Source organism: Nicotiana tabacum, chromosome 14 (genome assembly GCF_000715075.1).
Source record: "Nicotiana tabacum cultivar K326 chromosome 14, ASM71507v2, whole genome shotgun sequence".
NCBI classification, from domain to species: Eukaryota; Viridiplantae; Streptophyta; class Magnoliopsida; order Solanales; family Solanaceae; genus Nicotiana; species Nicotiana tabacum.
In genome coordinates this window covers 35,834,608-35,906,696 of record NC_134093.1, presented here as the reverse complement: position 1 = coordinate 35,906,696, position 72,089 = coordinate 35,834,608, and the positions used below count along the sequence as shown (strand labels likewise).

Below are 72,089 nucleotides of genomic sequence, written 5' to 3'. Positions count from 1 at the left end.
TTAACAAAATAATTACCTGTCTAGCATGTTAGAGAGGCTGCCCAGGTGGCCAACATTGTTTGCAATATTGTTACTGATATTACAGACCGATATTTTTCTACTAAATGTAGTTCCTAGGATGTCTGTCCATAGTGCATCATTGACAAATACCGGAGGAACTACCAAAAACCTAGTTCTATCAAAAATCTTTTTCTTTGCTCTTTCTTTCGCTAGGAGGTCTGCCACCTGGTTCTGCTCCCTGATGTTATTGGTGATAGCTGGGCTCCCCACCTTTGTCATCAAGGACCTGCATTCACGAATAATGTTATCATAAGGCAATTGACCATATTTTAGTATTCTAATGATCTCCTATGAATCACTGTTTATGACAAATGGGGTGAGGTTTTGCTGGGCTGCTAGCTTTAGCCCTTCAAACAGGGCATTGAGCTCAGCTAGTTTGTTTGTTGTGTTTGGGCAACCTTTCATGTAATCAATTATCTAGTCACCCGAGTGGTTTCTGAAGACCCCCAATATGTCCCCTACTCCTGGGTTGCCAAGGAAGGAGCCATCAATATTTAGGTTAAAAAAGCCTATGTCAGGTGGTTCCCATTTGACACTTATGGTAGTCCATTGCTTCTGAGGTTTATTCCTGGCTAGCAGGTAATATTCCATAGCCGGAGCAATAACAATATTGGTTTGGACATGCTATCTCCTTTTATTAAACATATTATTATTTCTGGTTAGTCAAATATTCCAAAAACAGAATGGTAAAAGGAAGTGCCATTTGATGCAATCATTGAACTTCTTGTCCCTTAGCATAGTCCATGTTTTATTCCAAGAGTTGGGAATGAAGTGGGGGCATTGATTGGTTTGTAGCACATTGGCAGAGGTTTTTCCAAAAGGATTTGGCATTGGTGCAGAGGAAGAAGATGTGGTTTATGGATTCCTCTAGGCTGTTGCACACTGAACATGAATGGTTTACTTGGAGGCCAATGTTGTGAAGACACTTATTGGTGGGCAGCTTGTTATGGGCTAGAAACCAAGTAAAGAATCTAATCTTATTTGGGGTTTCTAGTTTCCAGATCCAGTTGAAAGTGGGTCCCTGGTCAGAGTGTGTGTTCCACTAAGGGTTTAGGACAAAGTAAGTTGACTTAGAGGATAATATGCCATTACTAGTGAGCCCCCAGATAAGTTTGTCTTCTTTCCATGAGTTATGAATTATGATTGAGGAGGGTGTTGTTGATGGTGAGAGACAGAGATTCAAGAATGGAGAAGGAGAGAGTGATGTAGGTTCCACGTTCCATTATTATATATGAAGGATATCTTTAAGTTATCCTCTCCAATTAACTTTGGGCCACTGATGATGGTGTCAATGGGCCCCATGTTAGGGATCTAGCTATTAGTGAGGATGTTCACCCTATTAGCTTTGTTGACTACTATCACGACCCAAAAATCAACCGTCGTGATGGTGCCTATCGTGAAACTAGCCAAACCACTACTCAACTATCTCAACACAGTAAAAGCTTTAAAACTATAGGCGGAAGCAACTAATATTTAAGAAAAACTCTTTTTAGAACTGAAATAAACCCACAACACAATACAATCTATCCCAAAACCGGGGTGTCATCGAGTACATGAGTATCTATGCTAGAATACAGTCTACTACAATGTCTAAGAAGTAAAAACTGAAGTACAGATAAAGATAATGAAGGAAAGTCAAGGACTAAGAATGCCATGCAGCTACCTCGATAGTCTCCGAGATCCTGCCTCCTCAATCAGCAATCGCCGTAACCAGAAGTATCTGGATCTGCACACGAGGTGCAGGGTGTAACATGAGTACAACCAACTTAGTAAGTAACAAGCCAAAAACTGTGGGCTGAAAGTAGTGACAAACTCAACCGACACAATTCAATATATAAAATTACAGTACAGAAATATAGACATGCTTTCAAGTTCGATAGATATCTTAAGACAGTAAAATGGATCAATCTGAATGATATGAAAAATATAACTCCTCTACTTCCACCATCCCAATGCACATGATGTATGTGATGCACCATGCTGACAACCTCATATGCTCACACTCTCAAATGCTTAATCACTCAGTACTGTATATGGCCCAAATGGCCCAGGGAAGATCCATCCCGGAATATATACATCACTGACCATCAGTCACCCAGTACCGAGTAGGGAAAATCCAGCCCGTGGAGAAGATCCATCTCCAAGTATAAAATGCTTCGGACAAGATCCATGTACAGGGAAGATCCATCCCTCAATAATATCAACCGCGCTTAATGGGGGTGTGTGTAGACTCCAGAGGGACTCCTTCAGCCCAAGCGCTAATATAAATCAGTATAACCGCTGCGGTGTGTAGCCCGATCCCATAAATGTCACTCATAATCAGACCTTCAGCCTCACTCAGTCATTAATCTTCCAGTCTCTCACTCAGGGTTCACAATGTCATGATACTAGCCCGAAAACAATGATATGATGTATCAATAATTAACAACCGAGACTGAGATATGATATGAAATGAATGAATATGATTGAGTACAAAATATCAATGAAATCAGTAAGATAACAGCACGAAACGATCACTATGGGTCCCAACAGTATCGACAAAAAACCTAAACATGATATCTAGCATGAGTGGCAGCTCAATTACTTTATCACATGATGAGAACACAGATATCAACAAGATAGAACTGCTAGACAGTGTCGTGGAATCGACCAGGTCACAATTCTCAAGGTGCACGCCTGCACGCTCGTCACTCGACATGTGTGTCACCTCAATACCAATCACATAACACATAATTCAGGGTTTCGAACCCTCAGAACCAAGTTTGAAAGTGTTACTTACCTCAATCCGGGCTAAACTCTACTCTGAAATGCCCTTTCCCCTCAAATCGGTCTCCAAACGTCCCGAATCTAGCCACAAGCAGTACAATATAATCAATATAGGCTAAAGGAATCAATTCCACAAGAAAATATGAAATTATAGCCAAAATTCGAAATCGGTCCAAACTCGGCCCCCGGGCCCACGTCTCGAAATCCGACAAAAGTCACAAAATCTGAAAGCCCATTCACTCACGAGTCTAACCATACCAAATTCATCAAAATTAACACCAATTGGTCATTCCAATCCTCAAAACCAACTCTCCAAATCCCTAGCCTTAAACCCCCAATTTACACCTCTAAAACACACCATCTAGGTGGGAAATCAGTGGGGAAACATAATTATTGAAGAAAAATGAACACAAGGAACTTACCTCAAGAATTCCACTTGGAAAGCCCTCTCAAAATCTTCCAAATCCGAGCTCAAAATGATGAAATGAAGCCAAAATTGCGAAGTCTCGCATTTAAAGACTCTGCCCAGGCCTTCCGCACCTGCGGCAACTTGGCCGCTTCTGCGGTCTCGCAGGTGCGCCCCTTGCCCGCTTCTGCGCCAACCGCATGTGCAGAAAAACCCACGCATCTGTGCCATTCTCCGTATTTGCGCGCAATGCCCGCTCCTGTGCAAACCGCTTCTGCACGTGCATGACCGCATCTGCGGTAACTGACCAAAGCATCCTTGGCCGCTATTATGGCTCCTTTTCTCGCCTATGCAGAAACGCCGCACCTCGAATGAGACTTCCGCAGGTGCGATTACACCAGTTGAGTCCAAACTTCAGCAGCCTTACAACTTCGAATCTTGATCCGTTAACCACCCGAAATCAACCAGAGGCCCCCAGGACCTCAACCAAATATACCAACAAGTCTTATAACATCATACGAACTTAATCAAAACTTCAAATTGCCTCCAACAACATCGAAAACACGAATTTCACACGAATTCAAGCCTAAGGAACTTCGAAATTTTCAAATTCTACAAACGACGCTGAAACCTATCAAATTACATTCGATTGATCCCAAATTTTGCACACAAGTCATAAATAACCCCACGAACCTACTGCAACTTCCGGAATTAGAATTCGACCCTAATATAAAAAAGTCAACCCCCCGATCAAACTTTTCAAAAATTTGACTTTCACCATTTCAAGCCTAATTCTACTCCCGACCTCCAAATCACAATCCGGATACGCTCCTAAGTCTAGAATCACCCAACGGAGCTAACATGACCATCAAAATTCCAATCCAAGGTCATTTACACATAGATCAACATCCGGTTGACTTTTCCACTTAAGCTTTCCATTTAAGAGACTAAGTGTCTCATTTCACTCTGAATTCACTCCAGACCCGAACCAACTAACTTGATAAGTCATACAACAACTATAAAGCACAAATGGAGCAGTAAATGGGGGAACGGGGCCACAACTATCGAAACAACAGGCTGGGTCATTACTTTCTCCCCCTCTTAAACAAACGTTCATCCTCGAACAGGTCTAGAAACATACCCGGAGTCTCAAATAGGAGTTGATATCTGCTCTGCATCTCCCGCTCGGTCTCCCAAGTAGCCTCCTCCGTGGGCTAACCTCTCCACTGTACCTTCACTGAAGCTATATCCTTTGACCTCAACTTCCAAACCTACCGATCCAAAATAGCCACCGGCTCCACATCATAAGTCAAATCACCATCCAACTGAACCGTGCTGAAATCCAAAATATGAGACGGATCGCCGATATACTTCCGAAGCATAGAAATATGAAATACTGGATGCACACTCGACAAGTTAGGTGGCAAGGCAAGCTTGTAAGCCACCTCCCCAATCCTCTGAAGTACCTCAAAAGGCCCAATGAACTGAGGGCTAAACTTGCCCTTCTACCCGAACCTCATAACACCCTTCATGGGTGAAGCCTTCAGCAGAACCTTCTCTCCAACCATGTAAGACACATCACGGACCTTCCTGTCAGCATAACTCTTTTATCTGGACTGCGCCTTGCGAAGCCGCTCCTGAATCAATTTCACCTTGTCCAATACATCCTGAACCAAGTCTGTACCCAAAAGCCTAGCCTCACCAGCCTTAAACCAACACACAGGAGATCTACATCGCCTCCCATATAAAGCCTCATACAAGGCCATCTGGATGCTCGACTGATAACTGTTGTTGTAAGCAAACTCCGCGAGTGGCAGAAATTGATTGCAAGAACCCCCAAAATCAATGACACAAATGCGTAGCATGTCCTCCAATATCTGAATAGTGCACTCAGACTGTCCGTCTGTCTGAGGGTGAAATGCAGTGCTCAACTCAACCTGGGTGCCCAACTCTCGCTGCACAGCTCTCCAAAACTGCGATGTAAATTGCGTGCCCCTATCTGAAGTGATGAAAATCGGTACACCGTGAAGGCGAATAATCTCCCGGATGTAAATCTCAGCTAACCGTTCCAAAGAATAGGTAGTACCAACTGGAATGAAGTGCGTGGACTTGGTCAGCCGATCCACAATCACCCAAATAGCATCGAACTTCCTCGAAGTCCGTGGGAGTTCAACTACAAAATCCAAGGTGATCCGCTCCCACTTTCACTCTATAATCTCTAACCTCTGAAGGAATCTGCCCGGTCTCTAATGCTCATACTTCACCTGCTGACAGTTAAGGCACCGAGCTACAAACCCCACTACATCCTTCTTCATTTTCCTCCACCAATAGTGTTGCCTCAAGTCCTGATACATCTTTGCGGCACCCAGATGAATGAAATACTGCAAACTGTGGGCCTCTTCAAGAATCAACTCACATAGTTCATCCACATTGGGCACACAAATCCGACCATGCATTCTCAATACCCAATCATCCTTAATAGTCACATCTCTAGCATCATCGTGCTAAACCGTGTTCTTAAGGACAAGCAAATGGGGATCATCATACTGGCACTCTCTAATGTGATCATATAAGGAAGATCAAGAAACCACACAAGCTAGAACCAGACTGGGCTCCGAAATATCCAATCTCATGAGCTGGTTGTCCAAAGCCTGAACATCAACTACAAGAAGTCTCTCCCCAACAGGATTGAATGCAAGACTACCCATACTCACCACCTTTCTACTCAAGGCATCGGCCACCATATTGGCCTTCCCGATATGTTACAGAATGGTAATATCGTTGTCTTTTAGAACCTCTAACTATCTCCGTTGCCTAAAATTTAGATCCTTTTGTTTGGATAAGTGTTGGAGACTCCGATGATCCGCAAACACCTTACATGACACACTGTAGAGATAATGCTTCCAAGTCTTTAATGCATGAACGATGGTAGCTAACTCAAAATCATTAACATGGTAGTTCTTCTCATGAGGCTACAACTGGCACCAAACATAAGCAATCACTCTACCCTCTTGCATCAACACACACCCAATGCCGATTTGAGAAGCATCACAATACATTGTATAAGAGCCTGAAGCTGATGGCAAAACTAGAACTGGAGTTGTGGTAAAGCCAGTCTTGAGCTTCTGAAAGCTCTCCTCACACTCATCCGACCACCTGAAAGGAGCACCCTTCTAGAAGGTCTGTGCCAACTCTGAACCGCCTCTATCTTCTTCGGGTCCACCTAAATACCCTCATTGGACACCACGTGCCCCAAAAATGCCACTGAAAGCCAAAACTCCCACTTGGAGAACTTGGCATAAAACTTCTCTTTCCTTAATCGTTGCAACACAATCCTCAAACGTTGGGCATGCTCCTCCTGGCTACGAGAGTACACCAAGATGTCATCAATGAACACTATGACAAATGAGTCGAGATAAGGCTGAAACACACTGTTCATCAGATGCATGAATGTTGTTGGGGTGTTGGTCAACCCAAAAGACATCACAAGGAACTCATAATGACCATAACGGGTCCTGAATGTTGTCTTCAGAATATCCAAGTCCCGAATCTTCAACTAGTGATACCCAGACCTCAAATCAATCTTAGAGAACACCCTCGCTCTCTGAAGCTAGTCAAACAGATCATCAATACGCGACAAAGGATACTTGTTTTTGATTGTAACTTTGATCAACTGCCTATAATCAAAGCACATTCTAATAGTACCATCCTTTTTCACAAACAACACCGGTGCACCCCAAGGTGACACACTAAGCCTAATAAACCCCTTATCAAGGAGTTCCTGAAGCTGCTCCTTCAATTCCTTCAACTCAGCTGGTGCCATGTGATATAGTGGAATAGAAATGGGCTGAGTGCCCAGCACCAAGTCAATACTGAAGTCAATATCCCTGTCGGGCGACATGCCTGACAAGTTTGCAGGAAACACATCCAGAAATTCCTGCACCACTGGAACAAAATCAATAGTCGGAGCATCGACATTAATATCCCTCACAAAGGCCAAATAAGATAGACAACCCTTCCCAACCATCCGTTGGGCCTTCAAATAAGAAATTACTCTACTGGGAACATAGTCTGGAGAACCTGTCCACTCAATCCTCGGCAACCCCGACATCGCCAACGTCACAATCTTAGCGTGACAATCTAGAACCACGTGACATAGAGACAGCCAATACATACCCAAGATCACATCAAAATCAATCATGCTAAGCAACAAGAGATCAACTCTAGTATCTAGACTCCCAATGGTCACTACACACGACCAATATACACGGTCCATAATGATAGTATCGCCCACTGGCGTAGAGACATGAATAGATGAAACTAAGGACTCACGGGGCATATCCAAATGATGAGCAAAATACGATGATACATATGAATAAGTGGAACTAGAGTTAAATAGTACAGAGGCCTCCCTATGGCAAACTGAGACAATACTTGTGATCATTGCGTCTTAAGAAACAACATCTAGTCTGGCAGGAATAGCATAGAATCAGGCCTGCCCGCCACCTGATCGGCCTCCCCCTCTAAGGCAACCCCTAGCTGACTGAGCTCCACCCCAAGCTGGCTGAGCGGGTGGTGAAGTAATGGGAGCTGAAGTCGTAGGTTGACTTCTCTGCTGAGCTGGACCTCCCATAAGGCGGGGAGAATACCTCTTGATGTGACCCATATCTCCACACTCGAAACAACCCCTCCTGCGAATGGCAGTTTGGACTAGAGGGAGCCCCGTGCACCAGAATACCTGCTAGAAGAAACCTATGGCGATGAGCCCTGAACTGAAGGTGCATGGGATGAACTTTGAGCTGGTAGGGCACTGAGAGATGACTGACCCTGATGATAACTATATGAACCATGGCTAGATGATGCACCACGGTGGACTGAATGACCCGTCTGAGCGTGCCTGTAAGGACTACCCGTGCCGCGGTAAAACTGACCCCCTGAAGGAACACCGCTGAAATCACCTAGTCCACGAGGCCTCTTGGCCTCCCTCTCACCCCGCTCCTGATTAAAGACCATCTCTATCTGCCGAGCAATATCAACAACCTCATCAAATGTAGCACCAGACACCATCTTCCTAGTCATAAACAACTACATCTGATATGTGAGGCCATCGATGAACCTCCAAATCCTCTCCCTATTAGTGGGAACTAGCCAAACTGCGTGACGAGCCAACTCAGAAAACCTCATCTCGTACTGCGTCATAGACATGCCATCCTGACGAAGTTGCTCAAACTGTCTACGTAGCTCTTCTCTGCGAGACTGCGGCACGAACCTCTCCAAGAAGAGAACAAAGAACTCCGGCCATGTAAGTGGTGCTGCACCGACCGACCTTCACCCTTCATAAGCCTCCCACCATCTGAAGGCAACCCCACAAAACTGAAAAGTAGTGAACGAGACCCTACTGATCTCTAGAATACTCGTTGTCTGAAGCATCCGCTCGCACCTATCTAGAAAACCCTGAGCATCCTCTGACTCAGCACCATTAAATGTTGGAGGTCGAAGTCTCCCAAATCTCTCAAGCCTCTTCTGCTCATCATCTGCCATAACGGGGACTACCGGGGCTTGAGCAGCTGCAGCCGACTGGGCTGGTAATGCCCCTAGTATCTGAAGTCCCTACACTACCTGATATGGAGTACGGGCAACATGGGTATGAGCACCTCCCCTGGCCTAAGAAGTGGCAGGTGCGGCCTGAGCCGAAACCACCTGAGCAAGGCCAGTGCAAACTGTCAATATCTGAGCCAAAGCCTCCTGAAGGCCTGGAATCACAATGGGCATAGCTGGTGCATGAGCTATCCCCACTGGCTCAGATACATTTAGAACCTACTCCTGTGTTGGAGCAACTGGTTGATCTACAGGTGCTTCTCTAGCTATTGTACGAGCTGCACCTATGCCCCTACCGCGGCCCCTACCTCGACCTCGGCCTGTCATGGCCCTAGCTGGTGGTACTGGTGGTTGTTCATCCTGCCCAGTATCATGTATCCTCACCAACTGTGAGAGAATAGAATAGAAAAAGTTTAGTTACCGGAATCAACAAATCCGCACGACAAAAATAGAAGAATGTTTAATTTCCTAAGGGTTCGGCAGCCTCTCGAAGATAAGTACAGGCGTCTCCATACCAATCCGCAAGACTCTACTAAACCTGCTCATGACTCGTGAGACCTATGTCACCTACGCTCTGATACCATCTTGTCACGACCCAAAAACCAACCGTCGTGATGGCGCCTATCGTGGAACTAGGCAAGCCACTACTAAACTATCTCAACACAGTAAAAGCTTTAAAAATATAGGCGAAAGCAATTAATATTTAAGAAAAACTCCTTTTGGAACCGAAATAAACTCGCAACACAATACAATCTATCCCAAAACCGGGGTGTCACCATGTACATGAGCATCTATGCTAGAATACAGTCTACTACAATGTCTAAGGAGTAAAACCTGAAGTACAGATAAAGATAATGAAGGATAGTCAAGGCCTGCGAACGCCATGCAGATACCTCGATAGTCTCCAAGATCCCGCCTCCTCAATCAGCAACCACCGTAACCAGAAGTACCTAGATCTGCACACGAAGTGCAGGGTGTAGTGTGAGTACAACCAACTCAGTAAGTAACATGCCCAAACTGTGGGCTGAAAGTAGTGATGAACTCAACCGGCACAATTTAATACATAAAATAACAGTGCTGAAATATAGAAATGCTTTCAAGTTCGATAGATATCTTAAGACAGTAAAATGGATCAATCTGAATAATATGAAAAATATATCTCCTGTACTTCCACCATGTCAATGTACATACTGTGTGTGATGCGCCACGCTGACAGCCTCACGTGCTCACACTCTCAAATGCTCAATCACTCGGTACTGTATATGACCCAAATGGCCCAGGAAAGATCCATCCCGGAATATATACATAACTGACCATCAGTCACCCTGTACCGAGTAGGGAAAATCTAGCCCGTGGAGAAGATCCATCTCCAAGTATAAAATGCTTCGGACAAGATCCATGTCCCGGAAAGATCCATTCCTCAATAATATCAACCGCGCTCACTGGGGGTGTGTGCAGACTCCGGAGGGGCTCCTTCAGCCCAAACGCTAACATATATCAGTATAACCGCTGCGGCGTGCAGCCTGATCCCATAAATGTCACTCATAATCAAGCCCTTGGCCTCACGCAGTCATCAATCTCTCCAGTCTCTCTCTCATGGTCTCACAATGCCATGATACTAGCCCGAAAACAATGATATGATGTATCAATAATTAACAACCGAGATTGAAATATGATGTGAAATAAATAAATATGACTGAGTACGAAATATCAATGAAATCAGTAAGACAACAGCAAGAAACGACCACTATGGGTCCCAACAGTATCGGCATATAGTCTAAACATGATATCTAGCATGAGTGACAGCTCAATTACTTTATCACGTGATGAGAACACGGATATTAACAAGATAGAACCACTAGAAAGTGCCGTGGAATCGACCAGGTCACAATTCTCACGGTGCATGCCCGCACGCCCGTCACTTGGCATGTGCGTCACCTCAATACCAATCACATAACACATAATTCGGGGTTTCGAACCCTCAGAACCAAGTTTGAAAGTGTTACTTGCCTCAATCCGGGCTAAACTCTACTCCGAAATGCCCTTGCCCCTCAAATCGATCTCCAAACGTCCCGAATCTAGCTACAAGAAGTACAATACAATCAATATAGGCTAAAGGAATCAATTCCACAAGAAAAATACAAAATTATAGCCAAAATCCGAAATCGGCCCAAACCCGGCCCCTGGGCCCACGTCTTGAAATCCAACAAAAGTCACAATATCCGAAATTCCATTCACTCATGAGTCTAACCATACCTAATTCATCAAAAACCGACACCAATTGGTCATTCAAATTCTCAAAACCAACTCTGAAAATCCCTAGCCTTAAACCCCCAATTTACACCTCTAAAACACACCATCTAGGTGGGAAATCAGTGGAGAAACATAATTATTGAAGAAAAATGAACACAAGGAATTTACCTCAAGAATTCCACTTGAAAAGCCCTCTCAAAATCTCCCAAATCCGAGCTCAAAATGAAATGAAGCCAAAATCGCGAAGTTTCGCATTTAAAGACTTTGCCCAGGCCTTCCGCACCTGCGGCAACTTGGCTGCTTCTGCGGTCTCGCAGGTGTGTCCCTTGCCAGCTTCTGTGCCAACCGCATGTGCGGAAAAACCCACGCATCTGCGCGCAACGTCCGCTCCTGCGCAAACCGCTTCTGCGCGCGCATGACCGCATATGCGGCAACTGACCAAAGCATCCCTGGATGCTTCTGTGGCCCTTTTTCTCGCCTCTGTGGACACGCACCTGTGATGAGACTTCCGCATGTGCGATTACTTTAGCTGAGTCCAAATTTCAACAGCCTTACAACTTCAAATCTTGACCTGTTAACCACCCTAAATCAACCCGAGGCCCCCGGGACCTTAATCAAACATACAAACAAGTTTTATAACATCATACGAACTTAATGGAAACTTCAAATCGCCTACAACAACATCGAAAACACAAATTGCACACAGATTCAAGCATAAGGAACTTTGAAATTTTAAAATTCTACAAACGACGCCGAAACCTATCAAATCATATTCGATTGACCTCAAATTTTGCACAAAAGCATAAATGACCCCGCGAACCTACTACAACTTCCGGAATCAGAATCTGACCCCGATATCATAAAGTCAACCTCCCGGTGAAACTTCCCAAAAATTCTACTTTCGCCATGTCAAGCCTAATTCTACTACCGACCTCCAAATCACAATCTGGACACGCTTCTAAGTACAGAATCACCCAACGGAGCTAACGGAACCATAAAAATTCAAATCCGAGGTCGTTTACACATAGATCAACATCCAATCGACTTTTTCAATCTAAGCTTTCTATTTAAGAGACTAAGTGTCTCATTTCACTCTGAATTCGCTCCGGACCCGGACCAACTAACCCGATAAGTCATATAACAGCTATAAAGCACAAATGGAGCAGTAAATGATGGAACGGGGCCACAACTCTCGAAATGACCGGCCGGGTCGTTACAACTATCCACCTAGAGTCTTTGTTGTAGATATTTTAGCCCTCAATGATGCATTGCCAAATTTTGGAAGAAGGTTTCCTCCCATTTGTGTGTGCTTTGCAGTGCTTGGCAATGAGTGTAACGACCCAACCTATCATTTTAATTATTTGCATTTCGTTCAGCTGTATGAAGTCTTGAGTAGCTTCATATGATGTATTATGACTTGTGCGAATCATCGGTTTTGGTTTTCAGGTGATTGAGAATTGATTTGGAAGAATGATTCTTAACTAGGAAGATTTAAGTTGGAAGAGTTGACCAAGTTTAAATTTTGTGTATTTGTTCCCAGATCGGAGTTTTAATGCCGCAGAAGCGGCGAATTTTCTGCAAAAGCAAAAACCGCTGGGGGCAGAAGGGTGCATTTATATCGGGGCTTAGTCTCTTTTTCTCTCATTTTCACTTTGGGTGGTCGATTGTGGAGCTCTTGGAGAGGGACTTTTCACCTATCATCACAGGGTAAGTAATTACTACTTAATGTGAGCTCAATACATGGATTTTGGGTAGATTTTAACATATAAATTATGCAAATTATAGATTTAGTTGAAAAACCTAGATTTTTTATAAAAATGGGATAAGACCATGAAAATGATTATGAAATTGAGTAGAAATTATATATTTGGAACCGTGAGGTTATGGGTAGCTTTTATTTGCAAAATATTTCAGAACCCGGGCACATGGGTAATTACTCTAATAGTTAAATTATAGACTTTTGAGCATATATTGATTAATTTATACAATAGTTTGCTAGTTTCGGATTGCGTGGCACCGATTTGAGGCTTTTGTGTGAATTGTGGACCAGGAAGAGAACTTGAAAATGAGGTAAGTCTCTTGCCTAACCTTGTAAGAGGAAATTCTTCCCGTTGGGCTATAAATGATTGTTTTGCTAATAATTTTGGTTGCTACGTGCACACGATGTGACGAGAATCCGCATATACCTAAAAATCATGCTTATGTCAGGGTAGTTTTAGGACTCTACCATGTATTACTTGTATTATTTGTACTCAACTTGTTAGTTTATTTACTTAAATTATATTTGATATTTGATAAAGGATTTGTAAGGACCGAACTTTATTACTTTGAGTTTTGGCAGGTTACTTGACCGTTAGTGGTAATTAGGCCTCCTTGTGTAATATTCTTGTAGTAGCCGTTAATTGGAGTTCGTAGAGTATTCGTGTCACGCCCCAAACTCAGGGAGCGCGACCGGCGCTCAACCGAGAGAACCCGGTCGAGCAAGCCTATTAGACTTCCTTCTACCCAAACTCATCCATGAATAAAGAGGAGATGTACTCCATTAATCAATCATTGAAAAGATTTTATTAACAACTTCCTTTTCATTCCCATTAGCAGCTTCATTCATAATTTTCAAAACATTACGAGTTTATAGAATTAATGAAAAACATAATTTTCAAGTACCAATATTGATAGTTTAATTCCCAATATCAACCATAACCCACAACCTGTCTACAGAGCCTCTAAGTACAATAGAAGAGTAATATGGAAATGTCGGCAACAAGGCCCCGGCTATACCTCAAAACACAGTACATGAGAAACAAAAGATACATGACCCTAAAATGAAGTGGGGCTCACTAAATCAGCTGAAAAGAGTGTACTGCTATCACTGATCAATGCCGCCTGCTGAAGAACGACCTGCATTCACTAAAGATGCAGCGCCCCCAGCAAAAAGGACGTTAGTACTGTCGAATAGCACTAGTATGTATAGCTAAAAATCCTCTTTCAAAATAGAATACCCATATAAGAAAAGGCAACACATAGAAACAGCAAGTCACAATCAATAATATCCAAACGTCCAGTTAAAACATAATAATTTTCAAAATACGAACTTCATATATAATTTTGGTTGGGAGATCATTAGCACCGATATACCATCGTCTTTGTTAGTACAGAGTCCGATTACTCTCGATCGGCTAGGCCATCTCCCCACGAACAATGTGGTTTGACATGTGATGCGAAAGAATGTTGTTACCAAGAGTAGCACCACCATATGCGCAATATGGCGTCTGATCTCCACCCGATCAGCTAGGCCGCCTTCCCACATATGCCGCGTGGGTTGACTTTTCCAATCCACAAAGGTTCCAGTTTTATCCCAGTTAAGGGGAATAATATCACAATTTCCAAAGGTTCCAATTTCATCCCAAATAAGGGGAATAATCCCAATCCAACCCTACACCGGCACGTGTAGTTTCAGGTGTGGGACTTATGACCCACCCTTCCTCGGTATTGCTAATGATACTCCTAAAAATAGTTTTGATTTGATTTGCAAACAGAAATATCATAAATACAATTGTACTTACCTCAACATCTTTCACATTGTATGAATTCTCATTAGTATTTCCAGTCATTCACAATGACAATATTTCCTTGGCTCATTAGGCCATTCACAAGATTCTTTATTCCTGGCACGATGGCCGTATTTCATATTTCACACTTTCACCTCTTTTAATTTCAAATATCACCATCAAGTATCAACATATAGGATATTTCAGAAATCATATACTTCAAATCCATTTTAAATGGAAACTTCAAATACACATGGTTTCTTCCCAAAGAATGAGGCATACCAACCAACAATAGAAACACACATGAAAAATCATAAACAGTCAATACACCATTTACTCTTGCAATACTCTTCCCTAGAAATGACAATGTACAATTTCAACACATAAGTATATAGAACTCGAATCACACTGGATATATTTATAAATCAAAGCATTAGTTAAAGCAGCCACTAATGGGCATGAATTTAGTACAAAAGCTTTTAGACAATTCTATCTTCGAAGTCATTTTTAAACAATTGAGTCGAGGCTCATTTCACATTCTTTATCGCATCTTCTCAAATCATTTGCACTACTAGACATAATCATAACTTAAATTCTTGGCACTTTGGCCACACTCTATATCCCCAATTAACTTATTTCACTTCCAACCATCTTTATAGATTATCAACAATAAGATATTTCCAAATCAAGACTTTAGGTACATTTATGAGCAATTAAAAGTCTTAAGAATATTGAGATTTTCTCACACAATTTGGCATACTATTTTTCATTGAAACACGACTCAAAGCCATAACCTTTTAATACGTAACCCATACTTTGAAACTTACGGAAACATTATGGAATTCAATTCCAAGAGAGAAAGTTTAGCCAACATACCTCAATCGAGCTTCCTTAACTCTAGAATGATCCGAAATTCTTAGAAATCCCGATCTATTTTGAGACATAACAAAATTGAACCATAATTAGGAAGATATTCATGGTCTCAGTTCATTTGAGCATTTTATCAGACATTAGGTGTGCAAATTTAACCACAAGGTTCTTCTAAAAGATTTTCTTCACTCCACAACCCAATCCTTACTTATTTCAGCTCAACAATCTTCCCACAATTTTTATTGGTACATGCATGTATAAATAATAATCTCATACCCATGAATCATACTCCTAATCAACCATCTTCTACCCAAATTCGAAATTGAAAACTAGGGTATGGAACCTTACCTCTTAGATGAAGAACTTGTGGGTTTTTCTTGTTAATGTTCCAAGATTTGAGCAAGACTTGATGAATAATTAGCCTAGGATTTTCCTCTCTCTCTCTCTAAAACACTCTCCCTTCTCTCTAAAACATCATATTTTAGCTCAAAAATGACCCAAAACGTGTATTTAATGAAGTAGGGTCGGGTTTTAAAAACCCAAAAATGGAGCTTCGGAACAGGTTCTGTGGTCGCATATGCGACCGCATAATGGATATGCGGACCGCATATCTGTCGCATAATTACAGACCAAAACGATAAAAAATATGTCCGTGTATGCGGTCACTATGCGGTCCGCATAACTGTTATGCGATCGCATAATGCACCGCATACCAGTTATGCGGTCGCATAGCCGACCACATAATTTCCCCCAGACTGGCCCTTCTCCTGCTTACTTCTGCGGCCATTATACAGCCCACATAGTGATTATGCGGTCGCATAATGGACCTCATATGTGCCTACTGAGATAAGCTTTTGACCACATTGGTTTATGCGATAACATTATTGGTTAATTGTGTGGTTGAATCTCCTTGAGAACTTAAATTCCGTAGGTTAATAACTTGTAAGTTTCTTCATATCAAGAATAGAATATATGTAGAAAGGGATTTTTTTTCGTTCCTATTAAATATTTGAAATTTATTTACCAAAATTGTCCTAGATATGTATATTACCTGATCTAACTATATTTTCCTTACAATTTATGTACAATTCATTATTAGTGCCATAAATTAGGGGATTTAGTTATACCCTTTTCTTTTTTCTTCTCCTCCCATCTTTCCCTATTCTCTGCCGCCTCTCTCCATATACAATCTATTGTTAGTGCCTTAAATTAGGGGATTAGGTTACACCCTTTTCCTTTTTTCTCTCCTCCCTTCTTTCCTATTTCTGCCACCTCTCTCCATATACAATACATTATTAGTACCTTAATTTAGGGGATTCAATTATAATATTTTTCTTTTTCTCTCCTTTCTTACCTTATTCTCCGCCGCCCACAAATTAAAAATAAAATTTCGTATAAATTTGATATATCTACAATAACATATCAACTAAAAATAAAATTTATACAACTAATTATATAATATATTACTTATTTATAACTTATCTACAACTTTCATGCATCATTTTTACCCAGTTAAATACAACTATAACATCAACAACAACAACAACAACAACAACAACAACAATAACATACCCAGTATAATCCCATAAGTGGGGTTTGAGGAAGTAGTTGTACGCAGACCTTACCCGTACCTGGCAGGGTATAGAGGTTATTTTCGATAAACTATCGGCTCAAAAAAAGTGAAAAGAGAGAGAAGGGAAGAAGACGAAGAAGAAAGAAAGAATAGGGAGACAAAGGACGATAAGGAAAAGGAGAAACAAAATAACAACATCAACAAAAATAACAATAACAACAACAAGTAAAAAAAGTAGCATCAAATAGTAACAAACTAGAAAATACGATGAACAGAGTGAACAAAATAATGAGCAAATAATAGAGGTCAAAGAATACCAAAAAAATAAGAGAGCTACTAATACGACTAAAGAAGAATGAGGAACTCTCGACTACCTACTAGCCTTCTACCCTAATCCTCGACCTCCATACCCTTCTATCCTGGGTCATGTCCTCAGTAAATTGAAGTAGCGTCATGTCCTGCCTAATCAGTTCTCCCCAATACTTCTTCGGCCTACCTCTACCCCTTCTCAGCCCCTCCTCAGCTAGCCTCTCACACCCCCTAATAGGAGCATCCGTACTCCTCTTCTGCACGTGCCAGAATTATCTCAGCATCAACTCCCCCATATTTTCCTCCACGGGGGCCACTCCTACTTTGTCCTGCATAACTTCGTTCCTAATTTTATCTATCCCGGTATGCCCACACATCCATCTCATCATCCTCATTTCTGCTACTTTCATCCTCTGAACATTGGAGTTCTTGACTGGCCACCACCCTGTAGAACTTACCCTTAAGTCTTGGAGGCACCTTCTTATCATATAAAACACCAGATGCGAGCCTCCATTTCATCTACCCCGAACCAATACAGTAGGATACCTCATCATCAATCTCTCCATTACCTTGGATTATAGACCCGATATACTTGAAACTACCCCTCCTCGGGATGACTTGGGTATCAATCTTCACATCCACGTCTGCTTCATGAGTCTTGTCACTGAACTTACACTCCAAGTATTCCATTTTGGTCCTGCTCAATTTGAAACCTTTAGACTCGAGGGCCTGTCTCTAGACCTCCATCCTCGCGTTAACCTCGCCTCTTGTCTCATCAATCAGCACTATGTCATCTGTAAATAACATGCACTATGGCACCTCCCCTTGAATGTGTCGCATCAACACATCCATCGCCAGAGCGAATAGGAACAGGCTAAGAGCCGATCTTTGGGGAAACCCCATCACTACTGGGAAGTGATCTGAGTCACCTCCCATTGTCCTCATCCGGGTCTTAGCACCATCATACATGTCATTGATTACCTAGTGTATGCTACCGGAACGCTTCTAACCTCCAAACATCTCCACATAACCTCCCTTGGGACTTTATAGTACGCCTTTTCTAGGTCTATAAACACTATGTGTAAGTCCTTCTTTCTCTCCCTATACGGCTCTACCAATCTCCTCACCAGAGGAATGGCTTTCGTAGTCGATCGCTCCGGCATGAATCCAAACTGATTCTCGAAAATCGACAAACTCCTCCTCACCCTGACTTCCACCACCCTTTCCCAAACTTTTATAGTATGACTCAACAGCTTGATACCCCTATAGTTATTGCAGTTTTGGATATCACCCTTATTCTTGTACAAGCGAATCATCATACTCCACCTCCATTCTTCGGGCATCTTCTTTGTCTCGAAGATAACATTAAATAACCCAGTAAGTCACTCCACGCTGCACGGCCCGCACTCTTCTAGAATTCTATCGGGATCTCATCTGGCCTAGTCGCTCTACCCCTACTCATCTTATGCATTGCTCCCATAACCTATTCAACCTTACTATACCTACAATAGCCAAAATCACGCCGACTCTCGGAGTGCTCCAACTCACCCAGCATAATGCTTTTATCCCCCTCCTCGTTCAACAGCCTGGAAGTATGTCTGTCATCTTCGCCTAATATGAGCATCTTCCTTCAATACTATGTGGTCCTCGTCTTTGATACACTTCAGTTGGTCCAAGTCACGAGCCTTCCTCTCCCTTACTATGATTTTTATACAGCTTAAATATAATTTTTATACAAATTTTATACGAATATGTCTTATGTATGTATTTTGTATATGATTTGTAGTTATACTGTATGTGGTGTGTTCTTCTTCCTCTCTGAAATTCCAATCAAAACTCCATCTCTTAATAGAATTTTGATACATATCAACAATTTTATATAAAGAGTGGTATATTGATAACTTAAATACAAATTTTATACAACGATTTATACATTATACAACTATTTTTTAACTTTCATACAACATTCAAATAATATATATATATATATATATATATATATATATATATATATATATATATATATATATATATATATATATATATATATATAACTACAACAGAATACAACTTAAATACAATTTACATACAACTATAATATAATTATACTACAACTTTACTACAATTTCGTAAGTATATTGTATATCATGTGTTCTTCTTCTTCTTCTTCTTCTTCTTCTTCTTCTTCTTCTTCTTCTTCTTCTTCTTCTTCTTCGAGTTCTTCTTCTTCTTCTTCTTCTTCTTCTTCGACTTTCAATATGAAATCCAACCAAAATCAACTCTAATCTTCGCCAAATACCTTCAAAATTGAGATATAAATTTCAAAGAATATTCTCAATTATTTGCAACAATACTCAATACAAACAAATAATATTTTTCGAAAATCCAAATTTGAATTCAAAGTTTCGAAGTTTTTTAATGGCTGTCAATGGTGGAGAGTCAAACACCTTCAAAATTTATTGATTGACAATTTTAATTTGAACACCAATTATGCAACATGAAAGAAAATTACTAAGTTAAAAATCTATAGTAAAATAATTGATATTTATTAATGAATTCCCTGAAAAAATGTGGATAAAGTAGATGAGAAAAGAGAGAAAAATAGAGAAAATTGAAGGAAGAAAATATGGTTGGGGAAAGAATAGAGAATTTGTGAGAGAGATAGAGAGACGAAGAGAGAGATCGAAGAGAGAGTGGAAAGAGGGAATAACTTATATTCTCTATTCAATTCCTAATATAAAGGGATACTCATTAATACTAATTTATATGTAATTGATAAATTATATATCAACTTGTAATTAAATTAAAATCTAAACAGTGAGAGTAAATAAGTTTTTAATGTAGTACATATAGGTAAACACCTCATGTGGACAATCATGTTTCTTGAGAATAATGTTAGAATTAATGCATTCATGAATAGTATCCTAGACTTTTGTATTATCTCAGAGTCTTTTATAATTTTAAAAGTATTTAGTTTTTCAATATTATCTCTGAATTTTTCATGAAGTCTTTATATGAACTTGTGATGCGTGTATCTTGTTAGTTGTGCAGGACTCTTAAATAATATTTTGAGTAGCATAAATAAAGATGTATTTGGCGGTTGTAATCATCAAATGGCCTTAAGTAGCCTAATACAAGCATTCTCTAAGAAAAATACTTTCTTCCTATTTTTTCCTACAAATTGATATTAAGGGCAGTTGTTGATCTTAATCGGGGTTAGCGGAAGAAAAATAATCATGATATCAAACACAAAAGAAGGATTGCAAAAAGGAAAGCATCGGACTAATTCATCTATTCAGTGAACATTATCCTGATCCTAAATGTATAATACACTCTACTACTGGAGGATCAAGACAGTCTCTGAGCTTTTACATATTACTACAAGATAGGGGCTTACCACATATATGTTACAAGGTTAACAATAATGGGAACCTTTAATTACTAGGACTGATTGTGCTGGAACATTTGAGACATCAATCATTCTGTGTTGAGTTTCTTCCATATGCATTGTTATTAGCCTTACTTGCTGCATTCTATGATTACTTCATTGGTTTATGGGCAGCTAACGTCCACATATTCCATGTGGCATACTCCAGGCACTTCATTGTTGGTTATAGCTGATTGCTTGGTTGCAACTGTCTTTGCACAAACATATAACAATGTGGTTGAGCTACTGCTGCTTCCGTGCTGCTGGGATTACATCCCCCTCACGGCCTTCAACAGAACAACCAAGCTACTCTTACACAGCTTGACTTTTGCTGTTGTGGCTAGAGATGTATGGCATTGTTGTGTGCTTTCTTATTAGTTCCCAGTAGTATTAGCATGGTAATGTGCTCATTCTAGGGGTGGTCTGAAGACATACAATAATAATATACCAACCAGGGAACATCCACAGCCCTCATACCTCATTCACAAACCAAGATTCCTCAAATCACCCAAAATCAGCAATATGAAGTTAGAATCTCTGTGTATTCACATATTACATCACATTAGAGGCTTATCACAGGGGTGTTACAAGGTCCTCAGCAACTTGACTCTTTTTATGGTTAGGTTGTCAGTAAGTAGACATATACTGTCCAGATATTCCCTGAGGAATACACCAGGCATCTTATGGTTGGGTATAGCTGATTGTGCACAAACATATAGCAATGTCTTTTGGATTTTACTTCTTCCTTGTTGCTATGACTACATCAGATACAACTTCAGCTTGAGATGCAACCTCTTTTCCTTCAATAGGGCAACCAAACAATACTTGTACTGCTTGACTCTTTATGCTGTGGCTTGGGATGCTCTACATGGTTGGGTACAATCTTACAACTCCCCAGTGACATTAGCATTGCATCAGGCTCATTCTGGGGGTGGTTTGATTATACCAAGAAAACAACATCCACAACACTTCTACCTCACTCACAACCCAATTTTCTTCACTACTTTCAGAACACACAAGAATCTGGGAGTAGAGTTTTTTTCTCCTAACTTGTTTGCTACATTTTGCAGGAATCAGGGATATATTTGGACTATTAGAGCATATGCTTGGACTGGTATAACCAGTACTAACAATCCAGTAGCTGGATCCCTTTCTACCAAACCTCACATGTTGGCTCACAGGCAGTATTTGCTACAAGTTATGGTTTCATCATCACAACTGCGAAGGTTCCAGAAATATGCCCATCTTATTGAGTCATCTGCAATGTAACTGCAAATGTGTTATTGCGACACAATAAAACATCATCATTCCACATAAAATATCAAGCTGCACTGTCACAACAGAACACCTTACTATGCTGGTGTGAAATGGAAAAAGACTTTACTGAAGAGGCTTACTATAGTGGATTCCTTATCACTGTATCCTTTATGTATGGGGATATTTCAACACTCAGTGGTATTAGCATTACATAATGCTCAATCTGTGGTTGCTGCATCGCCAAATGGGAAGATACAATTCTATCTCAGTATCTATTAGTTTCTACTAATCCTGTGTTGCTGCCAAAACATCGGACATAAGTATCACCTATCAATGGGTGCACAGGACAACTTATGCCAGTTCAGTGACTGTCTGTCGATGAGTCATTTTCCAGTGATTCAATTATCCTTGACTGGTTGGTGGGTCAAAATTTACAACTACAAGCTGGAACTCAAACAAAGAAATCTCAAATTTATGTTTACTGTATCAACAATGATGCTGGAATTCTTCAGCCCCAAATTGACAAAGCTACAAGGAATTATTTGTAATTGGTGTATGAATTTATGGTCGTCGGCAACAATTGGATGTTTCAAATTAGTAGATGCATACTTTACAGTTATCATTATGCTACTGCTACATTGTATTTGGTAGCAATAACCATTGGCTTTCTTTGTTTCATTATTTTTTTTTATTTGAACTTGTGTAATTTTGACCCATTTTGGGACTTATTATGTATAACGGCTACTAGGTTAATAACCTAACAGTATATTTGATTAAAAAAAAAAAAAGAAGGTGTTGATTCTACAGTTATTTTTACTCCATTTTTAGATGGAAATGACTTTGAATACTAGAAGATTAGAATGAGAACTTATCTAAAAGTTGAAGGCTTGTGGACAATTATTGCAAATGATTATGAAGAGCCAGAAGACAATGATTACCTATCAATAGTAGCAATGTAACATATTGAGGCTAATTGTCGTCAAGATGCAAAAGCTTTGAGCAAAATTAAAATGGGAGTCTCGAGAGTATTTTTTGTTAAAATTGCCAAATGTGATACTGCAAAGCAAGTTTGAGAGTCTCTAGAAGCTAAGGTATATAGTGATGAAAATATATGCAATATCAATCTTCAAACTCTTAGAAGATAGTTTCAAAATTTGAAGATGATAGAATCTGAAAAAAATAGATGAACATTACACAAGAGTCATGAATATTGTTAATGAAATGAAAAATCACGTCTATGAAATTTTCAACCAACAAGTTGTGAATTTTTTTTAATTAGTGTTACAAAACATATTAGCATATTATTGCTATAACTGAAGAGACGAAAGATCTTTCTAAGCTTTTTGTCAGAGAGCTAGTTGGATCATTTCATGTACATAAGAAGCAAAAAACTTTTCGTGAGAATCAACCTGAAGAGACAGCTTTCCAGTCCAGAACCAATGAAATTTTTTAAGAATTCTCAAAGAATCAACAAAAGAAGAAGTATAATCCAAAAAATAAGCAGGGTCGTGATGACTTCACCAAGAAGGATACAGAAAATGTGTAAAGAATACTAGTCTATTTTGTAAAATTTAAAAAAAATACTAACCATAATATAGAAAAATATTAGCACAAAGGCAAACTCCAACGTAACTTTTGTAAAATGCTTTACCACATAAAGAAGATTTGCAAGCACAACCAATAAGAGCAAGCCAACGTTTGCGTAGAAAAAGTAGAAGATAAAGAAGAAAACCTTTTTTATGCTTCTCAATCTGATGCTTCAGAAAAAAAGTGATGAATGGCATGTTTACAACACTGGTACCAATTACATATGTGGAGACAAGAAGGTTTTCATCTCAATTAATCCCAAACCCACTTCTAAAGTGAGAATGCGAAGTGGAGCGTTACTTGACGCTAAAGATAAAGGTATAAATTCAATCAATACAAAAATGAGCAGTAAGGAAATTCATGATGTTCTTTATGTTCCTGGCTCGGGACCAAATTTTCTTATTAATGGGCAGCTCATGAAAAATGGTAATTCTCTTTTGTTTAGGAATGGTCTTTGTAAAATTTATGACAAAAATGAGCCAAATCAAGTCATTGTTAAAGTAAAGATGATAAATAGAAACTTTCTTTTACAACTTCATTATAATGCATTTAAAAGTAAAATTGTAAATGATTCATGGATTTGGCATAAAAGTTGTCACTTGAATTTTTATGGTTTAAAGCTCCTCTAACAAAAAGGCATGGTACAATGTCTTCCTGAAATACATACTGAGGTGGTGGCTTTGGCACAAAAAGTTTTGTCACTTGAATTTTTATGTCTTAAAGTTTCTCTAACAAAAAGGCATGGTATAAGGTCTTCCTGAAATACATACTGAGGTGGATCCATGTAAAAGTTGTATTATGAGAAAGCAACATAGAAAGTCTTTTCTAAAAAGGAAGTGTTGGAGAGCAAGTGCATCATTGGAACTAATCCATACAAACATTTGCTTACCAATGAAGACTGCATCCTTGGGAAGCCAAAGGTACTTTATAATTTTTATTGATGATTATTTAAGAATGGCTTGGGTTTATTTCTTGAAAGAAAAATTAAAAATATTTGCTACTTTCAAGAGATTTAAAGCTTTTGTTGAGAAGCAAAAAGGCTGCAACATTAAAACCATTTGCAGTGATAGAAGAGGTGAATACATAAGTCGAGAATTCGAAGAACATTGCAGAATTAAAGGCATTGGGAAGCAACTTAAAGCACGGTACAATCCTGAACAAAATGGTATATTTGAAAGAAAAAACATAACCATTATTGAAATGGCCAGAATAATGATGAATGAGAAAGGGCTGCCAAAAGGTTTTTGGACAGAAACAATATATACAACAGTTTATATTCTCAATAGGTGTCCGACAAAGGCATTGAAGGATAAGATACCGGTTGAAGCTTGGAGTAGAATAAAACCTTTTGTAAGCCATTCAAAAAATTTGGGTGTATTTATTATGCTCATATACCACTGAAAAAAGAACAAAACTTAATTAAAAGAGTCAAAAATGCATATTTCTTGGTTATAGTGATGTGACAAAAGGTTATAGGCTTCTCAATGTGAAAACTAACAAACCTTTTGTCAATAGAGATGTCATATTTGATGTTACACCCTGCATTTTTCATACGTTAAGCTATGTCATGAGTTAGTCACTGTAAGCTCGGAGAGGTAGGATATTCCAAAGTTTATAAGTAATTATGACTATATTTAGTAAATTATCAGAAGGGTTAGAGGTTAAATGAATCAAAGAGAGTGAATTTTCATGAAATTTCTAACTTATGGAGTGACTTACAGATTGTACATTGGAAGTACTGGCCGATGTTATAACTTGTACTTTTGGGATAATACCAGAAGTTCTTAACATGATAAAAAGAACATGTTATGAGGTATTTTAATTGTATAATAGTCTTATGTTAAGTGTTGAAGTCAAGCAACTTGTAAAACAAAAGTCAGCAAAGTTATCGCAAGTTACGTTCATAAGTTTACTAAAATTTGGGTATAATGTCACTGAGCATTTCTCTCATTAAACTTGGATTTATGGGGTGATCTATCCAAAAATTGAAGGTCAATGAGTCTAGTTTTCAAATTATTAAACTGTCTGTCGATACAACGTTAGGGTGGGAAGATATATGCGTTTTAGCGGAACTGCGCATATAGCTATATTTGGACGCACATAGGCGGTGGAGATTATTTTTGATGTTATAAAATAGTGCAGCCCTTTCCTCACATTATTTTTCATCCAAAATTGAACCTTAATCTCCCTAAATGCTCCCAAAGAATCTCCCTATCATTCAAGCAAATCCTACCAAGGTTTTGAGGTAATTCTTCCTTCGGAAAGATCGTAGTACTCGTATACCTTAGTTTTGCTTGTTGTTGTTGAGCTGGCGATTTCTTCGGGTTAAAGCATGGTGTATAAGGGATGGATGTTGTTGTTTAGGGTAATATATTCTTATCCTTCATGTGTATAACTTAGTTTGAGCTTTAGATGTGCTTAAACGATACAGGTTAGTGGTTGAATGTTGTAGTTGAGTTAAGGGTTCTTTATAGGGCATTTTGGGGATGTTCTTGTTACTTTTGAGGAGATGTACATATGGTTGCTGGTTGTGGTTGTTGTTGTTATTTTTCTAAACTTGAGGAATTGTAAAAACAAGAGATATGTTGTCTGATTTATCGTAGAACGAGTTGATCGCTCATTAGCTAGTTGATATGTTTCTCTTATTGATACTACTATTATTTTATTTGTAGTAGAATAGTTGGGAAGAAGCTGTTTCTATTGTCATCATTGAATGATCGGTTTCAAATGTAGGTTAAGGCTATTCCTTTCTTTCTTTAGCATGGATTCCGAACAAGTTTCCTTCCTAGTATGATTTTGATAAGTAGAACCTCATAGATGCTCTATTCGGGTGTTCGGTGATTCCATGAATATTCTGTTTGGTACTGACCCAATAAGATGAGTTTCATATGATTATTGATAGTCTTTTTCTTCTCCCAGAAAGTATATATTATCCATATCGGCACCCTCAAAAAGACTTTCGTAACTCAACGAATGTTAGCTAGAATTGACATGAGAACTTTACTTGATTTGTATTTGTTGTATGTTATGATAGACATTATGAATAGGTCCAGTGGCCTTGTAGTTACATGTGTGCTAGCTTGGAAGATATGGGTTTGATAACCTAGTAGTTACGGACTCGCTAGTCCAAGAGAGATCATCTCGATAGTCGAGAAAGAACAGATTCACTAATCTAGTAGCTAGCACATACGTACGAGATCCTATTGTGATATAGCATAGTAGTTGTTATGTGATTACACAACTTGCATACTAGAGATTTAGATGATGTGTTTGTTGGTTTGTGTATTACTCCCAAGGGCCAGAGTAACAAGATTACGAGAAAACAAGACTGTAATGATCTGGCCGATCATTTTGAGAGTTGTAGCCCCGTTTCCTCATTTACTGTCCATTTTCTACTTTATAGCTGTTATGTGACTTATCGGGGTAGTCGGTTTGGGTCCGGAATAATTTCACAATGAAATGAGATACTTAGTCTCAAGGTTGAAAGCTTAAGTTGAAATGATTGACCAGATGTTGATCTATGAGTAAACGGCTCTGGGATGGAGTTTCGATGGTTCAATTAGCTCCGTTAGGTGATTTTGGACTTAGGAACATATCCGGATTATGATTTGGAGGTCCGTAGTGGAATAAGGCTTGAAATGGCAAAAGTTGGAATTTTTGGAAAGTTTGACTGGGAGTGGACTTTTTTGATATCGGGGTCAGATTCTGATTCCAAAAGTTAGAATAGGTCCGTAATATCAAATGTGAATTTTGTGCAAAGGTTGGGGTCAATCGGATGTGTTTTGATAGGTTTCGGCGTCGTTTGTAGAAGTTGAATTTTCCTTAGTTTTAATAGACTTGAATTGGGGTATGATTCATGTTTTTAAAGTTGGTTGATGTGATTTAAGGGCTCGACTAAGTTTTTATGGTGTTTTAAGACTTGTTGGTACATTTGGTTGAGGTTCCGGGGGTCTAGGGTTGATTTCGGATGGTTACCAGATCAAAAGTTAAACTTGAGAAGTTGCTGAAATTGGGGTCTGCTGGTGTAATCACACCTGCGGAGCTTTGATCGCAGGTGCGTGCTCATAAGTGTGGGCTGAGTTGCGCAGATGCGAAGGTTGGAGGGGTGGTCGCAGGTGCGAAGGATTTCCCATACCTGCGTGACCGCAAATTCGGTGAGAGGTGCACAAGAGCGGAAGGTGTACAGGTGCTATAGGGAATCCGGCATTTGCGTGACCGCAGATGTAGTAGGAGGACCGCAGAAGCGAAAGTGGGCAAATGAGCTGGGACCACAGAACCGGCTTAGATGCTCGCAGAATTGGAGTGAGGGACCGTAGGAGCGGATTTGGCTGCAAATACATGGGTGATGTCGCTTCTGCGATGCCGCAGAAGCGATTAAGTTCCCGCGGAATCGGAAGTGCTGGGCAGATATTAAAACAAGGGTTCTAGATTTTGGCCTCATTTCAAACATTTCAAGCACGGGTTATGGCGATTCTTGAGAGGATTTTCGAGGGGATTCTTGAGATTCGAGGCATTCGGAGGTCGTTTCGCGAGACAATGGTATATTGGAGTAGATATTTTCTCAGATTGAGATCCAGGTGTTTCCGGATATGGTGGGTGTTGATTCACTGCACATTTGACCCTTCGGAGATCTCGAGGTAGCTGCTCGGCATTTTCGGAGACCTTGTTTCTCCTTCCTTTTCCTTTCGCTTATTGTATTTAGTTTCGGACTTTTATAGATAGTGTTTTCTAGACTTGCGATATATAGATGCTCATGTACTCTGTGACACCCTGATGGTTGGGAATTTTCGCATTGTGTTTTGGGTTTCTATCCCGTTTATGAGAAATTTTATTGTTTAAACTGCTTTAATTCATTTTTTGTTAAAAGTGTTGGAGTTATTTGGAAATGTCAGCTTACCTAGTACCACGATAGGCGCCATCACGACAGTTTAGGATTTTGGGTCGTGACAAGTTGGTATCAGAGCCTAGGTTACATAGGTCTCACGAGTCATGAGCAGGTTTAGTAGAGTCTTGCGGATCGGTACGGAGACGTTTATAGTTATCTTCGAGAGGCTGTCAAACCCTTAGGAAACTTCATATTCTTGTATTCTTGTTGTGCGGATTTCTTGATTCCGATAACTAAACTTATGTATTCTATTCTCTCACATATGGTAAGGACACGTGCTACCGGGCAGGACGAACAACCACCAGTACCACCAGCTAGGGCCACGAGAGGCCGAAGTCGCGGTAGGGGCAGAGGTGCAGCTCGTACAGTAGCTAGAGCAGCACTTGTAGATCAACCAGTTGCTCTAGCACAGGAGTAGGTTCTAGATATAGCTGAGCCAGTGGGGCTAGCTCAGGCACCAGCTGTGCCCATTGTGATTCCAGGCCTTCAGGATGCTTTGGCCCAGATATTGACTGTTTACACTGGCCTTGCTGAGGTGTTTTTGGCTCTGGCCGCACCATCTACTTCCCAAGTCGGGGAAGGTAATAATACCTCAGCTACCCGTACTCCAGATCAGGTGATGCAGAGACTTTAGACACCGGGGGTACTACCAGCCCAGCCGGTTGCAGCTGCTCATGCCCTGGTTGTCCCCGTTATGGCTGATGATGAGCAGAGGAGACTTGAGAGATTTGGGACGCTTCAACCTCCATCATTTAGCGATTCTGAGTCAGAGGATACCCATAGTTTCTTGGATAAGTGCCAATTGATGCTTCGCACGACTGGTATTTTGGAGACCAATGGGGTCTCGTTCACTACTTTTCAGTTAACTAGGGCAGCCTTCAGATGGTGTGAGGCTTATGAGAGGCGCATGCCGGTCGGTGCAGCACTACTTATATGCTAGGAGTTGTCCATTCTCTTCTTGGAGAAGTTCGTGTTGCAGTCTCGCAGGGAGGAGCTACGCAGATAGTTTGAACAGTTATGACAGGAGGGCATGTCTGTGACGCAGTACAAGATGAGGTTTTCTGAGTTGGCTCGTCACGCAGTTTGGCTGATTTCCACTGATAAGGAGAGGATTAGGAGGTTCATTGATGGCCTCACATATCATCTGCGATTGATTATGACTCGGGAGAGGGTGTCTAGTGCTATTTTTGACGAGGTGGTTGACATTTCTCGGCAGATAGAGATGGTCCACAGTCAGGAGCACGGATAGAGGGATGCCAAGAGGCCTCGTAGCTTGGGAGGTTTCAGTGGTGCTCCTTTTGGGGGTCAGTTCTACCATGACAGGGGTCGTCCGTATAGTCACGCTTAAACGGCTTGCCCAGTTCACCGTGGTGCAGCATCCATCCATGGTTCATACAGTTCTCATCAGGGTCAGTCATCTCGCAGTGCCCTTCCAGCTCAGAGTTCATCTCGTGCACCATCAGTTCAGGGTTCGTCTGCACCGAGTGCTTCTAGCGGTTATTCTGGTTCTTGAGGCCCATCCCAGTCCCCACCACCATAGTCAGATCGGGGTTGCTACGAGTGTGGGGAGCTTGGTCATATCAGGAGGCAGTGTGCCCACTTTTTGGGAGGTCCAGCTCAGTAGAGGAGTCAGGCTACAACTTCAGCACCAGTTACTTCACCACCCGCCCAGCCAACTCGGGGTGGGGCTCAGTCAGCTAGGGTTCACCCTAGAGGGGGAGGCCGATCAGGTAGCGGTCAGGCCCGATTCTATGCTATTCCTGCCATACCATATATTGTTGCTTCAGATGCAGTGATCACAGGTATTGTCTCATTATGCCACAGGGATGCCTCCATATTATTTGACCCTGGTTCCACTTATTCGTATGTATCATCGTATTTTTCTCATTATCTTGATATGCCCCGTGAGTCCTTAGTTTCATCTACTCATATATCTACGCCATTAGGCGATACTATTGTTATGGACCGCGTATATCGGTCGTGTGTGGTGACTATTGGGGAATTGGTGACTAGAGTTGATCTCTTGATGCTTAGTATGGTTGATTTTGACGTGATCTTGGGTATGGATTGGTTGTCTCCTTGTCATATTGTTCTGGATTGTCACACTAAGACCGTGAAGCTAGCGATGTCGGGGTTGCCAATGATCGAGTGGAGAGGGTCTCTAGACTATGTTGCCGGCAGAGTGATTTCATATTTGAAGGCCCAACGGATGGTTGGCAAGGGTTGTTTATCTTATTTGGCCTTTGTGAGGGATGTTGGTACTGATACCCCTACCATTGATTCTATTTCGGTGGTGCGAGATTTTCCGGACGTGTTTCCTTCAGACTTTCCGGGCATGCCGCCTGATAGGGATATTGACTTTGGTATTGACCTGGTGTCGGGATCTTAGCCCATTTCTATTTCACTGTATCGTATGGCACCAACTGAGTTGAAGGAATTTAAGGATCAGCTTCAGGAACTTTTTGATAAGGGGTTTATTATCCCTAGTGTGTCGCCTTGGGGTGCACCGGTTCTGTTTGTGAAGAGGAAGGATGGTACTATGCGGATGTGCATTGATTATAGGCAGTTAAACAAAGTTACAATCAAGAATAAGTATCCTTTGCCACGCATTGATGATCTATTTGACCAGCTTCAGGGAGCTCGGGTGTTCTCTAAGATTGACTTGAGGTCTGGGTATCACCAGTTGAATATTCGGGACTCGGATATTCTTAAGACGGCCTTCAGGACCCGTTATGGTTATTATGAGTTCCTTGTGATGTCTTTTGGGCTGACCAACGCCTCAGTAGCATTCATGCATCTGCTGAACAGTATTTTTAAGCCTTATCTTGACTCGTTTGTCATAATGTTCATTGATGACATCCTGATGTACTCTCGTAGACAGGGGGGCATGCCCAGCATTTGAGGATTGTGTTGCAGCGGTTTAGGGAGGAGAAGCTTTATGCTAAGTTCTCCAAATATGAGTTTTGGCTTAAATCGATGGCGTTCTTAGGGGCATGTGGTGTCTAGCGAGGGGATTCAGGTGGATCCGAAGAAGATAGAGGCGGTTCAGAGTTGGCCCAGACTGTCCTCAGCTACGAAGATTTGGAGCTTTCTTGGCTTAGCCAGTTATTATCGTCATTTCATGGAGGGCTTCTTGTCTATTGCATCGCCTTTGACCAAATTGACCCAAAAGGATGCTATTTTCAGGTGGACAGATAAGTGTGAGGAGATCTTTCAGAAGCTCAAGACCGCCTTGACCACAACTCCAATTCTAGTTTTACCTTCAGCTGCAGGCTCTTATACAGTGTATTTTGATGCTTCTCGGATCGGTATTGGTTGTTCTTTGATGCAGAAAGGTAGAGTGATCGCTTATGCTTCGCGTCAGTTGAATCCCCATGAGAAGAACTACCATGTTCATGATTTGGAGTTAGCTGCCATCGTTCATGCATTGAAGATTTAGAGGCATTATCTCTACGATGTGTTTTGTGAGGTGTTTACAGATCATCGGAGTCTCCAACATTTGTTCAAACAGAAGGATCTAAATTTGAGGCAACTGAGATGGTTGGAACTACTAAAGGACTATGATATCACTATTCTGTATCATCCCGGGAAGACCAACGTGGTGGCCGATGCCTTGAGTAGAAAGGCGGTGAGTATGGGTAGTCTTGCATTCATTCATGTTGGTGAGAGACCTTTTGCAGTTGATGTTCAGGCCTTGGCCAACTAGTTCATGAGATTAGATGTCTCGGAGCCCTGTCAGGTTCTAGCTTGTGTGGTTTCTCGGTCTTCATTATATGATCACATCAGAGAGCGCCAGTATGATGATCCCCATTTGCTTGTCCTTAAGGACACGGTGCATCACGATGATGTCAAGCATGTTACTGTTGGAGATGATGGGGTATTGAGGATGCAAGGTCGGATATATGTGCCTAATGTGGATGGGCTACGTGAGTTGATTCTTGAGGAGGCCCACGATTCGCAGTATTCCATTCATCCGGGTGACGCGAAGATGTATAAGGAATCGAGACAGAATTATTGGTAGAGAAGGAAGAAGAAGGATATAGTGGGGTTTGTAGCTCGGTGCCTCAACTTTCAGCAGGTGAAGTATGAGCATCAGAGACCGGGAGGAGTGCTTCAGAGGTTAGAGATTCTAGAGTGGAAATGGGAGTAGATCACCATGGATTTTGTAGTTGGGCTCCCACGGACTTCGAGTAAGTTCGTTGCTATTTGGGTGATTGTGGATCGGCTGACCAAGTTCGTGCACTTCATACTAGTTGGGACTACTTATACTCCGGAGTAGTTGGCTGAGATTTACATCCGCGAGATTGTCCGCCTTCACGGCGTGCCAGTGTCTATTATTTCAGATCGGGACATGCAATTTACATCGTAGTTTTGGAGAGCCGTGCAGAGAGAGTTGGGTACCCAGGTTGAGCCGAGCGCACTATTCAAATATTGGAGGACATGCTACGCGCTTGTGTCATTGATTTTGGGGGTTCTTGGGATCAGTTTCTGGCACTTGCAGAGTTTGAATACAACAGCAGCTACCAGTTGAGCATTCAGATGGCTCCGTATGAGGATTTGTATAGGAGACGGTGTAGATCTCTGGTGGGTTGGTTTGAGTCGAGCGAGGCTAGTCTATTGGGTACTGACTCGGTTCAGGATGCTCTGGACAAGGTTAAATTGATTCAGGATCGGCTCCGTACGGCGCAGTCTAGACAGAAGAGTTATGCCGACAGGAAGGTCCGGGATGTTGCTTACATGGTTGGGGAGAAGGTCCTACTCAAGGTTTCGTTCATGAAGGGTGTTATGAGGATCTGGAAGAAGGGCAAGATGAGCTCTCGGTATATTGGGTCGTTTGAGGTACTTCATAGGATTGGGGAGGTGGCTTAAAAGCTTACCTTGCCACCTAGTTTGTCGAGTGTGCATCTAGTGTTTCATGTTTCTATGCTCCGGAAGTATGTCGGTGATCCGTCTCATGTTTTGGATTTCAGAACGATTCAGTTGGACGGTGATTTGACTTATGATGTGGAGCCGGTCTCTATTTTGGATCGGCAGGTTCGAAAGTTGAGGTAAAAAGACATAGCTTCAGTGAAGGTACAGTGGAGAGGTTAGCCAGTTGAGAAGGCTACTTAGGAGACTAAACGGGAGATGCAGAGCAGATATCCACACCTATTTGAGACTCTAGGTACATTTCTAGACCCGTTCGAGGACAAACATTTATTTAATATGGGGAGGATGTAACGACCCGGTCGATTATTTTGAGAGTTGTAGCCCCGTTCCCCCATTTACTGCCCATTTCTACTTTATAGCTATTATGTGACTTGCTGGGGTAGTCAGTTCGGGTCCGTAGTGATTTCAGAATGAAATAAGACACTTAGTCTAAAGGTTGAAAGCTTAAGTTGAAATGATTGGCTGGATGTTGATCTATGAGTAAACGACTCCTGGATGGAGTTTCGATGGTTCTGTTAGCTCCGTTGGGTGATTTTGGACTTCGGAGCGTGTCTGGATTGTGATTTGGAGGTCTGGAGTGGAATTAGGCTTGAAATGGCGAAAGTTGGAATTTTTTGAAAGCTTGACCGGGAGTGAACTTTTTTGATATCGGGATCATATTCTGATTCCGGAAGTTGGAATAGGTCTGTAATGTCAAATGTGACTTGTGTGCAACATTTGGGGTCAATTGGACGTGTTTTGATAGGTATCGGTGCCGTTTGTAGAAGTTGAATTTTCCTTATTTTTATTTTGCTTGAATTGAGGTGCGATTCATGTTTTAAAGTTGTTTTGATGTGATTTGAGGGCTCGACTAAGTTTGTATGGGGTTTTAAGAGTTGTTGGTACAATTGATTGAGGTCCCGGGGGCCTTGGGTTGATTCCAAATGGTTAACGGATCAAGAGTTGAACTTGAGAAGTTGCTGAAGTTGGGGTCTACTGGTGTAATCGCACCTGCGGAGCTTTGATCGCAGGTGCGGGCAGAGTTGCACAGATGCAAATTTTGGAGGGGTGTGAGCAGGTGGTCGCAGGTGCGAAAAATTTTTTGCACCTGCGTGGTCGCAAGTGCGGTGAGAGGTGCGCAGGAGCGGAAGGTGCACAGGTACGGTGGGGAAACCCACATCTACATGACCGCAGATGTGGCAGGAGGACCGTAGAAGCGGAAGTGGGCAGGTGAGCTGGGACCGCAGAAGTAGCTTGGATGCTCGAAGAAGCGAGTCCGCAGAAGTGGAGTGAGGGATCGCAGGAGCATATTTGGCCACAGATGCATGGGTGATGTCGCTTCTGCGACGCCGCAGAAGCGGAAGTGCTGGGCAGATTATTAAAACAAGGGTTCGCAATTTTAGCATCATTTCAAGCATAAGTTTGGGCGATTCTTGAGAGGATTTTCGAGCGGATTCTTGAGATTCGAGGAATTAGGAGGCCGTTTCGCAAGGAAAGGATATATTCGAGTAGCGATTTGCTCGGATTGAGATCCAGGTATTTCCGGACATGGTGGGTGTTTATTCACTGCGCAGTTGACCCTTCGGAGATCTCGAGGAAGCTCGGCATTTTCGCAGACCTTGTTTCTCCTTCCTTTTTCTTTCACTTATTGTATTTAGTTTCGGACTATTATAGACAGTATTTTCCAGACTTGTGATGTATAGATGCTCATGTAATCTGTGACACCCCGATGGTTGGGAATTTCCGCGTTGTGTTTTGGGTTTCTATCCCGTTTATGAGAAATTTTATTGTTTAAACTGCTTTAATTTATTTTCTGTTAAAAGTGTTGGAGTTATTTGGAAATGTCGGTTTGGCTAGTACCACGATAGGCGCCATCACGATAGTTTAGGATTTTGGGTCGTGACAAAGACGTATCTGGGTTGGTAAGAGTAGAGTATATGCCTTCCAGGTTTCCTTGTTACTTGAGATATATGTTCAGTTGTTTCCTTCAGTATTCCTTCATTTGAGTTCTGCAATTACATTTGATTATCTAGTTGCCTTACATATTTCGTATATTCTTTCGTACTGACGTTCCTTTGCTGGGGGCACTATGTTTCATGTTGTTGGTTCAGATAGATAGACTGACCAACCTTTACAGTAAGCAGTTTAGAGTTCAATAGTTGATTGGTAAGAATCTATATCAACCGGAGTGCAGCCAAGTCTATAGGACTTTTGTTGTGGTTATCTATATAAGCTTTATGGGTAAGTCGGGGTCCTGTGCCGACCATGTTACTTATGTCAGATACTCTTAGAGTATTTTTTAGATGCAGATGTACTTGTGGTCAGTCGTACTAGTTTATATGATGGCCTTGTCGGCCCTTATATGCATATCATTTTGGGTTGGTTATGAGCTGATGTCATACGTTATGGCCTTGTCGGCCTAGATGTTTGTATATATTTTGTTGTACATGATTTACAGGTTACTATGTTTAGTCAAGTTAGGAACCAAGTGCCAGTCGCGCCTCCTTAGGATTTGGGACGTTACAAACATGGTATCAAAGCGAGGTTTGCGTCCTAGGGAATCTACAAAATCGTGTCTATTAGGGTCCTACCTTTAGATATGTTGTGAACCACACTTATAATCGGGAGGCTACATATTATTTAAGGTCTGATATCTTTATTTCATCTCCAGATCGAGCCATAGAGTTGAGTCATAGGAGTCTAAGGTTAACTCGTGCTTTATTATCTGTTTACAGAGATGCCTATAAGTAAAAAGGGAACAGTTAATCATTTGATAGATGCAACGGCATGTGAGGGGACTAGTAGTATGCCACTAGTAGATGAGGGCTAGAAAGAAGCCCACGATGAGACACCCTCTCAGGTATCCCTGACCCCATCAGTACTAGAAGAGCTCCAGTACCACAAACACCACCATCTGGTTCATCTGAGCAAGATATGAGGGATGTAGTATAATTGTTGACTCGGATAACACCCATAGCGGAAAATGGGGGCACCTCCAAATGTTGGACTTCGAGATAGATCAACTAGTTCGAGGGTACAAGAGTTCATTAACTTCAATTTGCTAGAATTTGCAGGCTCAGACCCACAAGAGGATCCATTGAAATTTATCGACGAGCTCTAGATGACCCTTAGAGTAATGCATGTTATAGGGACATGGGCGGTAGAGTTAACACCTTATAGGCTTGGGGATGTAGTTATTTTCTTGTACGATGCTTGGGAGCAATCACGAGGTCGGAATGCACCTTTAGAAGTATGGGAGGAGTTCACTAAGGCCTCTTTAGATCATTACTTGCCATTGGAGATCTGATAGTCTAGAGTTGAGCATTGTTTGGCCATTAGGCAGGGGAATATGAGCGTACGAGATTATACTCTTAGGTTTGACTCATTATCCAGGTATGCCCCGACAATAGTGGCCTCAATGAGGGATAGAGTTCACCGGTTTGTATGTAGTTTAGAGTCGAATTTGGTGAAAGGTTGCACTATAGCATCCTTGAACTCGGAGATGGATATCTCCAAAATTCATGCCTTCGCCCAGATATTAGTGGAAGGTTAGAAGTAGCGTCAGCTTGATCAGGATAGAGATAGCGGGCAGAAAAAGAAGGGTAGATTAGATAGTAGTTACAGGGGATCTCAGAGTGGTAGTGAGCAGCAGTCCTGTAGGCAATTGACCAGGTATCATGGGGGCTAGTGTATGACCAGAGTTTTCAGGTTGGCCCAAGTCAGAACTCACGAATGTTAGATCCTGTTTGGCCAAGCTTCTGGGAGGCCAAAAGTACTTTTTTCCCTAAAAATATATTTTTTAAAAAAATTAAGTTGTTTGGCCAAGACGGAGAAGTAATTTTAGCGAGCAGCACAAGCAGTTTTTCGGCTTTTGGGAAGAAACACAAACTTCTAGCTTCTTCCAAGAAGCATAAGCAGAAGTACAAAATTAATTTATTCAAGACAAAACTATCCTTACTATAAATTTATATTATTCAAATTATTCCTTACTGATTTAAGATTTTTCTTTTCATTTTTTGTTTCTAGTTTTTAGCATTCTTTTTAATTTAAAGATATCATAAACATGAATCATATTGTAACTTTCCAAATTCTTTATTGACTTTTCTTTTTTTTGATTTATTCTTTGTGTAATGTCTTGTAGCTTTTCAAATTATTTTCTTTTATATTCATACTAAAGCAAATTATCTATATCCTTTTTGGATTATCAATTCTCTTCTTACAAATAATCATATATAATTTCTTTCTTATAGGCTATTAATTCCCGAATCTTTAAAACAGTTATCAAATCTAATTTGTGAAAATTACCTACAAATAGGTAATAAATTTATAATTGCATCACATAATCTATATCTATATATTATTAAAAGAAGAAGAAAAAGCCTCCACATTAAGCCAAGCGGCAGCCTCACAATATCTCACTTGGTAATTTATGACAAAGTTAGTTAGGTTAGGTAATAATTAGTTTCTTTTTGAATTTAAATTTTAAAAAAATTAAATTATGCATTATGTGGCTGCGGGACAGGTAGGATACAATTTGAAAAATAGTTGCTACATCTCCCTGAGCACTTTAATACATACAAGTTCACAACTTCAAGCCCCACACTTATGTTGAACCAAACCCCAACCTTCACTTCATATTAACACGAAGCTCCCAATTTCTTTAAGCACAGACAAAGCAAGATTTACCACTAGCAAGGAATAATTTTCTTTATAATATATACAAACACCAACATTATTTTTCTTTCTCTTTCTTTTCAATTCCATATAAGTGGCTCTCATAAATTTTTTTCAAATAGTGCATCTTTGTCCTTTTTTATAGTTCCACTCAAGACCCCAACCACACCTCCACTTAGCTTTTAACAAGCATAAAAATATATCAAGTGCTCAAGAGAGGTAAATAGTTCAATCAGATAGTCAATTCAAATAAAGGGGTCAGGCTTGTAGTGTGGTTGCCAAAGAAAATAGGATCACAGGCTCAAAAGGCCTAACTATAATACAAAACAATTAAGCGGGTCACAGACATATAATTGACTCAACAAAGAAATGTCTTTATCACTTCCTACACTAAACAAGACTGCTATTTCGCTTTGCAAACACACGGAATAAGTTTTAGACATCAACTGACATGCACAGAATATCAATACAAACCTCACTCACACAATGGCACATAACTCACTTAAGATTGGATCTTACCTGACTCTCTAGTTAAGCAGTTAAGCAAAGTCACACTCGCACAAATTAAGGTACTTATCCGTCCATCCAGAACTGAGCCTAGGCGTCACAACTTAGGCACTCACCACTCTCAAGGCATATGCGGTCAAAGAAAATTGCTTCAAAATAGCGCTATTACTCAAGATTCTATATTCCGAAAAAAAACTAACTGCACCCGATTCAGGTAAAACCCTTGAAAAAGAACCACGGCACAAAGAAAAATCAAGGGGAAATTATTACACTACCTAAGAAAGTAAAATAAAATCAAATAAAAATAAAAGACATATTATTGGATTTTTAATTTTTTTGATTTTTTTGTATTTTTCTGGTTCGACTTCAAATCCCTCAAGAAGTCAGTCGACGAAATCCATCATCGGGAAGAGTCGAAACTAAATAATTATGATTACTAACTATTACATGCCGATAGAATTTAGAGTTATAATTACAGGCCATATTGTCTAATAAAGCACGAAACAAATCAAACAAAACCAACTGGTAAATAGAAAACAAACAAATACAACCAAATAGGAGCACCACATCCAACACTTAAGAAATTGCATTGTCCCCAATGAAAAATAATAGAAACAAGAGTAAAAAGGTAACTCCCTAAGGCCCTTGGCCTACTCATCATCAACACCCTCAAAGGTGCGCATGTACTCCTCATCATCGGAGGGAACATAGTTTACGTCCTCATCCGAAGGCATTTATGCTCCATCTGCCAAGCCCAACCACTGCTGAGTGACCGCGGATAGGGGGTGATCCTCTTGCAGTTTTGCCAAGTCAGTCTCCCCCCGAGCAGAGCGCAGGCGCATATCAGCAAATAGCAGCTGCAGTGTCTCCTTGACACAAAGTAATCTCTGATCCATAGGAACAATAACAGAAGAGGGGTCTGTCACAGTTGTGACATCAAAGGCCTTAGGAGACCGAAGCACCGGAATCGTCAGATCATAATGGAACTCCTCCTTCACAAGGGGCATCCGCAGAAGCCGAGTGATCATACTCAGGAAAATACAGGCGGTGGGCCCCAAGTAGTCATACTCGAGCCATGTGCTCAAGAATAATCTTGCCAAGATCATACTTCATCCGAGTCAAGATGGCATAAATGAGACACACCTTCAACCTGGAGATATTATGTCGTTCTGGGTAGGCATGATCTTTGCATTAATCAATCAGAGAATGACCCTGGCGGGATGCTGGGAATTGCTCTTCTTCATGTCTTTGTGGAACTCATTAGCATCTCACGTCCACGTGGCAGAACAATCAGTGCCACACTGCTGGCGCCTAATATCAGGATAAGAGACCAATGCAGTAACCTCTGGAACAACTTATGAGGGTGCTCTGTGAACCCCATAATATGATTTATCACCTCTGAGAAAAAGGGGATCATCTTGCCTCTCACCTACACCTCATACACCACATCCAAACTGGCCTCAGGCTGCCAGTTGGCATAGAACTCCTTTACCATGTTCACATTCACCGACTCACCGGGACAGAACAAGCTTTTAAACCCAGGTATCTAACGTTGTTGTATATCCCCGACTACTTCCTAGCTAGCTTGCCATCATCAATACCAACTTTCGGGTCGGGGCTCACCACAAGAACAAAGGTCCTGTACAAATTTCTAGCATGATCTGGCACAACCCGAATGCCATACTCGCAGCCCGGTACTACATCCGTATCTGGATCAGTGCGCTCCACTTTCTCCTCCACTGGGGCGGGGGCCGGTGCCCACCTACCTCATCTACGACTACTAGAGGCAACCTCGAAAGAACCTGTGTTAACACGTTTGCTAGGATGGCGAGACATTATACTTGCACAATACGAACGCAATTAGTCACAACACTTAAAATTAAAAAAACAAATAAGACCAAACAGGGTAACCACCCCACACTTATGTTATTAGCATGTTCACAAAGTACAATATATATCTGGGACTCAGACTATTCTAAGTGATCAAATACCACCAACATAATATTACAACAACATAACCACGGATTATACTAGTGTTAAATACAAAATCAAGAAGCTACACTAGTAACTAAGAAAAGAAAAATAAGAAGTTATACTAATTTACTACTAACAAAATTAAGAAGTTATAATACAACACTACACAAGTACTTAGCATGAATCGGACACCCCAAGTAGCACCTAGCAATACATTAGCATGGGGTGGTCAATCGATTAGCATTCGGGGCTAACACGTTAAAGTTCCACAACATAAGAACATGACCTCCCACCCCACACTTATCATCTAGAAATACATCCCACAAAGCACTTCCCTTTTAAATTAGCAACACTAATACAATTTTATGTCACTAAGGCATTTCAACAAATACATTGTGGGCAAATCTTTCACCATCTTATTTCAATTAAAAGTGGGTTAGAACCACCATACAACCACATCAAACACACCACCCAACACAACCTCAACATCCCCACATCTTCAAAATAGCACAAAGTGCACAAATTTTACATACAATTCACCAATTTTCGGCCATAGTGGCACCCCCACCAAACTTCATCATAAAATAACTCCAATGCCACCAAAACATCCCACAAATCCTCCGCAATCATAAGAACAATGAAAAACCCACAAGTTTATGCACAATTTTCGGCCAAAAATATGAATATTAACAAAAGAAATTGAAAAACTATTTAGGGTTATAGATATTAACTAAACTACCTAAAATTACTACTAAAAAGAGAAGAGATGAGAAAAGATAACTTACCTTGATGAGTAATGAAGATGATAGAATTTGAGTGGAAGAAATTTGAAGAAGAAGAAGAAGAATTTGGGGTGAATTAGAGAGGAAAGTTTGAGAAGAGAGAATGTGAGATATGGGAGAAGGGGTTGGGGAACGGGTCTGTATACCTGGGCGCTCGTTATTTTTTAACTTTTTCCATTGTTTTTTAAAAACTCTGGCCCAAATATTTGCACAGCCTCATCGTGGGGTGTGGAACCCCATGCGGCGTGGCAATTGAGATGTTCAACAACCCATTGGCCTAGCGCGGCGCCCCATATGGAGCGCTAGGCCATTTGTCTCAGAGTTCCGATTTTATTTTCGTTTTAGCCTATGGGTTGCACCCCAACTCTATTATGTACTTATTTTGTGTCCAATTAATGCTTATACCTGTTCAAACAATTATCAAAAAATCCTAAACTCAAATAATCATACACTACAATTATCTAACTATCCTACAAAAGCAAGAAAAGGGTTAGAAGTAGTTCTGAGTTATAGTCGTCAGCTTGACTCCGTCACTTAAGCTCATTTGATCACGATGCTAGAGGATTGCTTGTCAAATCCTCCAACCAGGTACGATTTCAACCTATGCCCATCAACTGTAAAGCTCTCATTCCCTTTCTCATCTTGGATCTCAATGGCGCCATACAGTGAGACATGTTTCACCACATACGAACATGTCCATCTTGACTTGAATTTTCTAGGGAACAACCTAAGTCTACTATTGTATAGTAAGACTTTGTCCCCTTCATGAAACTCCTTTGGCTTAATCAGGTGATCATGCCACCTCTTTGTCTTCTCCTTAAAGATTTACGCATTTTTATACGCCTCCAGCCTAAACTCCTCTAGTTTGTTCATATGCGCCAACTTGTGTTCACCTGCAAGACTAAGATCAAGATTAAGCATCTTCATTGCCCAGTAAGCTTTATGTTCTATCTCAACAGGTAGATGACACGATTTTCCATACACTAATTTGAACAATGAAGTATCTATGATTGTTTTAAACGCAGTTCTGTATGCCCATAGATCTTTATCTAACTTTATAGGCCAAACCTTACGAGAAGCACTAACCGACTTTTCAAGAATTCGTTTAAGTTCACGGTTAGCCACTTCAACTTGCCCACTAGTTTGGGCATGGTATGAGGTTCCTATTTTGTGTGTGACCCTATACTTAGACAGCAATGCAGCAAACTACTTATTCATAAAGTGCGACCCATTTTCACTAATAATCACTCGAGGTGTCCCAAAGCGGGTAAAGATGTTCTTTCGTAAGAACACATACACCACCCGAGCATCATTGGTCCTAGTAGGGATTGCTTTGACCCATTTAGAGACGTAGGCAATGGCTACTAGGATATACTCATAAGAATGAGACGATGGAAATGGGCCCATGAAGTCAATGCCCCAAACGTAAAAAATTTCACATAGGCATGCCATCCCTCTTGCTAATATTACATACCCTTTGACACTTGTCACATGAAGCTACATACGCCCGTGAGTCTTTGTACAAAGTAGGCCAATAGAAACTGGCTTACAGGACCTTTGCTGCATTGTGATTTCTACCATAGTGTCCTCCAACTGCTCCATTATGGAAATGAGAAAAAATGCTTGCCATCTCTCCTTCAGGCACATATCTTCGAGTCACACCATCTGTACACAGTTTAAACAAGAAAGGGTCATTCCAAAAAATAACTTTTTACCTCACCTTGAAGCTTTCCTCTTTGATCACGAGAGAGGTCATGAGGAAACCATATACTAGCCAAAAGGTTGTCTACATCAGCATACCAAGGCGGCCTTTCGGAGATCGCAGCAACGGAGAAAATCTACTCATCAGGGAACTCTTCCCTTATTTCAACTGTTTCAACCGGAGGTCTCTCAAGTCGAGATAGATGATCTATGACTTGATTTTCTATACCCTTCCTATCTTTGATCTTCAAGTCAAACTCTTGGAGCAATAACACCCACCGTATCAGATGCAGGTTGGACTTCTTCTTACTCAACAGGTATTTCAAGGCTGAGTGATCATTGTGTACAATCACTTTACTCCCCACCAGATATGATCTAAACTTTTCAAAAGCAAAGACCACAACAAAGAACTCTTTCTCAGTAGTAGCATAGTTGACTTGTGCATCATTCAACTCTGGTTAGGGTGGGGGCTATGTGGGTCACCCTGTTCATTCAGCACTTCTAGCCACCAGCATTGCTCCGACCACTCCTAAGCTCCAGGCTCCTTATTATGCACCACCATTGTCTTGTGCACCTCCGGCATGAGGTACTTTCAGTGATCAGTCCAGCCGATTAGTTCCGAGCCAGTCACAGCAACCACGTCCTTTGAGAGCTTGTTTTGAGTGTGGTGACACTCGTCATATGGTGAGGGATTGCCCCAGACTCAGGAGGGGTGCACCTCCATAGACCACTCAGGCATCGCATACTCTATCGGGTCCTCAAGCTATGGTTACAGCACCAGCTACCACTCCACCTGCACAACCAGCTCGAGGTGGAGGTCAGACAGGTAGAGGTCGCCCTAGAGAGGGAGACCAAGCCAGATATTATGCCCTTCCTGCTAGGACAGAGGTAGTTGCATCCGATTCTATCATCACAAGTATTGTTTTGGTCTGTCATTAGAGATGCATCGGTCTTATTTGATCCAGGATCCACTTATTCCTATGTGTCATCTCATTTTGCTCTGTATTTGGGTATATCCCGTGATTCTATGAGTTCCCCTGTCTATGTGTCTACACCCGTGGGTGATTCTATTATTATTGACCTTGTGTATCGGTCGTGTTTGGTTGTTCTTAGTGGTTTTGAGACCAGAGCTGATTTATTATTGCTCGGTATGGTAGATTTTGATGTTATTTTGGGCATGGACTGGTTCTTGCCCTATCACGCTATCCTTGATTGTCACGCCAAGATGGTGACGTTGGCTATGCCAGGTCTATCGTGGCTAGAGTGGAGAGGTACCTTAGATTATGTTCCTAGCAGGGTTGTCTCATTTTTAAGGCTCGGCGAATGGTTGAGAAGGGGTATGATGCATATCTGGCATAATTGAGGGTTGTTAGTGTTGATACTTCTACCGTCGAGTCAGTTTCGGTAGTGAGGGACTATTCAAATGTATTCCCGGCAGATCTTCTGGGCATGCCGCCCGACAGAGATATCGACTTTGGCATTGATTTGTTACCAGGCACTCAGCCTATTTCTACCTTATTGTATGGCCCCAGTAGAGTTGAAAGAATTAAAGGAACAGTTGCAAGAGGTTCTCGATAAGGGCTTCATTCGGCCTAGTGTGTCGCCTTGGGATGCTCCTGTCTTGTTTGTAAAGAAGAATGATGGTTCTATGCAAATGTGTATTGATTATCGCCAATTGAACAAGGTTACAATGAAGAACATGTATCCATTGCCACGTATTGATGACTTATTTGACCAGCTTCAGGGTGACAGAGTGTTCTCTAAGATCGACTTACATTCAGGCTATTATCAGTTGAAGATTCGGGAGCTAGATATCCCGAAGACTTCTTTCAGGACTAGGTATAGTCATTACAAGTTCCTTGTGATGTATTTTGGGCTGACCAGTGCCCCCGCAGCATTCATGCATTTGATGAACAGTGTATTTCAGCCCTATCTTAACTCTTTCATCATTGTGTTTATTGACAACATTCTGGTGTACTCCCGAAACCGGGAGGATCATGAGCAGCACCTAAGGACTGTGCTTCAGACCTTGCGAGAAAAGAAGTTATATGCAAAAAATTTGAAGTGTGAATTCTAGCTAGATTCAGTAGCATTTTTGGGTCATGTAGTATCGAGTGAGGGGATCAAGGTAGATCCGAAAAAGATTGAATTGGTGTAGAGTTGGACCAGATCATCCTCAGCTATGGAGATCCGGAGTTTTCTTGGCTTGGCGGGGTATTACCGTCAATTTGTAAAGGGTTTCTCATCTATTGTTGCACCTATGACTAGATTGACCCATAAGGGTGCTCCATTCAGGTGGACTGAGGAGTGTGAGGAGAGCTTTCAAAAGCTTAAGACTGTTTTAACTACAGCCCCAGTATTGGTGTTGCCTACTGGTTCGGGGTCCTATATGGTGTATTGTGACGTGTAGCACATTGGTCTCGGCACAGTGTTGATGCAGGACGTTAGGGTGATTGCCTATGCATCTAGACAGCTGAAGGTGCATGAGAAGAACTATCTTGTCCACAATCTCGAGTTAGCAGCATTGTTCATGCTTTGATTTGGTGGCACTATTTGTATGATGTCCCTTGTGAGGTCTACACTGATCACCGGAGTCTACAACATCAATTTAAACAGAAGAATTTTAATTTGCGGCAGCAGAGATGGTTAGAGCTGCTTAAGGATTATGACATCACCATTCTCTATCATCCCGGGAAGGCCAATGTAGTGGACGATGCCTTGAGTCGCAAGGCGGAGAGTTTGGGTAGCTTAGAATATCTACTGGTAGAAGAGAGGCCTATAGACTTGGATGTTCAGACCTTGGCCAACCAGTTTGTTAGATTGGATGTTTCTGAGTTGAGTTTTGGCTTTTGTGGTTTCTCACTCTTATCTTTATGATCGTATCAAAGAGCGTCAGTATGATGACCCCCATCTTCTTGTCCTTAAGTACATGGTTCAGCATGGTGATGCCAAGGAAGTCACTATTGGAGATGACGGCGTATTACGGATGCAGGGCAGGTTATGTATGCTTAATGTAGATGGGTTGCGTGAGTTGATCTCTAGGAGGCCCACAGTTCGCGGTATTCCATTCACTCAGGTGCCGCGAAGATGTATCAAGACATGAGGCAGCATTATTGGTGGAGGAAAATGAAGAAAGACATAGTGGAATATGTAGCTTGGTGCCTAAATTGTCAACAGGTGAAGTATGAGCATCAGCAACCGAGTGGATAGCTTTAGAAGTTAGAGATTCCAGAGTGGAAATGTGAGCGGATCACTATGGATTTCTTTGTTGGGCTCCCGCGGACTCAAAGGAAGTTCGATGCAATTTGGGTGATTGTGGATAGATTGACCAAGTCAGCTCATTTGATTCCTGTGGTTACTACTTACTCTTCGGAGCAGTTGGCTCAGGTTTACATTCGCAAGATTGTCTGGCTTTATGGCGTGCTGGTATCTATCATCTCTGAACGGGGTACGCAGTTTACATCATAGTTCTGGAGAGTCATACAGCAAGAGTTGGGTACTCGGGTGGAGTTGAGTACAGCATTTCACCCTCAGATGGACGGACAGTCCGAGCGCACTATTCAGGTATTGAAGGATATGCTTCGTGCGTGTGTGATGGATTTTGGGGGTGCATGGGATCAGTTCTTGCCACTTGCGGAGTTTTCCTATAACAATAGTTATTAGTCGAGCATTCAGATGGCACTGTATGAGGCTTTGTATGGTAGGCGTGGTCGGTCTCCAGTGGGTTGGTTCGAGCGAGGTGAGGCTAGGCTATTGGGTATAGACTTGGTTCAGGATGCTTTGGAAAAGGTTAAATTGATTCAGGATCGACTTCGTACAGCCCAGTCTAGGCAGAAGAGTTATACGGATCAGAAGGTTCGCGACGTTGCATTCATGGTTGGGGAGCGGGTCTTGCTCCAGGTTTTTCCCATGAAGGGTGTTATAAGGTTCGGAAGGAAGGGAAAGTTGAGCCCTAGGTATATCGGGCCTTTTAAGATCCTTGAGAGGGTTGGAGATGTGGCTTACAGACTTGCACTACCACCTAGTCTCTCTGTAGTTCATCCAGTGTTCCATGTTTCCATGCTCCGGAAGTATCACGGCGATCCGTCTCATGTGTTAGATTTCAGCTCAGTCCAGTTGGACAAGGATCTATCTTATGTTGAGGTTCCAGTGGTCATCTTGGACATGCAGGTTCTATAGTTAAGGTCGAAGAACATCGCTTCAGGGAAGGTTCAGTGGAGGGGTCATCCGATCGAGGAGGCGACTTGGGAGACGAGTATGATATGTGCAGCCGTTATCCTCATCTTTTCACCACTTCAGGTATGTCTCTATACTCGTTTGAGGACGAGCGTTTGTTTTAAGATTGGGAGGATGTAACGACCCAGTCAGTCATTTTGAGAGTTTAGCCTCGAATCCCTATTTGTTGCTCCCTCTATTTCATTTTTGTGGTTACGTAACTTGCCGGGAGGTTTGTTTTATGGTTTCGGAGTGAAATGGGACACATAGTCCCTAAAATAGAAGTTTAAGTTGTAGGAATTGACCATAGTTAAAATTGTGTGAAGACGACCTCGAAATGGAGTTTTGACCGTTCCAATAACTCTGTAGTGTGAGTTTGGTCTTAGGAGCGTGTTCGGATGTTTATTTGGAGGTTCGTAGGTCATTTCGGCGTTAATTGGCGAAAGTTGGAAAAATGGATGATTTTTTAAAAGTTTGGCCGGGAGTGGACTTTTTGCTATTGGGGTCGGATTCTTATTCTGGAAGTTGGAGTATGTCCGTAATGTTAATTATGAATTGTGTATAAATTTGAGGTCAATCGGACTTGCTTTGATAGGTTTCGGCGTCTAATGTAGAAGATAGAAGTTCTAAAGTTCATTAGACTTGAATCGATGTGCAATTCGTATTTTTAGCATTGTTTGATGTGATTTAAAGTCTTGACTAAGTTCGTATGATGTTTTAGGACTGATTGGCATATTTGGTTGAGGTCCCGGGGGCCTCGGGTGGATTCTAGATGGTTAACGAATCAAATTTGGACTTGAAGCATTTGCTGGGATCCTGCCTTCGGGTGCTTTCGTACCTGCGGAATTTCGCCCGCATGTGCGAGCTCACAAAAGCAAGCGGGCGAGCGCAGAAGCGGTGCTGAAGAGGGTGGTCAGTGGTCACAGGTGCGACGAGGAGGTCGCAGAAGCAGTATCGCTTCTGCTGAAGGATGATTGCAGAAGCGGACGAGAGCTTGGGAGGCCGGTCCGCAGAAGCGCACCCGCAAAAGCGGGATTTGGACCGCAGAAGCGGTTGGCCAACGTCAGTGACTTTCCGCAGATGCGGTTGGCTGACCGCAAAAGCGGTGCCACAGAAGCGGCTAAATGAACCGCAAAAGCGGAAGTGTTGGGCAGAATGGTTTAAAATCGAGGGTTTACCATTTTTTTCATATTTTGAGATATAGAGCTTAGATTGAGGCAAAACCTTGAGGGGTTTTCATAGGAAACATTTGGGTAAGGATTCAACACTCATTTTTTATTAATGTCCACTAATCTATCATTAATTTCTTCATTTAATTAAGGATTTGGGTTGAGAAATTTAGAAAAAAAGTGAGGGAAAATCCTTAGGCCGCATTTTGAGGTTTTGATCGAGATTTTTGTATCGGATTTGAGTAATTTTGGTATGGGTGAACTCGATATCGAATGGGTGTTAGTATTTTGTAAATTTTACCCGATTCTGAGATGTGGGCCAGGGTCGACCTTTTAGGGTGATTTTCTAATTACTTTTTAAAGGTCATAATTTCATTATTTAGATTAGTTTCGTATAGTTATATTCATAGTCTGTAATTGATTTTGGCTAGATTCGAGTCGTTCAGAGTCGGAAAGTCGAGGGAAAGGCATTCTTATCGATTGATTGAGCGAGATTTGAGGTAAGTGACTTGTCTAACCTTGGGTGGGGGAAACTCCCCTTAGGTTTTGATACTATTATGGTATTTGTAATACGTGAAGGCCGTGTACGCAAGGTGACAAGTGCGTACTCGAGTTAAATATTGAAAAATCTGGTTCTTGCTGAGTAGTTTTCTTTTAATTCCTTAACTGAGTTTCTCTAGCATGTGTAGTCATCATGTTTAGTCTAGTATCGCATGTCTACGTGTCTTAACTCTTACTTGCAATTTGGGCAACATGATTAGTTGAATTACCTGCTTCCGTGATTTTGTATTCAGTCTTTAACTGTAGGATTCCATGCTGTAAATTCATTGTTCCATAGCTTATGAGTGTGTATTTACTTTTGGGACTACGAGGCGGTACCTAGGGAGCTCCCTTCTTGTGTATTTACTTTTGGGACTACGAGGCGGTACCTCGGGAGCGCCCAGTTGCATATTTACTTTTGGGACTACAAGGCGGTACCTCGGGTGCGCCCTTGTTGTTTATCTCTATTTGTTGTGTTGTTATCTTTTGTAATTTCTCATGGTTAAATTCTTAGTCATTTCATTATATTATTATATCTTGTGCCATGTTTCCTTTTTATTCCTGTAGGGGCCTGACCTGACCTCGTCATTACTCTACCGAGGTTAGGCTTGGCACTTACTAGGTACCATTGTGATGTACTCATACTATACTTTTGCACATCTTTTGTACAGATCCAGGTATTGCTTACCAGACCAGGTACTAGTGAGCTAGCCCGTACGTGGAGACTTCAAGGTACATCTGCCAGCATCCGCAGACCTCGGAGTCCCCCTCTATATTTATGATATTGCTTTCTTTATTTTCATTAGACTCTGATGTATAGAGACACTTAGCATTTTTTTTTCTTTAGAGCTTGTGACTTATTTCTACCGGATTTTGGGAGTTGTACTATTTTGAATCGCAGTTCTTATTTATTTCAGGTGTTGAAGTTGAGTTTTACCTTTATATTCAGTTATTCCGCAAAATTATTAAGCTTACCTAGTCTTAGAGACTAGGTGTCGTCAGGACATCCTACGGAGGAAAAATTTGGGTCGTGACATAAGTATTGGAATATTATTTAGGATTAGAGAGCTTTATATCGGATGAATCATAAGTGATAGTTTAACACAGTTGTCGACTCGAGGAAGTCGAGCCAATATAGTTATTTTATGTTCTATGAGAGTACTAATAAGTAAAATGAACGAACTAGAATATAGTTCCCGTATAGATCTCTACCAGTCGCATATCATTAATGTTCTCTTAATCAGTGATATCAAAAGCATAAGATAGGTTAAAGCTAAGCATTTTAGTATTCATCAATTGAGTCTTCCTCAAAGTCGTACTCTTACATTCGAGGACGAATTTTTCTAATGGGGAGGATGTTACATCTCGCATTTTTCATACGTTAAGCTACGTTGTGCGTTAGTCATAGTAAGCTCAGAGAGCTAGGCTATTCCTAAGTTTATAAGTGATTATGACTGCATTTAGTAAAGTTTCGGAAAGGTTAGAGGTTAAATAAATTGAAGCGAGTGAATTTCCATGAAATTTCCAACTTATGGAGTGACTTACAGACTGTACATTGGAGGTACGGACCGATGTTACAACCCATATTTTTGGGGTAATACTAGGAGTGCTTAACATGATAACAATGTCGTGTTATAAGGCATTTAAATTGTATAATAGTTGTATGCTAAGTGTTGAAGTCAAGCAAGTTGTAAAACAAAAGTCGGCAAAAGTTCTAGCAAATTATGTTCATAAGTTTACTAAACTTTGGGTTTGATGTCACTGAGCTTTTTTTCCTATATACTTAGATTTACAAAGTGATACACCCACCAAATTGAAGGTCTACAAGTCTAGTTTGCAGGCATCCCCATTGGGACCCACATAAGTGATGGAGTTAATTTTTGATGTTATAAAATGGTGCAGTCCTTTTCCTACCTTATTTTTCATGTTATAAAATGGTGCAGTCCTTTGCCTACCTTATTTTTCATTTAAAATAGAACCTTATGATCCCTAAATGCTCCCAAAGCATCTCCCTATCAATCACTCAAATTCCACCAAGGTTTTGAGGTAATTCTTCCTTCCGAACGACCGTAGTACTCGTATAAGCTTAGTTCTCGCTTGTTGTTGTTGAGCTGGAGATTTCTTCAGGTTGAAGCAAGTTGTTTAAGGGTTGTATATTATTGTTTAAGGTAAGATTGCCTTCTTCTTCTTCACGTGTATAGCTTAGTTTGAGCTTTAGATATACTTAAATGATAGAAGTTACTGGTCGAATCTAGTAGTTGAGTTGAGGGTTGTTTATAGGACGTTTTGGGGCTATTTTTGTTGCTTTTGAGGTGTTGGACGTATGGTTGCTAGTTGTGATTTTTGTTGTTATTCTAAACTTAAGGAATTAAGAAAATGGGGGAGATATTGTTCGATTTATCGTAGAACAAGTTTGTCGCTCATTAGCTAGTTGGTATATTTCTTTTATTGATACAAGGGATATTTTATCTATTTTAGAATAGTTGGGAAGAAGCTTATTCCATTGTCATCATTGAATACTCGATTTCAAAGGTATGTTAAGGCTATTTCTTTATTTATTTAGAATTAATTCCAAACAAGATTTCCAAGTGTGATTTCGAAAAGTAGGACCTTATAGATACTCGATTCGTGTATTCAATGATTCCGGGAACATTCTATTTGGTACTGCCCGATAATATGAGTTTTATATGATTATTGGTGTTCTATTCTTCCCCAGAAAGTGTATTATCCATATCGGCACCCTCAGAAAGACTTTCATTACTTGACAAATGTGAGAGTAGAGTATATGCCTTTCAGGTTGCCTTGTTACTTGAGATATATATTCAGTTATTTCCTTCAGCATTCCTTTATTTGAGTTTTGTACTTATATTTGATTATCCAGCTGCCTTACATATTCAGTACATTCTTTCGTACTGACATCCCTTTGTTGGGGGAACTATATTTCATGTCGCAGGTTTAGATAGATAGACTGATGAACCTCTAGAATAAGCAGTTTCAGCGTTCAGCAGTTGATCGGTAAGACCCCATATCATCCGGAGTGCAACTGAGTCTAGAGGTCTTTTGTTGTGGTTATGTATATAGACTTTATAGGTAGGACAGGGCCCTGTCCTGATCACGTCACTTATGTCAGATACTCTTAGAGACTTTTGTAGACACAGATGTACCTGTGGACAATCGTACTAGTTTATATGATGGCCTTGTCGGCCCTTATATGCATTTCATTGTGGGTTGGTTATGAGCTAATTTCATACGTTATGGCATTTTTAGCCTAAATATTTTTATATATGTTGTGGTACATGATTTATAGATTAGTGTGTTCGGTAAAGTTAGGCACCAGGTAGCAGTCGTTCCTCCCCGGGTATGGGGCGTGATATTTTTTATGAAATAAATTGCGTGAAATTAGAAAGATAAACAGGTAGAGAATTCTTCTATATTTCTCTAGATGTGCCAAGCCAAGAAGAGGAAGAGGAAGATGTTCCTCAAGGGGGAGAAATCTCAGATTCAGAAGATGAAGAATCACCTCCAAGAGGAACAAGAATGTTGAGTGACATCTACCAAAGATGCAACTTTGCTTGCATTGAGATAGAAAATTATGAGTAGGCAATAAAGCATGACGTTTGGAAGAAAGCTATGGAAGACGAAATCTGGATGATTGAGAAAAACAATACTTGGGAGCTTCATGATATACCCAAAGAAAAAGAGATTGTAAGTCAAAAATGGATTTGCAAAATTAAACTCAATCAAATCAGAGAAATTCAGAAGCACAAAGGAAAGTTGGTTGTTAGAGATTTCATTCAAAAGCCAAGTGTTGATTTCTATGGTACGTTTTCTCCAGTTGCAAGACTTGAGACAATAAGAATCTTGATTGTTATTGCTGCACACAAAAAAGGGAGATTTTTCAACTTGATGTTTAGTCTGCATTTCTAAATGTAAAACTTGAAGAAGAAATTTATGTTAAACAGCCTCAAGGGTTTTTTGTTGAAGGGGGAGAAGAGAAGGTATACAGGCTAAAAGCTCTTTACGGGTTAAAGTAAGCGTAAAGATCCTGGTACAATGAAATTGATACATATTTTCTCAAAACTAATTTTCAGAGAAGTAAAAGTGAAGCCACCTTGTATGTGAAGCAAGAACATGGCACCATTGTCATTGTTTGCCTCTATGTGGATAATATGATTTTTACAGGATTTGATGTGAAGATGATGATGAAATTCAAGCAAGATATGCTGCATACCTATGAAATAAGTGATCTTAGGTTGCTGCATTATTTCTTGGGCATTGAAGTTTCTCAAGTGTGAGAATGTATTTGTATTTCTCAAAATAAGTATATTAAAGGGGGAAAAACATAAATAGGCAATATTTAAGAAAACATTTCAAGAACCTAGTAGCAATAGTTATTTTACATTCGTGTCAACTAAATAAATATATTGCATAGCAGAAAATCACTCAATCCCATTAAAATAGGGATGCTAGTTATAATCCCTAAAAATAAGCAAAAATAAAAGGAAAGATGATAACGTTCATCCAAAAATAAAACTCCCTACCAAATTTCACTAAAATAGGCATATTAATTAATGATGCACAAGTCCTACCAATCACAAATAAATTACGGCACTTGTTACTCTTCTTGAATTAAAATATACATTCAGTCAATATGTTCTCTTTAATAATATTTTCATTAATTTTTCATTAAAACACATGTATAATTAATAATATGTCTAATATTGGAAGAAATCATGTATGTTGACTATAAACATCCTTATATTCTGAAAAATATAAAATACATATATTTAGTAAAAATATTTAAGATATATATTTGGTATACATACATTATAAATTATTTATATGTTTGGTATAATAAAAATCTTATATGATTATATAATAATAAACATGTATAATTAATAATACGGTATATTCTTAGAAAGATTAACTCATGGATGTTGCTTCGATTAAAATGTGTATATATAATTATATAGATGGTATAATTATGGTATTCCGTATATATATATATATATGTGTATATATATATATATATATATATATATATATATATATATATATATATATATATATATATGTCTGTGTGTTTGTTTGTTTATTTTTTCTAAAATTTTGAGATTCAAACCAAAATCACAAGGAAATATAAAAAAACAAAATCGAACAAATTGACAGATTAATGGATGGACGAATATTAAAAGAAGGATTTTGATACTTGGAAAGGCAATAGAGAAAGGAGTGAAGAGGTTGGATATCCGAAGAAGGAGAGTCAATGGTAGAGTGATATGAGATAGAAAGAGAAATAATATATTAAGAATTTAAACATAATCCCTTGTTTTCAAGAAGAGTTAGAGAATAAATGAGTTACTATTAAATACTAGTATTTTATTCAAATATGCTACATTTGTAATAGAATCTGCTATTATTGGAATAATTCAAATATGGTAACACTAATATAAATACTATTGGCCAAATACCTAGACGATCACTTAAACTTGGCTCCAATTTCCATTTTGGCACTTCAACTCACACTAGTACCCATTGAACACTCCAACTTCAATAATGTATACCTGTTTACCGGAAAAATCGGATAACGTTAGATTTTGTGTGTGGTTCTAAGGATATGCGATACAATTCGATATAAATCGTATAGAGAAATAGAGATATGTATATTCTTGACTATGAGAATGGGAATATTGAGCAAAAGAATGAATAAGGTAAAATAAAACAAGCATGAAGAACTATCTTTCAATATGAGAAAGTGATCTTTTGTTACAATGCCTTCTACTATTAGCTTACAAGGATTTTCCCTTTTATATAAGAGGGTTATTATAAAAAACAATAAAATAAAACATATAGTGGAAGGCCCATAATGACTTGTCTCTTCCTTGATTCCCGCCAAGATTCTCTCTCTTCGTGCGGTCGCAACGGCTCTTATTTGTGAGCTCGATATTGGCTCGAGTTCGTTACTGGGTTGGGTCCTTCGGTCTTGGCTCGAGTCCGACCTCCGAGATGGACGTCGCGTATTTCTGACCTCGAAGTAGTGTCTTGCGGATCGATTCGGTCACGGGCTCGATAGGGTTATCGAGCCGACTCCTCGATCGACCTTCGGGCTCGTTAGTGCCGACTTCGTAGCTCACTCCCAAAAATCTAATTCCGACTTTTTAACACTCGAACTCGATCGAACGTAGGAAGGCCGAAATCTATTTCGACTGTATACAGATAGTCCTCTCGTTTCTCACGAAGAATGCGGTGAGAATCGACGTGATTTTGGTGGTTCGATCGGGTTATAAGCCGACATTTTCACGGGGATTGATTATGACGTATGTGATAGTTGTCCTATCGATTCAGCCTTTCAAGTTATTTAATGCTTGTCAGATGGCGGTCGGCCACCTGTGATATTGAACCGTCACGATGCGAGTCTATAAATAGCTCTTCCATCTATCATTTACTTCTTTCACGCGTTCACTCCCCCAAATTTTCTCATCTTTTATTCCTTTCTTGTTGCTACCAGAGTTTTGGTGCCGTCTATTTTTCATTTTCCTTTGTCTTTCTTCCTCCCATATCAATGGCCAAGAGTTCGAAAATTGTGCCTCAAAAGGAGAAAGCTTCTTCCTCACGGCCGTCCAGCGACAAGGCGCCGGTGGAGCCGTCCACCTATGACTATATCCCCGGCCCGTGTATTCTAAAGATCGATTTTAGGGTTGAGAATCCTTCATCCGTCCCGGGTTGATGCGAGCACGTGTCGATGTATATGTGCTCTATAACGGAGGGTCATCTCGAGGCCGTTAGAAAAGACTGTAACTGGGGTTCCGAGGTTGTGTTGCAAGTTCCATCCCCCGAAGAGAGTGTCGTCACCCATGTGGAGAAGTTTTTAAGTGTTTACACTTATCCCTTCACATTGGGTCCGGTCGACCCGCTGATCATCGATTTTTGCAAGAGATATCAGGTCACCCTTGGTCAGATTCATCCCTCTGTGTGGCGTATAGTAATCCTACTTCGCTTCTCCACCAAAGTCGAGGGGCTGGATTTCACCCTGAATCACCTCATTCGGTTGTATCAGCCTCAAATCTTTCGAGGATTAATCAGACTTCATCGTCGGGCATCGAAGGCTCTGATGTCGAGCATCGACGAAGACAAGGATCGGGGTTGGATGGGGCGTTACATCCGGGTGAGGACCCGTGACCTTATTCCGGAAGAGAAGATGTTGTTCCCCGAGGAATGGAATTTTGATCGTAAGTTGTTTTCATAAATAAGAATATATTTTTTTTTTATGTTTCTTCCCGATATACAGTTGCCCCTTGGATGCCACAAGCGGTGCCCGACCTCGAGGATTGGGTTCGGAAGTTAGCCTCGACTTCCTCTTATGCCGAACGCGCTTGGCATGATTTGGCTAAAGGCAGATGGGAAGCCAAGAACCATGGTAAGGTTTTACTTCTCGTTTCCTTCAAAGCGCTCTTTGTGTTCCATTCGTTACCGATTTTCTTTCATGCAGGCGTAACCAAGGATGTCGTTTTGAGGCCTTCGAGCGGTGAAGAAGGAACCAAGTCCCCAGTCCCGAAACCGGGGAAAGACAAGAAGTGCAAAGCTGCCTCTCGATTAGAGGGCCCCTAGCCCGAAACTCGAAGGGTGAGGAGGAAAGCAATTGCCCTTTCGATTGACTCGGTCCAACGACTGAGAGAAGAAGAAGAAAATAAAGAAGAAGAAGAGGAAGAAGGAGGTGCCTCGGCCTTGGTGTCTCTATCTTCCAGAGCTATCGATGTCACCGAAGCTCCTGAACCGATGGCAGCTGTACCGGTCGAGGTTGATTCCGGGATCCCGAGTCTTGATCGGAACGACCCGAGTGATTCACTTGGGATTATGACATTGGGTCATTCGCCTTCTCTTCCCACCTTTTCTGAGGAGGCATTAAAGGAAGCTCGAGAATTGAAGACCCCCGACATGGGCGGAGGCTCTAGTGCAGGGGATCCTTTTTGGGATTGCTTTACCGGAGTCGGTGATACTTCCGATATCGGGGACGCTTCTCTTCTACTGGAAGAGGCCCAACGTTTCATTACTTGGGAAATGATTTTACTATACTTGGTTTCTTTGTTCTTTTTTTGAATTTGACTTGTCTTCTTTCCCTACTGTGCAGGCCATTAGTAGATTTTGGGTCGACCTTGGCCAGTGTGAGGTCGAGCTTCAGAAGTTAACCCTTTGTTGTCTCAGCTGCAGCAAAAGGTTGAAATGATCGGGTTACTTCAGGAAGAAGTCGATCAAATCAAAGTCGAATGTAATCGGTGGAAGGAGACTATTGATCGCCTGGCTGCGGAAAAAGAGACCATTCTGACCAACTTATTATCGGCCGATGTCCAGCTTCGAAACGTCAAGCAAAAGAGTTCGGCTCAAGCTAAGAGGATCGAGGAGCTTGAAGCCCAGCTTGCCGATGCCAAGGCCGAGGTTAAGTCATCTAAAATCTTGGCGGATAATTCCATTGCCGTGTATCGGGCTGATGCCGAGGCTGCTCAGATTGAGGCATGAGAGGTGGCGGATACTGCCGACACCCGAGCACACTGGATTGCTGAACTTGCCAAATATAGGTCTCGGAAGGAGACCCTCGAGGAGATACATGTTCGGGGTCTCGACCTTACTGAAGAGATAAAAAAGGCTAAAGAGCTCGAAGCTAAAGCTGAAGCCTTGGTTTCTGATGGCGATGATGATGACGATGACGGTAGAAATTTCTGTATATAGACAACTTTGGCCGATTTGTGCAGACTTTATGCGTGCCTTTATAAATGTTTTCACAAGGATCTTAACAATTCAATCAAACTTGGACTTTGTAGTCTCTATTATTGATTCGTTCGAAGTGACGTAGCCCTTGGGCTTACTAGTTGAGTTAGTGATTCGATCTTGAGGAAATATAATTCGTAGGTGTAATAGTTGAGTTGTGCTTCGCTTGAACTTGAAGCGAAAGTAACCCGTAGGCTTTAATCAATGAGTGAATGATTCAAACTCGAAGAAATGTAGCCCGAGGGTGCGATGGTCGAGAGAGTGATTGCTCGAACTCGAAATAAAAGTGGCCCGTAGGCTTTAGTTGTCGAGTGAATGATTCGAACTCGAGGTAATGTAGCCCGTGGGGATGATGGTCGAGTGAGTGATTGCTCGAACTTGAAATAAAAGTATCCCGTAGGCTTTAGTCGTTGAGTGAATGATTCGAACTCGAGGTAATGTAGCCCGTGGGCGTGATGGTCGAGTGAGTGATTGCTCGAACTCGAAATAAAAGTAGCCCGTAGGCTTTAGTCGTCGAGTGAATGATTCAAACTCGAGGTAATGTAGCTCGTGGGCGTGATGGTCGAGTGAGTGATTACTCGAACTCGAAATAAAAGTAGCCCGTAGAGTTTTAGTCGTCGAGTGAATGATTCGAACTCGAGGTAATGTAGCCCGTGGATGTGATGGTCGAGTGAGTGATTGCTCTAAATCAAAATAAAAGTAGCCGTAGGCTTTAGTCGTCGAGTGAATGATTCGAACTCGAGGTAATGTAGCCCGTGGGCGTGATGGTCGAGTGAGTGATTGCTCGAACTCAAAATAAAAGTAGCATGTAGGCTTTAGTCGTCGAGTGAATGATTCGAACTCGAGGTAATGTAGCCCGTGGGCGTGATGGTCGAATTTGACTTAATTTTGTTTGCATAATAAATCTCAAAATAGAGGAATTTTCCTTGGATATAAGATGCCGACAAAGAAGAGAACTTTCTTCGCACGTTATTACACGTCTGGGTTCGGGCCAATCTATATGAGCATGGTTCGTTTTGACCATTTGGCTCTTATAATTTTGCCTATTGGAACCCTGTTGTTGTGAAATAACTCTCTTGCGAGGCCTCCGATATTGTTGTAAATGCAGCACAATCAATGGTTGCCTCATTAAAAACCTTGCCGAAAAACCCATTTGGGATAAAACCGGTCTAAGGGAAAAAGAGTGCAACGCGTGCTTTCAAGAGAAAGATCCATCTTAGCCCTTGTTCGGACTTCTGCAGGGGTCAATTTTGAAATATGAACGAATATGAAAAGGTCGTACCTTAGCAGTAGTACCGTTTTAGATGTGATACATTCCAGCTGCTTGATAGCTGTTTGCCGTTTATAATGCCGAGCCTGTACGATCCCTTTCCGATGTTCTCGAGCACCTGATATGGTCCTTCCCAATTCGGTCCTAGTTTTCCTTCGTTCGGATTTCGGGTATTGAGGGTAATTTTTCTTAACACTAAGTCCCCAAGCTTGAAATGGCGGAACTTGGTTCTTCGATTATAATATCTTTCGATTCGCTGCTTTTGGGCGGCTAATTGGACGAGAACAGCTTCTCGTCTTTCTTACGATAGTTCGAGGCTGGTATTCATAGCCTCGTTATTTGATTCTTCCATCGCGAATCAAAATCTGGCACTGGGTTCACCAACTTCGACGGGTATCAATGCTTCGGACCCATATACTAAGGAGAATGGGGTCGCCCCCGTACTGGATTTTGACGTCGTCCGATATGCCCAAAGGACTTCGGGCAGGATTTCTCTCCATTTCCCTTTAGCGTCGTTCAACCTCTTCTTTAAGTTTCGAATGACAGTTTTGTTCGTTGATTCGGCCTGTCCATTCCCACTAGGGTGGTATGGCGTCAATAGTATCCTTCTTATTTTGTGGTCTTTGAGGAATCTTGTTACTTTGCTGCCAACGAATTATTTTCCATTGTCACACACTATTTCGGCGGGTATCCCGAATCGGCATATGATATGATCCCAAATAAAGTCTATAACTTCTTTCTCTCTTATTTTCTCGAACGCCTGCGCTGAAACCCATTTAGAAAAATAGTCAGTCATAAATAAAATAAATTTGGCTTTACCTGGGGTCGATGGCAAAGGGCCGACGATATCCATTCCCTACTTCATGAACGGCCATGGGGATAGGACTGAGTAGAGTTGCTCTCTGGGTTGGTGGATCATTGGTGCAAACCTTTGACAATTGTCACATTTACGAACAAATTCCTTCGCATCTTTGCCCATATCGATCCAATAATACCCTGCTCTGATTATTTTTTGAACTAATGTATCGGCTCCAGAGTGATTCCCGCAAGTACCCTCGTGCACTTCCCATAGGATGTAATCGGTATCTCCCAGACCCAAGCATACTGCCAATGGTCCATCGAATGTTCTTCGGTACAACGTTCCGTCCGAAGCCAACGTGAATCGAGCAGCTTTAGTCCATAGGGTTCTGGAATCTTTAGGGTCCGATGGGAGTTTTCCGCTCTTCAAGTATTCAATATACTTGTTTCTCCAATCCCAGGTTAAGCTTGTAGAATTTATTTCGGTGTGACCTTCTTCGATTACCAATCTCGAAAGTTGAACAACATTCCCCAAGCCCAAGTCATCTACCTCGACCGACGACCCCAAATTCGCAAGCGCATCGGCCTCATTATTCTATTCCCGTGGGATATGCCATAAAGTCCATTGTTTGAAATGGTGCAAAGTGACAAGCAGTTTATGTAAATACCTTTGCATTCTACCTTCTCGAACTTCGAAGATTTTGTTTACTTGACTCACCACCAGCAAAGAGTCGCAATTGGCTTCAATGACTTCTGCTCCCAAGTTTCTAGCTAGCTCGAGACCTGCAATCATGGCTTCATACTCGGCCTCGTTGTTAGTCAACCTGATAGTTTTAATAGATTGCCTAATAGTGTTACCCATGGGTGGTTTCAAAACTATGCCCAGCCCGGACCCTTTCACGTTCGAAACCCCATTCGTAAAAAGGATTCATAACCCCGATGATGTACCTGATTTCAACAGGAGGTCTCTTTCGACTTCGGGTATGAGGGTTGGCATGAAATCGGCCACGAAGTCTGCTAAAACTTGAGTTTTGATGGTCGTACGGGGTTGATATTTGATATCGTACTCACTGAGTTCGACGGCCCATTTGGCCAGTCGGCCTGATAACTCGGGTTTGTGCAAAATATTATGAAGCGGGTAAGTGGTTAACACACATATGGGATGACATTGAAAGTACGGCCTTAACTTTCTAGAGGTGCTTATCAGTGCAAGTGCCAATTTTTCTAGGAGCGGATATCTAGTTTCCGCTTCTCCTAAGGTTCAACTCATATAATAAACGGGAAATTGCGTACCTTGCTCTTCTCGAACTAGGACACCGCTTACGGCGACTTCCGATACTACCAAGTACAAACAAAGTTTTTTGTCTGTTTTTGGAGTGTGAAGTAGTGGTGGGCTTGATAGATGTTGCTTTAGTTCCTCTAATGCTTGTTGGCACTCCGGGGTCCAAGCAAAATCATTCTTCTTTTTGAGTAGAGAGAAAAATTTGTGACTTCGGTCAGATGATCTTGAAATGAATCGGCCTAAGGCTACAATCCGACCCGTTAGCCTTTGTACGGCCTTCACGCTGACCACAACGACGATGTCTTTGATGGCCTTGATTTTATCGGGGTTAATCTCTATTCCCCAATGTGACACCATGAAACCGAGGAACTTGCCGAACCGACCCCGAAAGCACATTTTTCGGGATTGAGCTTCATGTTGTATTTTCTCAAAATTTCGAACGTTTCCTGCAAATGGGTCAAATGGTCCTCTGCGCGCAGGGATTTAACTAGCATGTCATCAATATAAACTTTCATTGATTTTCCTATTTGTTCTTCGAACATTTTATTTACTAGGCGTTGGTAAGTAGCCCATGCATTCTTTAGCCTGAAGGGCATCACATTATAACAATACGTTCCATATTTGGTGACAAATGAAGTCTTTTCCTAGTCCTCCGGGTTCATCCGGATTTGATTATACCCGGAATAGGCATCGAGAAAAGTGAGGATCTCGTGGCTGGCTGTGGCATCGATCATGTGATCGATGTTGGGCAGCAGAAAGGAATCTTTGGGGCATGCTTTGTTCAAATCCTTATAGTCCACACACATTCTAAGTTTTTTCCCTTTTTTAGGGACTACAACTATATTGGCTAACCATTCGGGATATTTCACCTCCCGAATGGACCCTACTTTGAGAAGCTTGGTTACCTCGTCCTTTATGAATGCGTGCTTTTCATCGAACTGGGGTCTTCTCTTTTGCTTCATCGGTCTGAACCTGGGGTCCAAACTTAGCCGATGCATCGTTATGTCCGGCGGGATCCCTGTTATATCTAAATGGGACCAAGCAAAACAATCGATGTTATCGATAAGAAATTGAACGAGTTTCTTCCTGAGTTCGGGGCTCAACCCCGTTCCCCAATATACCTTTTGCTCGGGCCAGTGCTCGATTAATGTGACTTGCTCTAGTTCCTCGATTGTTGATTTGGTGGCGTCGGAGTCCTCGGGAATCACAAAAGATCGAGGGATCCTTTGATCATCATCCTCTTCGATTTTCTGGTTGTCTGGCTGGGTCAAAGCCGATGTCTGTGATTGCTATTTGGTGTCTCGTTCTCCTTCCGAGCCCGATCCTTTTATCGGCGAAGGTGAGGACATTGGTTTAGCTTCCTCGACGGCGAACATTTCCTTCGCGGCTGGTTGTTCTCCGTACACCGTTTTGACACCTCTCGATGTCGGGAATTTGAGGGCCTGGTGTAGGGTCGAAGGTACAGCTCTCATATTGTGGATCCATGGCTTTCCGAAAAGGGCGTTGTATCTCATATCGCTTTCGATCACGTGAAACTTCATTTACTGGATGGTTTCGGCCACGTTTATTGGTAGGATTATCTCGCCTTTGGTGGTTTCACATGCCATATTGAACCCGTTTAGAACCAGAGTTGCGGGTACGATCTGATCTTGTAGGCCAAGCTGCTTTACTACCTTCAATCGGATGATGTTGGCCGAGCTACCTGGATCGATTAACACACGCTTAATTTTAGTTTTATTCATGAGTACGGATATTACCAGTGCGTCGTTATGAGGTTGGATGACCCTTTCTGCATCTTCATCATCAAAGGACAAAGTCCCCATGGGTACGTAATCTTGAGTCCGAGATCGTTTTTCCCTCACAATCGATGTTTTAGTACGTTTAAGCACTGGTCCCTAAGGGGTATCGATGCCACCGATGATCATGTGAATGACGTGCTGCGGTTCTTCTTGCTCGTTTTACTTGCTGAAATCCATGTTTTTAAAATGGTTCTTCGCCCTATCACTCAAAAATTCCAGAAGGTACCCTTTGTTAAATAATCGGGGTATTTCCTCTCTTAGTTGCTTGCAATCTTCCGTTCTATGGACATGGGTACCATGATATTTGCACGTTTGATTGGGATTTCTTCGGGCAGGATCGATCTGCATGGGTCGAGGCCATTTAGTATCTTTGATGCGTCCGATGGCCGACACGATAGCGGATGCACCAACGCTGAAATTATATTCTGATAATCGAGGTGCTTCTATAGGATCGGCATATTTATCGAAGCCGCTCTTACTCATAAGTCCCCGAGAATTTTGCCCTTGATCAATCCTTCGATTGTTCTAAACTGCATTGCGTGCTGAACTATTGTTCACCCGATCTGCGATGTACGGTCGATATCGATCTCTGTTTGACCTTTGTTCTTTGTTGATCTCCTTTTGTTTTTTAGTAACTGACCTGTTCTGATGCACGGTTCCGTACGGAGCTCCCAACTGATCATCCTCGACCCTAATTTTCGATTGGTATCGGTTGTGTACATCTACCCAAGTTATCGCTGGATACTCGATCAAATTTTGTTTCAGCCGATGTGATGCTGTCAAGCTTAGCTCGTTCAACCCTTAGGTGAAAGCTTGTACAGCCCAATCACCTGTGACCGGTGGTAATTCCATGCGTTCCATTTGAAATCGGGATACGAATTCCCTCAGCATTTCATTCTCCCTTTGCTTTACTTTGAAGAGGTCTGATTTCCTTGTTGCAATCTTTATGGCACCAACATGTGCCTTTACGAACGAATCTGCTAACATGGCAAAAGAATCAATGGAATTCGGTGGTAAATTGTGATACCAGATCATCGCTCCCTTCGAGAGGGTCTCCCCGAACCTTTTCAACAACACGGATTCGATCTCATCGTCCTCTAAATTGTTGCCTTTGATGGCATATGTGTAAGAGGTGACATGTTCGTTAGGATCGGTTGTACCATTATATTTGGGAATTTCGGGCATACGAAATTTTTGGGGGATTGGTTTCGGCACCGCACTCGACGGAAAAGGCTTTTGTATGAATTTTTTCGAATAAAGCCCTTTTATCATTGGTGGAGCCCCGGGGATTTGATCGACCCTAGCATTGTATGTTTCCACTCTCTTGTCGTTGGCTTCGACTCGTTTTGTAAGTTCCTCGAGCAATTTAGTAATTCCGGGAGTAGTCCCCGATTCTTACTCGTTTGATTTCACTATGGCGGGCTCTGTTCTGGGGTGACTTCTCGAAGTGGATTGGAATCTGGCCTGCTTTGTGCGTGAGTTTGGCTCTGTAACTGAGCTATCGCTACTTGTTGGGCTTGTAGCATCTCGAAGATCATACGTAAGCTGGCCCTAATTTTCCCCGCATTTTGGGTGTCTCGGGCTACGGATCGAGTACCGCCCTGAATGCTTCTTTCCGGTTCGAAACGCTGATTTGCCTCCAAAGCTATTTGTGAATTGACATCCAATGGTATTTTGGCTTGAATTTTGGGTACTTCGGTTCGAGCCTCAGTGCCATCGTTAATTGGCCTTCCGGTCCCGGGTGCCAAGTTGTTGGTTTCATCTTGAAGGCCGGCTTCGTGGTCGATAAGTAAAGCCATTGCTGATTTGAAGTTGTAAGATGACGTGCACTTTATATTTGTATCAAACGATCACTATTACCCTTAGCCCCACAATGTATACCTGTTTACCGGAAAAATCGGATAACGTTAGATTTTGTGTGTGGTTCTAAGGATATGCGATACAATTCGATATAAATCGTATAGAGAAATAGAGATATGTATATTCTTGACTATGAGAATGGGAATATTGAGCAAAAGAATAAATAAGGTAAAATAAAATAAGCATGAAGAACTATCTTTCAATATGAGAAAGTGATCTTTTGTTACAATGCATTCTACTGTTAGCTTACAAGGATTTTTCCTTTTATAGAAGAGGGTTATTACAAAAAATAATAAAATAAAACATATAGTGGAAGGCCCATGATGACTTGTCTCTTCCTTGATTCCCGCCAAAATTCTCTCTCTTGGTGTGGTCGCAACGGCTCTTGTCTGTGAGCTCGATACTGGCTCGGGTTCATTACTGGGTTGGGTCTTTCGGTCTTGGCTCGAGTCCGACCTCCGAGATGGGCGTCGCGTATTTTCGACCTCGAAGTAGTGTCTTGCGGATCGATTCGGTCACGGGCTCGATAGGGTTATCGAGCCGACTCCTCGATCGACCTTCGGGCTCGAGGCTCGTTAGTGCCGACTTTGGAGCTCACTCCCAAAAATCTAATTCCGACTTTTTAACACTCGAACTCGATCGAACGTAGGAAGGCCGAAATCTATTTTGACCGTATACAATACCTAATAAACACCTCATGTAAAATGCCTAAGTAAATTCAGCCGCGTGAACTGCACGCACAACAGCATGGCAAATTGGACGAACAAAAAAATGTCATATGGCTTTTGAAGATAAAAAAAAAGTGCTTTGAGAAAACCCAAAAAAAAGAAGGAAACAAAACAAAAGAAAAACAAGATAGCAAAATAACTTCTTCTGTAACTCCATTGTAGCCGCTATCATGTCCCCAATATTTCAATCTCTACCACCCTCACAATTTTAAGGTTCCTCAGAACATCCCTTTTCAGACCCTGTTTTCTTCCATGGCTCCCAGCCCCCACGATTTTCAAACTTTTTTCTATCGGCCTTCGCTGCACCACCTCCCCCTACCACAACCACGTCTTCCTCTTGCCAGACCCACCTTTATCTTTCTCCCCCACTTCACACGACTGTTAGATCCTTCTATCAGTATAATCGACAACTATTTTTTAATCTAACCAAAAAGAATAAATAGAAAAATGAAGAATGAATTGAAAATTGGTAAGTAAATATGCTCTAAACCCAGATCTTGAGGAGAAGGCCATAAGAATTTTGAAAAAGAAGATGAGAATAGTGAAATGCAAAAGGAAAGAGAATGATCTTGGCCATGATAGTTAAACTTTAGAACATACCGGAATTCTCATTACCGGCGAACACTAGTTTGGGCACCGACATTATTCTGTTCATGTAATGGCAGGAGCAATTTTTTTTCTATTTTATTTGATGTTCTTTGTGTTAGATTAGAAAATTGTTGCTATTATTATAATTGATTAGTGAATTATTTAAGATGTACCAATGAAGCAGTGATTGTAAGAAGAGAGAAGGGAGAAAGGAAAGGCTGATTTTGTGGCAGGAGAGATGAGGAATATAAAGAAAAAAAAGATGTGCCTTTTTGGAAAAGAAAAGGAAAAAATCTAATTTGAGACCCATTCACGCGCGATGAAGAAAATTGGTTTTGCCACATCAGTGTTTGTATGTAATGGGTATATTTTTATTGAAGTTGGAGCGTTCAATTAGTACTAGTGTGAGTTAAAGTGCCAAAATGAAAATTGGAGCCAAGTTTATGTGGTTGTCTAGGTATTTGGCCAATACTATTATATAAGAGTTCTACCATGTAAAAATCTCTATATTAAAAGTATTCTTCAAAAATTCAAATGATGGATTGCAGGTTATGGCCACACCATTAGCAGCAAACGAAAAGTTGAGGAAAGATGATGGAGCAAAGAAAGCTAATAGCCTCACTTTATAGGAGCTTGATTGGAAGCCTGTTATACTTATATCTTACTTCAATGAGACCTGACATTATGTTTGCTGTTAGTTCATTATCCAAATTCATGCAAGAACTAAGCCATGTACATTTTGGAGATGCAAAAAGAGTTTTACGCTACTTGCAAAAAAACAATGGATCATGGGATAATGTACAAATTTGATGGGAATTTAGACTTAATTGGCTATTAGTGACTGGGCTGGAAGTATAGATGACATGAAGAGTACTTCTTGTTATGCTTTCTTATTTGGTTCAAATATTTATTCTTTGGTTGTCAAAAAGCAAAATATTATTGCTCAATCTATTGTCGAAGCAGAATACGTCTCAACAACTAAGGCTACTTCTCAAGCTATTTGGCTTGGGAGAATTCTTGAAGATATTGGTAAAAAAATAAAAAGGAAGGGATTGTTTTGTTATGCGATAGCAAACCATGCATTGCCATTGCGAAGAACCCAGTATATTTCCATCAAATATCATTTTATCCGAGAGGCACAAAAAAAAGTTGAAATTTAGCTATATTATTGCATGACAGAAGAACAACTTGCTGATATCTTCACCAAAGCACTTCCTATAGACAAGTTTTGCTACCTTCTAGAGTGCATTGGAGTTGTCAAACAAATGCATTAAGGGGGAGTGTTAGAATTACTGCATTCATAGATATTATCCTTGACTTTTATATTATCTAGGAGTATTTAATAATTTCAAGAGTATTTAGGTCTTCAATATTATCTCTTATTTTTTCAAGAAGTCTTTATAGGATCTTGTGATGCATGTATCTTATTAGTTGTTAGTTGTGCAATAGTATTTTGTAGTACTATTAGAAACCTAATTCCTAGTATTGATGAACGTATAACCACCTACAATGAAGGTTATTTGTCCATCTACACCTCTACCCTTTTACCCTAGGATTTCAACCTCCAATAGATCCAGTGATTCTGGAATTTTGCTGCTACTTCAATGTTTACCTCGAAAAATAGGCCCGATAATATGGAGGGCAGTAGCATGCCTTCGCTACTTGTCGGGCTTTATTTCTGCCTCTTTCATTTCTCAATATCTCCTTCACCTATACTCCCCGAAACTCATTCGTGCTATTTTCACACTTGTAGCAAGGAGTAAAAAGTCTTTTGGTTGTCCTCGAAGATGATCGTGACCATGGTTGGTATAGTCGGTCCGCGCCTGGCCCGACTCGTAAGCTGGTGGGAGAAGAAAACATATTTTTCCCTAAAAGTGAAATTTCGCCCGTAAGTATTTTCTTTTAGTTTTGCTTTCTGCTATCATATGTCTCTTCTTTGTTAGAATACTAACCTTCTCATACATTTTTATAGCAATCCTGGAAGTCTTTAGTGAACTTCCTGACTTTCGCAGTTGGGTTGAATAGATATTGTCTGCTGCTCCTATGAAGCAAAGAACTTGGAAGTTTCTTTCCCAAAAATTTGGAGATTTGGAATCCGCGGAGTTCGTCCCTCTCCCGCCCCTGCAGTTTAGACTTGATGTTACCACTGCTTAGGAGTGGATCTTTAATGTGTCCTCTTCGAAGAAGAAAAATAAAGAACCCCTTGCCTCCGATGAAGAGAAAGAAGAAGAAGAAGAAGGATCTTTAGTGAAGAAGAAGCCTCAAGTTAGGAGGCAAGTTATTCTGGATGATGAACCAAGCATCCCCCAAAAAAAGCCTTCAGGATCTGTACCTTTTCACTTGATCGACGAACCTGAAGATGTCCCTATAGTAATTTCAGAGGAAGAAGTTGCCGAGCCCACTATAGACCCTCCTTCAATCCCCGTTGAGAATCTCTCCGCTCAAGGATTTGAGGGAGATAAAGACTTTGGCTTTATCTCTGAAGAGCCATCTCTTGCCACTCTTCCCATGAGCCTCATTGCTCCTGCTGCTATCTCTCAAGGTAAAGCTGGCCCTTCCACCAAGGGCGAAATAAAATAAGTTACAATCAAAGTTCCCGAGGATGTCAGTCTGCCGAAGAAACCTAACCGGACTGTGGTTTGGTTGGAGCCTATGATTGGCCCCCCTTGAGAGGAAAAATACTTGATTTTCACTCTTCTAGCACTCTCATTAATGACAATTTTTCGCTCTCAAGGTATATCTAGCTACCCTTTTTTCTTTTGTTTCTTCCTTCCTTAGGTTTATAACATCTTCATTCTCTCCTTTTCGTAGATTGACTTGTACAGAGCTAATGATGAGATTAGCTTGGACTGATCAACAAGTTGTGGAGTTAGGCACAGAGGTTGATAACTGGAAAGAGCAGTTTAAGAGCCTTCAACTAGAGAAGGATGTCTTAGCCGTAGCAAGGAAGCTTTAGAATAATAGCTTAGGCTTACCACTGCTGAGTTAGCAGTTGCGAAAGCATCAGTTGACCAGCAGATAATGAGAAAGTAAGGATGGATGCCACTTTTGTTTAGCAGCATTCAAGGACAAATGAAGAGATTCGAAGTTTGTAAGAACTTTTGAATCAAAAAGAAATATATGCAGGTGATCTAGTTCAAGAGTTGACCCAAGCTCAAGAAGAACTTCGTGCCTCCATCAAAATTAAGTTCCTTGAGTCTACATTTGAACCTTTGAAGGTTTCATATGATGCTGCCGAGGCTGAGAAAGAAGAGCTAAGGGCTGATGTTTAACAACTGGAAAAAGATTACGAGGCTCTCAAGGATAAATTGACTCTGGACTTGAGTTGGGCCTTCCTTAATACTCGTCTTAAAACTTTGACTAAGGCTAACTAAGAAGGCTTTGATCTCGAAATTGAGCTTGCTAGAGCTAAAGAGGCTATTGATACTACTCACCAACACCAAAATTTCTCCTCACTCGAGGATGAAAACTCCAAGGGTGATTTAGGCAAAGACGTTTCAGAGGCAGATCCTTCTTCTGATCCTTCCCTAGACGCTCCTTAGTTTTTTTTTAAATCGTTGTTTTTGATATTTTTGTTTGTCTTTTGGAAACTTTAAACAATATCAATATTAACTTTTAGCATGTTTTATATATGCTTTACTCTTTAATATTTCGAGCCTTTTTTCGCATTATCTTAGTAGAATGAATACTTCGATATGTCGTGACTGAACACACTATCTTAATTATAAAAGAGGGCCTTTTTATGCAATCGACACTAATAAAGATGATATCACATCTTCATGTTGGTGTAAAAATATGAAGTATAAAGTAATTTGAGAAGTTTTATTTGAACTTTCAAGGAAAATACTCATATACATCATTTTCATAACTGCTTTCTTGTAGCAGGTTTACAAGTAAATTTTCGGGCATATTTATCCCGTGAGTATTTTTGTAGTCTTAATCTATAAGCTCTTGGGAGATTTTTGTTGAATGTTCAATTCTTCACTTTCCATTCGATCTTTGAATTTGAAATTTTTCTTCAAAGTTTCTTTGAGAATTTTTTGAGATATATTTCTATCATATATATAGTCCCCCAGTGTTTGAGCTTTAAAGTATGAAAACTTGAACATTGGATTAACTTTCTTCCTTGGTCCTTTTACTAAAAAGGAATTACACATGGGACTCCGGGGTGACTTTTTAGATGAAGACTGCTTAGCTCTTTCCATCAGAATTATTGCACACCTTGACCGAGAATAATTAAGTATTTCGCGTATCTTTTTGGGTCTAATATTATTATCTAGTTTTGGATTAGCTTTTTGCCTGTCATCCAAAAATATTAGTTAAATTTAAATGAACAAACAAATAATGAACGTTGAGATACATGATCGTGAGTACTTGCTCAAAAGTAGTACTTCTTCAAGTGTACTACATACTAATTGGAAGGTAACACTTTCTCTTCCACGGTCTCCAACTTGTATGCTCCTTTCCCAGCTATGTCTCGAACTCAATATGGTACTTCCCAACTCGGACCTAATTTTTCTGCATTTACCGCCTGCATTGATTGAAATATCTTCCTAAGGACGAAGTCCCCAATCTTAAAATATCGAAGATTTGCTTTTCTGATATAATACTGTTCTATCATTTGCTTTTGTGCTGCCATCCGTATTGAAGCTGCCTGCCTTTGTTCTTCTGTAAATCCAAATTTGCATGAAGTTCCTCCTCATTGGATAATTTATTTGTATGCTCAAACCTCAGGCTCGGTTCTCCTATTTCCATTGAAATTAGGGCCTCAGTACCATAAACAGGCGAAAATAAAGTTTTTCGTGTACTTGTTTTTATGTCATTCTGTAGGCCCATAATACCCTTGGTAGCATCTCAGGCCACCTGCCTTTTTCTGCTTCTAAACGTTTCTTCATACTATACACAATTATCTTATTTTTCGATTCTGCTTGCCTATTAGCCACAGGATGATATGGTGTTGATGTTATTCTTTTAATTTTCTAACCTTTGAGAAATTCGGTGTCCTTTGTTCCCACGAATTGTAGTCCATTATGACATACAATCTCTCTTGGAACCTCGAATTAATATATTATATTCCTCCAAATAAAGTCTATAATCTTTTTCTCGTACTTGTTTGAAGGCACCTACTTTCACCCACTTAGAAAAGTAATCAGTTAAAATTAATAAAAACCGTATCTTTCCTGGTGCTTGCAGCAAAGTGCCTATGATATCCATTCTCCACTTCATAAATGGCTATGGTGTGATAACCGAATGGAGCAATTCTGTCGGATGATGCATATTATTTGTATACCGTTGACATTTATCGCATCTTCTTATGAAGTTTTCCGCCTTGTCATCAAGTTTTGGCCAGTAATACCCTGCTCTTATTAGCGTTTTCACTAGTAACCTTCCACCAGCATGATTCCCATAGTGTCCTTCCTGTACCTCTCACATCAGCTATTTCGTTTGTGAGGGCCCAAGGCATCGAGCTAATGGTCCACCAATACCTTCTATCAAACAGTATCGAGCTGCTTACATTAGCAATCGTTGAGATTGCTTTTTGTCCTCAGGAAGTTGTTTGTACTGCAAATAGTTCACTAATTCATTTCTCCAATCCCACGTTAAATTATTAAAATTTACCTCGTTCTTAGTTTGATTGAGTGCTGAGTGGAATAAATGTATCACGATTGTATTTTTTGTATTTGACACATCGGCTACTTATCCCAGATATGCCAATGCATCCGCCTCCGCATTCTCCTCTCTTGGGATTTGAATGGCTTTCTACACTCAGAATTGGTGCAATAAGTCTCGTACTTTTTTCAAGTATTGTTGCATTCGTGTTTCTCTAGCCACATAATTCCCTTGTATTTGATTTACCACAAGTTGCGAATCACTCTTGATTTCAATCTGATCAATTCTCATCTCCTTTGCAAGTTCCAAACCTGCAATCACTTCCTCATACTCGACTTCATTATTAGTAATAAAATAATATTTTATTACTTGCCTAATAATT

At 40.9% G+C, this 72,089-nt stretch overlaps 1 protein-coding gene across 1 annotated transcript; it reads left to right on the top strand.

The window, feature by feature from the left end:
* Positions 1-22,177: 22,177 nt before the first annotated feature.
* On the top strand, positions 22,178-52,609 carry LOC142168886 (uncharacterized). Its single transcript, XM_075230055.1, has 6 exons — positions 22,178-22,228; positions 23,365-23,439; positions 23,831-24,154; positions 24,488-24,574; positions 24,663-24,894; positions 52,425-52,609. Exons 1-6 carry the CDS (start codon positions 22,178-22,180, stop codon positions 52,607-52,609), a joined length of 954 nt encoding a protein of 317 aa, XP_075086156.1.
* Positions 52,610-72,089: the final 19,480 nt, after the last annotated feature.

Bases quoted from the DNA above. Each gene is read 5' to 3' on its own strand.
- LOC142168886 (XM_075230055.1), top strand. From the start codon at position 22,178: ATGGAAAAAGACTTTACTGAAGAGGCTTACTATAGTGGATTCCTTATC. The intron at 22,229-23,364 runs GTATCCTTTATG...AAAACATATTAG, and splicing joins ATAGTGGATTCCTTATCACT to CATATTATTGCTATAACTGA. The intron at 24,155-24,487 runs GTAAAGATGATA...TTTTCTAAAAAG, and splicing joins CAAATCAAGTCATTGTTAAA to GAAGTGTTGGAGAGCAAGTG.